The sequence below is a fragment of the Triticum urartu genome, chromosome 2 (assembly GCF_003073215.2).
Source record: "Triticum urartu cultivar G1812 chromosome 2, Tu2.1, whole genome shotgun sequence".
Classification (NCBI taxonomy): Eukaryota; Viridiplantae; Streptophyta; class Magnoliopsida; order Poales; family Poaceae; genus Triticum; species Triticum urartu.
The window spans coordinates 21,696,502-21,768,590 of record NC_053023.1 but is presented as its reverse complement, the minus strand read 5'-3'; positions in this window follow the sequence as shown (position 1 = coordinate 21,768,590).

Below are 72,089 nucleotides of genomic sequence, written 5' to 3'. Positions count from 1 at the left end.
GTAGTGCTTTTTTTATACAATTCTCCCTCATGGACCCTGTAGGCCTTAGATCGCCGCACTATACAGCGTGCCTCATTTTGGTCATCCGGAAGTTCCTGCCTAGTTAGGTAGGCCAGGAATGGTTCTGTCCACGGGGCTATGATGGCCATTATTACATGGGTTGAAGGCGTTGTTTCGATGGCAGAGCCTCCGATTATGTCAGAGTGTTCGGTATCGAGTGTTGTGGCCGGGTCCGGACTAATATTGCCGGTGTCCCCCTCCCATACCACGGATGGCTTAAACAACCTCTCTAAGAAGATATTGAGGGGGACCGCATCGCGTTTTGCACCGATGCGGGCGAGGATATCCGCCGCCTGATTGTTTTCCTGAGCCACATGGTGAAATTCGAGCCCCTCGAACCGAGCTGACATCTTTGGATTCTTGGCATCAAAGTCTCCATTTATTTGGGATATTGCGAGGTTTGAATCCCCAGGCAACTCCAGGCGCTGAATGCCCATGGAAACTGCCATCCGAAGACTATGTAACAGGGCTTCATATTCGGCTGCATTGTTGGAGTCTGTATACAGTATCTGTAGTACGTATTGAACTGTATCTCATGTTGGGGACGTCAGGACGACGCCAGCCTCCAGTCCAGCCAGCATTTTGGATCCGTCGAAGTGCATAACCCAATTGGAGTGTGCGCCGTACTCTTTAGGGAGTTCGGCTTCCGTCCATTCGGCGACAAAGTCGGCCAATACTTGCGATTTAATGGCTCACCGAGGTTTGTATGTTATGTCGAATGGGAGGAGCTCAATGGCCCATTTGGCAATCCGGCCCGTGGCATCGCGGTTGTAATAATATCATTGAGTGGCACCTCCGAGGCTACTGTAATCGAACACTCTTGAAAGTAGTGTCACAGTTTCCGGGATGCCATGAATACTGCATAGGCTATCTTTTGATAATGTGGGTACCGTGATTTGCATGGAGTGAGGACGGTGGATACATAATATACCGGCTTTTGAAGAGGGAATTTATGTCCGTCTGCTTCTCATTCGACGACGAGCACTGTGCTTACAACTTGATGGGTTGCCGCAATGTATAATAGCATTGGTTCGCCGATGTTTGGCGTGGCCAGGATTGGGTTGGTTGCCAGTATGCCTTTTATTTCTTCCAATCCGGCTATGGCAGCTTCCGTCCACTTGAAGTGTTCGGTGCGCCGAAGGAGGCGATAAAGGGGTAATGCCTTTTCTCGTAAGCGGGAGATAAAGCGGCTTAGAGCCACCATGCATCCAGTTAACTTCTGGATTTGTTTGAGGTCTGTTGGGGTAGCCAACTGTGAAAAAGCTCAGATTTTGGCCGGATTAGCTTCAATACCTCTACTGGAGACAATGAAACCCAGGAGCTTTCCGGCGGGTACGCCGAAAACGCATTTTTCCGGGGTGAGCTTGATGTCGTGTGTTCATAGGTTGTCGAATATGAGACTCAAGTCGTCTATCAAAGAGTCGACGTGTTTGGTTTTGACGACCACATCATCTACGTATGCCTCTACTGTTTTGCCGATTTGGTTCTCCAGACATGTCTGAATCATGCGCTGATATGTTGCGCCAGCGTTTTTGAGACCAAAAGGCATTGTGTTGAAACAGAAGGGACCGTATGGTGTGATGAATGCCGTTGCGGCTTGGTTGGACTCCGCCATCTGTATTTGGTGGTAACCGGAGTATGCGTCGAGGAAACACAATGACTCGTGTCCTGCGGTAGCATCAATAATTTGATCGATGCGGGGGAGGGGGAAGGGATCCTTTGGCCAAGCTTTATTGAGGTCCTTGAAATCGACACAAAGGCGATACCATCACCAGGTTTGCTAGCCAGTCCGGGTGTTTAATTTCTCTGATGAATCTGACCTCCAATAACTTGGCTAGTTCCTCTCCCATGGCCTGTCTCTTAGGTTCGGAGAAACACCGAAGAGCTTGCTTGACCGGCCTGAATCCCTTTAGGATATTGAGGCTATGCTCGGCCAGCCTACGTGGGATTCCTGGCATGTCTGAGGGATGCCAGGCGAATATGTCCCAATTCTCACGCAGGAACTCTCGTAGTGCGGCGTCCACGGCGGGGTTTAACTGTGCCCCGATGGAGGCTATTTTTGTAGGGTCCGTTGGGTGGACATGGAATTTGACTATTTCATCCGCTGGTTTAAAAGAGGTGGACTTAGATCTCTTGTTGAGTATCATGTCGTCCCTGTCCACTGTGCAGCGTAGCGTGGTTAATTCCTCGGCTGAGAGGGCTTCGGATAATGCCTCGAGGGCCAGTGCGGCTGTTTTGTTTTTGGCGTGGAGTGCTGTGTCCGGATCACTGGCGAGGGTGATGATTCCGTTGGGCCCGGGAATTTTGAGCTTCATGTACCCATAATGGTGTACGGCTTGGAAGATCTTGAACGCCTCACGTCCTAAAAGGGTGTGGTATCCACTGCTGAATGGGGCAACTTGAAATGTAATTTCTTCGGACCTATAGTTCTCTGGCGTACCGAATACCACATCTAGTGTGATTTTCCCAGTGCATCGTGCCTCCCGACTGGGTATGATTCCCCTGAAGGTTGTGCTACTTTGCTCAATGTGGTTCCAGTCTATTTCCATTTTTTGAAGAGTTTCCTCATAGATGAGGTTTAATCCGCTGCCGCCGTCCATGAGTACTTTGGTGAGTCGAAAGCCGTCCACGATTGGACTGAGGAGCAGTGCGGCTGGTGCTCGGGCTGTTCAGAATTTAGGTTAGTCACTAGCATTGAAGGTAATAGCCGTGTCACTCCATGGATTTATTGCTGCTACGTGGCAGATTTCGGCCATGCTGCGGAGTGTTCGCTTGCGCCTATTATTTGACGCGAAGGTCTCAAAGACTGTTAAGACCATATTGTTATCCACGGGATGGTGCTCTATGGCATTTGGGATAAGAAGATCCTCACCACTTTTGGCCACCTGCTGGAGTATGCAACATGCTCTAAGGCTGTGCGTTGGTATTGTATCCGCTGTGCTATGAATTTTGCAGGGTCCGTTAAGCCATCCCTCCAATACGGTTCCGTGCCCTGTAGAGGGTTTTTGCTTCTTTGTAATGAACTCGGGTGTCTTATGATAGTGCACCCTTTTACTTCGGACTGGGTGCATATATGGAGCCGGATTATCCCAAAATTTCGTTTCGGTTTTCTAGGCACTTTCCATCGCACAGTACTTTCGTACTATGGATGCCAAGTCGGCGAAGTGTGATATGTCACGGTGACTTATGGCGTTAAGGATTCCCTTGTCCGTGCAGTTATTGCAGAAAAGTGAGACTGCGCCTTCCTAGCGGCAGTCCTTAACCTTGTTCATCACAAAGAGGAATCTGGCCCAATAATGATGTACTGTTTCATGGGGCTCTTGCCTGATGTGGGAAAGATCATTTATGTCTAGGTGGGTGGGTGGATTTGAGTCCGCACCCCTACCCGATCTGTGATCCAGGGGCCGAGGGGTTTCCGATCTTGGAAGTTCGGATTCCGGTATGTTGCCCGATGAGTCTGGCCCGCTGCCTGACTCTAGGTTCAGGGATTGAGTGATGTCCTCCCATAAACGGGTATCCGGCTCAGAGAGCTCAGGAATTCGGACATAGTTAGTCTTCAAGATAGAGGGAGGATCGCCACATTGTTCCTCCACCACCGCAACATGATGGGTGACCGGTGGAGAGTTAATCTCCCTTCGATCGGGTTTAAGCCCAATCCGATCATAGTCCGTAGCGACTCCCAAGGCAGCGATGCGATCCAAGAGTTCGTTTAGGGAGGAGAGCTCCATTGGATCCATCTGCTCGGCGAATTCCGAGCCGACGTGGAGGCTGTTTTTGATGACCCGAGAAGTCATCGTCGGTGCAGCGGCCGAACAGGCAGTCATGACGAAACAGCCTAGCCGGAGAGTTTGGCCGACAGCCAGAGCTCCCCCGGCGGTAATGTTGTTTTTAACAACAAGATGAGGCATCCTTCCTTACGGCGACGTCACAGAGGAAATCTCAATGAAAGCACCAATGTCGGTGTCAAAACCGGTGGATCTCGGGTAGGGAGTCCCGAACTATGTGTCTAAGGTGGATGGTAACATGAGGCAGGGGACACGATGTTTTACCCAGGTTCGGGCCCTCTTGATGGAGGTAAAACCCTACGTCCTGCTTGATTTATTCTTGATGATATGAGTATTACAAGAGTTGATCTACCACACGATCGGAGAGGCTAAACACTAGAAGCTAGCCTATGGTATGATTGTATGTTGTCCTACGGACTAAAACCCTCCGGTTTATATAGACACCGGAGGGGGCTAGGGTTACACAAGGTCGGTTACAAAGGAGGAGATATCCATATCCGTACTGCCTAGCTTTCCTTCCACGCGAAGTAGAGTTCCATCCGGACACGAGACGAAGTCTTCAATCTTGTATCTTCATAGTCCAACAGTCCGGCCAAAGGATATAATCCGGCTGTCCGGATACCCCCTAATCCAGGACTTCCTCGGGGGGGGGGGGGCGTTGGCATGATAAAAGAGTGGGTGGCTCTCTTTCGTCAATATTGCATCTGCGTACACCCTCACTAACTTAATAACTTAATACCCTCCACTTTGATGGCACCTTTCAAAATCCTTGTGACATAAGAGGAGTAAAACTACAAACTAAAGCGTCACCATGAATTTCTAATAATGTTCCAAGCACAATTAAAATACCGATGGAACACAACATAATGGAGCCGATGATGGCGTGGTAAAAGGGCGCGATGGGAGGGGTGATCGGCAGCTAAGTGGTGGGATAAAAATGAGAGGATAAATGTGGATAAAAAAGACGAAAAGAAGTGAGGAGACCAACCCTAGCTAGGTGAGCACCAACCTCATGGGGGCCACGGAGCGGCGCAAGCTCCGCCACGACGCCATGCTCCAGGACGGCCGTAGGTGACGAGGAGCTATTGCAAGTCGCTGTTGGTGCGTTGCCTGATGGGGTTGACGAAGGAGGTCTTCAAGGCAATGCGCGGGCGGCTCCACGTCATCGGACACGCTGGTGTGGGAGTCCACAACGTCGACCTCCAGGCCGCCACTAAGGTCGGCTTCCTCATCCTCGCCAGTGACTGTAGGTGCTGGGTTGCCCACAAAGTGTTTTTTATAATGTCATAGCCAAAATGGTCAAACAAGAGGATGGTTGATTCTAATGATGATGAGTGGGTCCCATGGGTCCCATCTTCAACTAAACGGGCAAACACCTCATTATCACCACTAGTAGAAAACAGGGCTATGGTCCAGGCCGGCTCAGCCCATTAGTCCAGGTTCAGTCTAGAACCGGGACTAATGTGAGCATTGGTCTCGGTTCGTGCGGCTAAGGCATTAGTCCCGGTTCATCTAGACCTTTTGGTCCCGGTTGGTGGCACGAACCGGGACCAATGGGCCTCGCTCCTGGCCCACAACCATTGGTCCCGGTTCGTGCCACAAACTGGGACTCAAGATTAGACCTTTAGTCCCGGTTTGAGGCACGAACCAGGACTAATGGGGATGAGACCTTTAGTCCCGGTTCGTGCCACGAACCGGGACTAAAGGTCTCATTTTCAAACTATACCCCCCCCCCCCCGGGGGGATCGCCTTTTCAGTTTTAAAAAAAATAAAAGAAAATGATGGAAATGTCAAAAAAATAAAAGAAAATAAGTTTCACATGTGATATGTGGTCTAGTTGTTGGGAAAATTTACAAATATGAATTTCGACTTTATTTACAAAATCTCTCTGGAATTTGTAAAATGGGCATAACTTTTGCATACGAACTCGGATGAAAAAGTTTTTTATATGAAAAATCATCTACTCAAAAAGTTGCATCCGATGGAGACGGCCTATGGCCGGTTTGCAAATTTCTAGAATCCTCAAATTCCAAAAGGAAAAAAAGTTATGCTCAAATTTCAGTTTTTTTAAATTTTCAGTAAATCTGGTCAAACTATGGTCAAACTACTTATTCAAGAAGTATTAGTGTTACTAAATAATTATTCAAGAATATTAGTGTTATTAAATAATTATTTCACCTTTTTTGAATTTTGGTCAAATCTGATCAAACTATGGTCAAACTGTGGTCAAACAATGGTCAAACTACTTATTCAAAAAAATATTAGTGTTACTAAAAAATTATTGTTTCTTAGAACAATAGTTTTAAACTCAAACAGTGAAATATGTGACTTCATGCTCAAGCTAAATTCCTGAGGGTTAACAGGATTGACATCTTACTATTGTCAGGAAAACAACAAGTGCAGACTTGGAAACGAGGGAGAATAGAACCCGGAAGTTAAGCATGCTCAGGCTAGAGTAGTGAGAGCATGGGTGACCGTTCGGGAAGTGAGATGATTTGAAATGATGAGGGGTGATTAGAGATTAAATTGAGCAGTGATGAGGGGTATTAGAGATTAGAGGTTAAAATAATTCAGAAATTTGAAAATAAAAAAATTTCAAAAAAATCAGGAAATTTCCTTTAGTACCGGTTGGTGTTACCAACCGGGATTAAAGGTGGACCGGCCACGTGGAGGGCCTTTAGTCCCGGTTCTGGATTGAACCGGGACTAAAGGGTCAGGGCATTAGTACCGACACTTTAGTCCCGGTTCCAGAACAGGGACTAAAGCCCCTTACGAACCGGGACTAAAGCCCCTTTTTCTACCAGTGCATGTCAGCGCTTATGATTGGGGCTATCCTAGTTATAATCGGGTTTAATTTCGAGTCAATCGGCCACTAACGCGAAATGGTAGCTATTTGTAAAAAAGCACCCCAAAAGTGGTAGCTTTTTGTTAGGTCTCCAAATTGTGGCAGTTTTTTGCGACATCACCCCAATTTTGATAGTTTTTGGCTATTTCCTCTCTTAGGATGGCAGGACAAAATGCTGGGTGGAAATGAGTGGGAGCTAAGTGGCGGGGAAAAAGTGAGAGAGAAGTGATGAGGCTTAGTCACGTCGAAGATAAATGAATAAAATTGAATTGTCGTTCATAGCGTCAACAATATGCTAGAGTGTTTGGTGGTGGCGATGACTTACTGTGTTCCATGGCGATGTTTAGTGGCTACTTGGATTGAATCCTAAGGACGCCATGCCAAAAAAATTGGCGTTGATCGAACACTTGGCGTCAGTTTGGTTCGGAACAAATATTTTGGCCAGCCGGGGCCGCATGGGCACACGTTATTCATTTTTTCGCCAAATTGTTGGCGAGACACGGGCAGCTGGGTGGTTCGCCAATTTTTTGGCGTGCCCTTGTTTTGGTAGGGCTAGTTGGGATAACATCTAAACATACCCGAAGTATATTGTTGGCAGCAACGACATGGTGCTATCACTAGAAGCAGCAACGATAACCCCTTCATGCCAAGGGCGACAACGACCAACTTCCTGCCGTTGCGGATGCTAATGATAACTAGGTAATTGTTGAAGGTGGATGTCATAAGGTTGTATGTGTGAAATTTTCCAAATTGAGGATCACAATTCTGAAATTTCTTTTAAAGAAGTATTTTTTGAAGAAAAAAAAAACCTCAATTCCTTGTGTGCTGGTGAGTTTGCAAGCGTGTAGGTGCGTGAGTTTTTGCAGTGTGGGGACAGTGGGCGCACACGCTTCAGTGGGCCCACTTGTCAGAGTAGTACTCCGGGCTAGGGTTTTCATCTCCGCTTGGGCCTGCCGGGCGCCGCCGCTGATCCTGTCTCCACTCTCCTCGACTCCACCCAAACCACCTCGCCGATGCTCCTCCGTTCTGGGCGGTGCCTGGCCGCCCAGGAAGAAGCGGGGCGGACGGCCGTGCCGAGGAGGAGAAGCAGGGCAAGGTCGGACCCGCTCGCCGGCTTCCCCGATGAGATCCTGCAGCAGGAGATCTTGCCCCGCCTCCCGGCCAAGTCCGTGATCCGCTGCCGCGCCGTCTGCCGGTCCTGGCGCAGCCTCGCGTCCGACCCGGCCTTCCTCCTCGACCACCACCGCCGCCAGCCGGCACTTCCCCTGATTAGGTCCTGCCGAATCTCTGTTGACGGGTCCGACCGCGGCCTCGAATCCCGCCTCAGCGCAATCCACCTCCGGTCCGCGAAGCTCGGCCCCTCTTTCGAGTTCCCGTTCCGCGGCTCTTTCGGCGTCGTCACCTCCTGCGACGGCCTTTTCGTCGTCGGCAGCTACATCATCTGCAACCCGGCCACGCGCGAGTGGGCTACCCTCCGGCAGGACGTCAAGCCCATAGAAAATCTCTTTGCCCTCTTCCGGCACCAACCTTCAGGCGAGTTCCGTGTGATGTACTGGAAAAACAACTCCATGGAGTTGATCTGTCGGCAGGAGTATTACATCCTCACCGTGGGAACCAACAATTCATGGCAAGTCGATTGTCAGTTAACCGAGGTTTTGGCCGAGGAACCATCCATCTTTGGCGCGCCGGTCCTTCTCAACGGCAGCCTGCACATACACTGGAGGAGACGGTCAGATGTCCGCTACCACAGGATACGGGTGTTTGACACAGTGGCAGAGACGTCGCGGCAGATGAGGCCGCCGCCTGTGAACCCCCTCCATGTTATGCACTTGCTTGACCTGGGTGGCAAGCTTGCTGCGTCCACCAGCAAGGATGGCATGACTGGGAGGTCCATTTTTGTGCTTCAGGATCCTGAGCACGATGTCTGGGCGTTCAAGTACCGGATCAAACTGCCTGTGATGGAAATCAGGTGCTTTCAGGAGCAAGGTGATTGGTGGGCAAAGGTTGTCTCGGAGGAGGGGGACGTGCTTGTCAGCTGCTATGGCATCTCCTGCAATATGACAAGAAGGGTAATTTGGTACGTAAGTTCATGTATGATGATGACATGCCGGTAGTCATTCCTCACAGGTTCAAAGAGAGTCTTATCCAGCATACATTTTTCCAAAAGACAAAGAAGAATTGATTCGTACTCACTCCTGGATATCTGCTTTCGCGCCATGTTAAATCTAAGTAAGTTTTTTATGCTACTTCTAAATTATAACTAGCATGGTGTCCGTGCAATTATGCGGGACACGCCTTTAATCATCTTTAATTTATTATTTATGCATTATCATGTTATTTTTAAGAACACAAGCTCAGAAATGAATATGCATGGCACTCATATTTGCTATTTGATTATTAGATCGGTACGCAGAATTAAAGCTGAGATTAAAAGCTACCTGATGTAGTTGGGAAGAATCTTTTATGTGGTAAAATTAGCAAAATTAGTCTTTGGATCGTTAAGTGGCTGGTCATTTGCTCATGATATTGATATATTAATATGCATAACTAACAGAAGCCCACAATTTTCTGAATGTGTTATATAGCGGGGCTGCATGGTCATCTGTATTGGACCTACATTTTTTGGCGTGTGTATGATATCAGGCCACTACACGGGAATAAAGTTCAGAATAGGAGCCGGCCGATTGTTTATACACCGTATATATATTGGATCAGTATACATAGATAAAGATCGCACTACCGGGTCAATTGTTGGTTTGCGTATTACACGATTCATCATCGTACGTGTGATACTATATATCAATATACGGAGTTAAGGTACATATCACGGGTTGTTGGACTTAAACCACAATTATGTATTGAATGAGTATAAGGTTATAAATATTACTAGTATCTGCCAATAATATTTAATTTAAGGCCCAAAAGATTGATTATCTGATCATGTTAAATACAGTTGGCAATCTACCATTTGGGGTTCATCATAATAAGGACCTGCCAGATCAGATGTCTAATAGTCTTTAGGTGTAGTTATGGAATTTATCGGTCGTGACCTACTTTGGTATAGTTATGAAGATTTATCAGCTATGTTCAACAGCATTCATTGATGATCCATTGGTTATGATATGTGTGATTTTAGGTAATCTTGTAGGTACAATAAGTGGCTGGTCATTTGCACATGATATTGATATATTAATATGCATAACTAATTGAAGCCCACAATTTTCTGAATGTGTTATATAGCGGGGCTGCATGGTGATCTGTATTGAACCTACATTTTTTGGCGTGTGTATGATATCAGGCCACTGCACGGAAATAGAGTTCAGAATAGGAGCCGGCCGATTGTTTATACGTGATATATATATTGGATCAGTACACGTAGTTAAAGATTGCACTACCGGGTCAATTGTTGGTTTGCATATTACGCGATTCATCATCGTACGTGTGATACTATATATATCAATATACGGAGTCAAGGTACATATCATGGGTTGTTGGACTTCGACCTCAATTATGTATTGAATGAGTATGAAGTTACAAATGTTATGAGTATCGGTCAATAATATTAAGGTCTAATAGATTGATTATCTGATCATGTTAATTACAGTTATGGCAATCCACCATTTGGGGTTTATCATAATAAGGACCTACCAGACCAGATGTCTACGGATCTTTAGGTGTAGTTATGGAATTTATCGGTCATGACCTACTTTGGTAGTTATGAAGATTTATCTATGTTCGAGAGCACTTATTGATGATCAATTGGTTATGATATGTGTGGTTACAATTATGAAAATCTATTGCTGTGATTTTAGGTAATCTATTAGGTACTATAATGTTGACTATCGACTAGCCTAACTTTGTCAAAACCCTAAGCACAATATACTTAATAATTAGTTCATCTAATTTTGGAAAAAGTTAATCCATTTGAAAAATAGTTCGCAAATCTTGAGAAAAAAGTTCACAGAATTTAAAAAAGTTCACCAAATTTTGCAAAAAAGGTTCATCGATTTTGGAAAAGTTAATCCACTTTGAAAAGTAGTTCACAAATCTTGAGAAGCAAGTTCATGAATTTCCAAAATAGTTCATCAAATTTTAAAAAAAGGTTCATCTATTTTAAAAAAAGTTCACCGATTTTTTTAAAAAAATCATCAATTTTAAAAATAAGTTTATCGAAATTGAAAATAACTTCATTAAATCTGAAAAAAGTTCATCGAAATTCAAAAAATGTTCATCAATTTTGGAAAAGAGTTCATCGAATTTGAAAAAAATTCACCGATTTTATAAAAAGTTCACCGAATTCGAAAGAAGTGCATCAAATTTTTTAAAAATTTAATCGAATTTGAGAAAAGTTCATCACTTTTTGAACAAAGTTCATCCAATTCAAAAAATGTTCATCAAATTTGTAAACAAAGTTCTTCGATTTTTAAAAAAGTTCATCGATTTTGGAAAAGTTCATCAATTTGTAAAATAGTTCATTGATATGAACAAAAGAAGAAAAAAAACATCAAACAAAACCCTTCTGAATAAAGAAGAAAAACGAAAAAATAGACATGGAAGAAAAGAGTGGAGAATATTTTTTGAACACATGAGCTAGTAGTGGTAGGGTGGTTGGTGTATGGTGCGAACGAAGAGGAGGTCGCGGGTTTGATTTCTGCCCGACGCATTTGTGTTTTTGTGCTTTACAACAGAAAAAGAAGGGACGATGGGCCGGCCCAAAGAAGACGCATGAAGGAGGGAGAGGTGTGCGCCCGTTTGCACGGATGCCTATAGAGGGCGCCGTTTAGGGAATGCCCTGATATAATATAGTACCACCTCGGATGAATAGTACTCACCCTGGGCGTTCGGGTTTACCCGAACTTTCGGGTCGGGTAATTTGGGTTTTCAGAAATAACTCCCAAAATATCTCTATAAAACTAAAACCCGAAATATCGGGTACCCAAATTTTCGGATTCGGGTTCGGGTTCGGGTAATCCCAAATTTTCCAAACTGTGAACAAAGGTACTTACTGATGTGATTATTTTCCATAGTGGCATGTGCATCAGTACGGTTGTTACTAGCCTAAGTTAGATAGAAACAATGGCCTTTGCATCAGTACGACTATTACTTGCCTCAAGTTGCTACAGACCCACACGCTTGCCAAATACAGAGTACATCTAAGTAGTTTTTAGCAGGATACTTCAGCATGGAAAATGTCAATTTTTAGCAGGATAACTCAACATGATAAATGACACTTGTCAAGATCCTTTGTTGCTTGGAGTCATCGCGCTCACGATGCAACACCAGGGACGGGGACATGGGCCAGCGATCGGAAGTCTGGGATGGCGGGAAGGGACTACGGGCGGTGGGACGATGGAATGGGATGGAGGGACGACGGAATGCGATGGTGGGACAGCGGACGACGAGGCAGTGGGATGGCGGACGGTGGGACGGCCGAGCGGTGATTGAGACCGGTGGTGATGGTGGGACTGCGGTGCCGACGGGTAACTTTGACGAGCAGAAGGAGTCAGGCAACCGGCAGGGCCGCAGGGGATTGTGGCGGCCAGGGTAGAAATCGGGGAAGGGTGAGTGGGGAACGCGGGGAGGAGTTGGCGTTGATGTGACGCTGTGTATGGACTATGGAGGAAGGCCGAAACTGGGCCAAGCTAAATGGGCTACTAAGTACATAGGCCAGAACTTTTGTCTTTGCTATTCGGGCTTTGGCCTGTTCGGGTACCGGGACAAAATACCCGAATTTCCCAAAATAATTTTGGGTTTTCGTAATGGCCACCCGAGAAATGTGTTAGGGTTTGGGTTCAGGTTATATTGGTTAGGGCTTCGGGTTTTTTGTGTCTGGGGTTCTGGTTCGGGAAGACGATCCCAGAGTGAAATAGTACCACCTCGTATGTAGAAAATAATATAGGTGGAAAAAAAATTGAAAGCATAAATTCACGTGAAGAAGTGTATTGTCACGGTGAACCCATAGAGTCTATCCGTGCTTTATTATTATTAGGGATAGATAACATCACATATACGTGATGATACTTAACTACTAGGTACAATGCATAAAATTGAAAATGATCAATACTAAAACAAATAATCCCTCCTGGGGCCAGTATTCCGACAGCCCCTCGCCAGCAGCTCCCTGGTGTGCGGCGTCTTCCCAGTGCGGAGGCAGTACTCCGACTCCTCCGCCTCGCGGCGCTTGACGTACCGATCTGCCTCTTGCCGGCAGACGAGCGCGGCCGATCTTGCCATTTCGTTGGGCGCCCACCGGAGCTCCTCGTCGATGGCACGCTGGAGCTTATCGGTCCACCTCCACGTAGCGACGAGGTGCCCAGCGCCTTGCTACCTCTTGAGCACTGCGTTGGTTTTCCCTGAAGAGGAAGGGATGATGCAGCAAAGTAGTGTAAGTATTTCTCTCAGTTTTTGAGAACCAAGGTATCAATCCAGTAGGAGGCTACGCGCGAGTCCCTCGTACCTGCAGAAAACAAATAAAACCTCGCAACCAACACGAATAGGGGTTGTCAATCCCTACATGATAAGATAATATTTTTGGTATTTTTGTGATAAAGATGCAAAGTAAAATAAAGGCTAAGTAAAAAGCAAAGGAAATAAATAAGTAGGAGGAGATTAATATGATAAAAATAGACCCTGGGGCCATAGGTTTCACTAGTGGCTTCTCTCAATCGAGAGCATAAGTATTCTATGGTGGGTGAACAAATTACAGTTGAGCAATTGACAGAATTGAGCATAATTATGAGAATATCTAGGTATGATCATGTATATAGGCATCATGTCCGAGACAAGTAGACCGACTCCTGCCTGCATCTACTACTATTACTCCACTCATCGACCGCTATCCAGCATGCATCTAGAGTATTAAGTTAAAAACAGAGTAACGCCTTAAGCAAGATGACATGATGTAGAGGGATAGACTCATGCAATATGAAGAAAACCCCATCTTGTTATCCTCGATGGCAACAATACAATACGTGCCTTGCGTCCCCTACTGTCACTGGGAAAGAACATCGCAAGATTGAACCCAAAGCTAAGCACTTCTCCCATTGCAAGAAAGATCAATATAGTAGGCCAAACCAAACTGATAATTCGAAGAGACTTGCAAAGATAACCAATCATACATAAAAGAATTCAGAGAAGATTCAAATATTATTCATAGATAGACTTGATCATAAACCCACAATTCATCGGTGTCAACAAACACACCGCAAAAACAAGATTACATCGAATAGTTCTCCACAAGAGAGGGGGAGAACATTGTATTGAGATCCAAAAAGAGAGAATAAGCCATCTAGCTACTAACTATGGACCCGTAGGTCTGAGGTAAACTACTCACACTTCATCGGAGAGGCTATGGTGTTGATGTAGAAGCCCTCTGTGATCGATGCCCCCTCCGGCGGAGCTCCGAAACAGGCCCCAAGATGGGATCTCGTGGATACAGAAAGTTGCGGCGGTGGAATTATGTTTTTGGTTCCGTATCTGATCATTTGGGGGTACGTAGGTATATATTGGAGGAAGGAGTACGTCGGTGGAGCAACAAGAGGCCCATCAGGGTGGAGGGCGCGCCTGGTGGGGTGGGCGCGCCCCCCTACGTCGTGGCCTCCTCTTTTGTGTCTTGATGTAGGGTCCAAGTCTCCCGGGTCTTGTTTGTTGAGAAAATCATGTTCCCGAAGGTTTCATTCCGTTTGGACTCCGTTTGATATTCCTTTTCTTTGAAACCCTAAAACAGGCAAAAAACAGCAATTCTGGGCTGGGCCACAGGTTAATAGGTTAGTCCCAAAAATAATATAAAAGTGGATAATAAAGCCCAATAATGTCCAAAACGGTACATAATATAGCATGGAGCAATCAAAAATTATAGATACGTTGGAGACGTATCACGCCTATGACGACCTTCCTCGCGAAGTACCCGTCTTCGTACACCTCCTTGGCACGACGACCGCCCGCCCCCAAAGCTCCGCCGCCTCCTTCCAGGCGGCATCACGGGCTTCGCAGGCCGCGTGGTACATGGCTTCCTCCCGCCATCTCCTTCTTGAACGCCACTTGCCTAGCTTTCTCAGCCGGCGGCAGCGACTTCCCCCGACAAAGATTGTACTGGCCCCAAAACCAATCCAAAGTTGGGGGGTCTGGCGCAACCTCATCAGGCGGCGCGTAGGGGTCCTCGTCACTGGTAATCGAGTGAGCGCCCTTGGGGGGCGGTGACTCCTCGTCGGGGCGTGGGCAGACCAGCGGCGGCATGGCAGTGATTTGAGAGAGAGGGCGAGCGAGGGGAAGATGTAGATCAGAATGCAGGCGAGACGACGTGAGCAAGGTAGTATTTATTGGCGGCCAGAATCTAGATCGACGGGGACAGTACACACGCCGATCGTCGGAATTTACGAGTACTGTAGTTTGAATTACACACAATTCCTGCAGCAAATCTGTGTGTGAACATAATAGCTGACGGTTTCTAATACAGAACCGTGTCTGATTAATGATCCCCGCCAATCACCTACCAAACCTCGAGCCGCGAGATAGAGTGCCAATTGTGTGGTGCCGGTTGTCTTGTCAGATCTTTACATTTACTTTTTTGAACATTTGAATTATGGTTATTAAATGGTTAGAAAATCACTTAAATGTCTTTAGAAGGTCAAATGAACAATGAAATTTACAAAATTTTCACATGATAGTTGCACGTTAAACGTAGGAAAAAATTTGAAGGGCGTAAGAGGAAGCTATCTCCCGTTCGTCATCAAACATGCATTGTTCCCTCTCAGAACCATGAACCTTCTAGCGAGTTGCTCCGGTTTGTGAGGGGCGTGTGTCCAAACGTTCGTCAAACATGCCAATTTGTTTACCACATCATCTTGGTGGCATGGCATTACATCAACCAAGGTTTCATGTGTTTCTGATCATTTTTCTATTTTTTGAATTAAAATGCCAGGTCACTCCATGCATACGTATGCATGTGTCCATGTCGTCAGACCAATATGTTTGAAAATTACTTCTAATTTACTGCACATGGAATTAACTCACACACAAGTACACAGATATGATTTTTAAAACCATTTTGTTTAGGCGTTCCATGTAAATGTAGTTCAAATTTGAATTACGGTCATGAAATGGTTAGAAAATCATTTAAATGTCTTTAAAAGGTCAAATGACCCCTACAATTTTACAAAATTTCACATTACAGTTGTAGTAGTGCATGTCAGACGTAGAAAAAATTTGAAGGCCGTAAGAGGAAGTTATCTCCCGTTCGTCATCAAACATGCATTGTTCCCACTCGGAATCACGAACCTTATAGCGAGTTGCTCCGGTTTGTGAGTGGTGTGTGTCCAAACTTTCGTCAAACATGCCAATTTTTTACCACATCATCTTGGTGGATGACATTAAATCAAGCAAGGTTTCATGTTTTTCTGATCATATTTTAGTTATTTGGAATTAAAATGCCTTGGCATGCACTCCATGCATGTGCCCATGCCTTGACATTAATAGGTTTGAAAATTCCTTCTAATTTACTGCACCTGGAATTATGTCGCGCACAAGTACACAAAACTATGATTTTTCAAACCGTTATGGTTAGGTGTTGCATGTAGATGTAGTTCAAATTTGAATTACGGTCATTAATTGGTTAGAAAATCACTTAAATGTCTTTAAAATGTCAAATGACCCATGAAATTTATGAATTTTTCACATGACAGTTGTATTAGTGCAAGTTAAACGTAGGAAAAAATTTGAAGGCCGTAAGAGGAAGCTATCTCCCGTTCGTCATCAAACATGCATTGTCCCCTCTCGGAACCATGAACCTTCTAGCGTGTTGCTCCGGTTTGTGAGGGGTGTGTGTCCAACCATTCGTCAAACATGCCAATTTCTTTACCACATCATCTTGGTGGCATGACATTACATCAACCAAGGTTACATGTGTTTCTGATCATTTTTTTATTTTTTTGAATTAAAGTGCCATGTCACTCAATGCATACGTATGCATGTGTCCATGTCGTGAGACCAATATGTTTGAAAATTATTTCTAATTTACTTTACATGGAATTAACTTGCACACAAGTACACATATATGATTTTTCAAACCGTTTTGGTTAGGTGTTGCATGTAGATGTAGTTCAAATTTGAATTACGGTCATTAAATGGTTAGAAAATCACTTAAATGTCTTTAAAAGGTCAAATGACCCCTAGAATTTTCCAAAATTTCACATTACAGTTGTAGTAGTGCACGTTAGACGCAGAAAAAAATTTGAAGGCCGTAAGAGGAAGCTATGTCCCATTCGTCATCAAACATGCATTGTTCCCTCTCAGAACCACGAGCCTTTTAGTGAGTTGCTCCGGTTGTGAGGGGTGCGAGTCCAAACTTTGGTCAAACATGCCAATTTTTTTACCACATCATCTTGGTGGCATGACATTACATCAACCAAGGTTTCATGTGTTTCTGATTTTTTTTATTTTTTGGAATTAAAATGCCATGTCACTCCATGCTTAATTGTGTCATAGCCATTAGACCAATATGTTTGAAAATTCCTTCTAATTTACTACACATGGAAATAAGTCGCACACAAGTACATGAAATATGAGTTTTCAAACCGTTATGGTTAGCTGTTGCATGTACACGTAGTTCAAATTTCAATTACGGTCATTAAATGGCCAGAATATCACTTAAATGTCTTAGAAGGTCAAATGACCCCTGAAATTTTCCAAAATTTGACATGATAGTTGTATTAGAACTACAAAATTTCTCGTTCATTTAAAGCACAATCCGTTGGCACTTTATTACAAATTCGTCTTTCACAGCTAATAAAAAATATCGACAACATCACACACAGTTGTTTTCTAGGAACCGTTTGCGATGAAAATATCTGGGTCTATTTAAGTCTCCCTCCTTAAGTTTTGCCAGCTCGTCTACTCTAGTGCCGGCAACCCCTGAATCCACGAATCCCGATCCCCATTCCCGCACCCCCTTCTTGCAAAGATGACGCCATGGAAACGCTTCGTGAAGGCCCGTACGATGGCCGCGTCCCCCCCGAGCGCCGCCACCTGCGCCGAGAGTACGGCCGCCTACGCCGAGAGTTCCGCCACAACCGCATTGAGCGCGGCCGCTTCCGCCGAGAGGGCGTCTATGGCAGCAGACAGAGCATCTGCAGCAGCCGAGATGGCTGCAGCTGCTGCTGCGACGGCGGCTGCAAACGCCGAGAGCGCTCGAGCTGTCGTCCGTGCCGCTGATGTCGCCCTGGCCCAGGTCGAGGCCATCCACGGCAAGATCGAGGATGCACATGCCAAGATATTCCAAGCCACCTCGGACTCCAGCATGCAACCCACGTCTGAAAAGGCGGCGGCGGCCATGGAGCACCTGCTTCCTCATGAGGTCGCCGAGCGGGAGCTAGAGATGCAGGAGGCGGTGGAGATCGAGGAGCGCCAGGAGGAGGAGTTGCGCGTGGCCGAGGTCGAGGTAGAGAAGAGTCTTTCTGTCGAGGAATCGGCGGTGGAGTACCAACGAGAGCTCTGGAGCAGCCACTACTACGAGTACTACAACCTAGAGGGCGGCGTCAAGGACGAGGTCGACTTCAGCAAGGGGGGCGCGGAGTCCACCAATGGCGGCATGTCGCCAGCACAAGTCATCGACGTCTCATCTCACACCGGTGATGCATAGGCCGGCGCGGCGGCGAATTTTTAATTATGCGTACTTTGGCTTTGTTTTAATGCTGGTCTTTTGTTAGAGCAATGTTTAGGTCAACTGGCTCTATGTAATTACTAAAATTGGTCGATTCAGTAAGTGTGGTCTGTCTGCTGTACGCTCTTTTGTGTTCCCAAATTAGCAAGCGATGTTAAATTATGCAATGACGTACCCGCTGAAATTTCCACAAAAATTTGAATTATCAAACTCATCCCATGCGCGTAAAGTAGAATAATCATTTGCGATGCACACAATCATTCAAAGTGAATGATCCGGCGGCACCGCGTGCGTTCAAAGTGAATGTGCCCATGCATTGAGACCAAAATTTGAATTATCAAACCCATCCCATGAGCGTAAAGCAGAAGAATCATTTGCGATGCATACAATCGTTCAAAGTGAATTGTCCGGCGGCACCGCGTTCAAAGTTTCCCTCCGCATTTCCAAAATTTTGGCCTACCGCCAAAATATCTACCCCCGCCCCCCTTCCCCCTTTCCACACCCCCTTTTCTCCCCGACCACAAGTCACCTTTCCCCTGTTTCCTCCTTCCTTCCTTCCTTGCTATGCTATAGTCGCTTCCTCGCTCTCGCCGTCTCGCATCCTACCGTCGGGGTCGCCATGGTCTTCTTCAAAGACATCTCCAGTGGTTCCTCCTTCGGCGAGTACTCCTTCACCACCCGGGTATGCCTCTCTTCTCTCTCTCGGGTTATGACTTGAAAAGAAGGATTTTTACCCGGAGGTCGATTTGAGTCGTTTCTTCCTCTTGTAGCTCCCTAAGACCATCATTGGCAACGAATGAAGCAGGGTGGCTGAAGATCTATCTGCTCGTTGTCACTATTAATCTCCATGCGTGAAGTTAGTTGCGTTTGATTCTGTGGATAGTGGGAGGAAGTTTTTGGCATGTGTAGAGAAGTTTAGACCCTCTTTCGTTGTTACAAATTATTTGTTGGATGTGATTCAGACACTATCGTGGTCCCAACCCATTCATGCCACACCTTCAACCAAACTCATCCTAAGACAGTGTCACAGTTTGTACCTAGTATCTTAAATTGTTGCCATCTCATCAGCGATGCCATTAGAAAATTATTTGGCACCGCTTCAACAGTTTGTGCAGCCAACTTTGCTCCACACTTTCGAGCAGCCAAGCAGTAAAATACTAAATCTTTATGGCATGAAGGAACTGGGGATCGGAGCAACTTCGTGCTCCGGAATCCGGGTCCTTGATTTTTTTCCGCCGCATCGGCTCGCCAGTACAGAGCACCGGTGCGAGAAGTAGGAACAGTTGTCTTTACACCAGTTTTGGCATACATAGTGGACGGCCTTAGTGCTATTAGTTCTATTTACTAAATTTGTTCATGTACACACATGTTAGTATCAATTTGCTGTCATCCAAACACTGTCGCTATGCCGTTGCAGTTATATTTACCTTCCTCATAAAATGTTTAATTTGTTATTTATTGTGCATGAGTAAGAACTTGTAGCGTCGTTGTAGTTAATTATAGCTTCTGATGTTCCAGAATTTGGTTGTTGTCTCAGTACCAATTATTTCATTTGCACATTGATATTTTTGAGAAGATATGTCATAATTAACATGTTTCTTCAGTTTTTCAAAATAAGCAATTTCGACAGGATGATGGAGATTATGATTGAAGGGCAAAACCTGATGGAGATTCCGTCCAAGGACCCTTATTTCTTATAGAAGCCAATCAAATCCGGGTCAAGCACTCCATCAATTTTTGTTGTAGAAGGACATGGCCGGCCTCCAATTTCCCATTCAAATCACGACACAGGACTAGTAACTCGGAGGTTGAGAAGGATACGACAGAGGACGCCAGAGAGTACTAGCAACGACCGACAGATCACAGCAGCGCAGGACGTGCTGGTGGCCGGCGTACCATCCTCCATGAACGCCCACGAGCGCAGCAAGGGTGGCCTTGTTAGAGTAATATTGATTAGTCATCTAGTTTAGGTAAAGGTTTCGCTCCTCAGTTAGCTAGTGGCATGAGGAGAGCTAATACTAGCTCTGGCTAGTTAGATTAGGTGTCCTTATATGCTAAAGCGCACATAGTAGGAGTCCAGTTTGGATTAGAGTTTAGCTAGCGTGTCAAGTATAGGCAATACTAGTATCAGTCTGATTAGAAAATAGAGTCAGATTAGGACAGAGTTGAGCGTGAGGGCTTGGCCAGATGTGTATATATACATGGGTAGGCTATAGCTTCGTATCAATCATGGAGAAAAAGAGAAAAGAAATAAAGAGAACAAGGGGCACAAAAAGGGCCCTTGGCCAATGTTTTTGTGCGCGTGTGTTCATCGTGTTTTGATGTGATCGATCTGTGGGCGAAATTCCAACAATTGGTATTAGAGCTGGGTCGATTTGAAGCCATGCTTGCCCCGGGGTCGCAACCCGATTAGCGTCTCGGGCGGGCGATATGGTCGCTGGGTGGTGCAGCGATGAGGAGGTGCGGGCCATGAAATCGCTGGGTGAGGCAGAGAAGAGGAGGAACAACCGACCGTCGTTCGGTTGAGCTACAAGGAGAAAGACGGCAGTCTGTCGGTAGCAAGGTGGCGGAAGGAGGTCGTTGATGGGAGAGGTGGTACCGAGGTGCGGAGCTGGAGCTCATCAAGATCATCATCCAGGGGATTTAGATGAGTCAAGGAGTTGTGCGAGTTTGCACGGTCAGTCGTCGTTGCGTCTGTGAGACGTCGTGTCCAAGTGCACGTTTGGTAGTGACTCATTGGAGTGGAAGCATTGTGCACGGTGTTCCGTGAGCCATGTCCATGTCCTCGTGGGCGTCCTGGTTGTGGCCAGTGTGGATTCGGTGTGATGCCGAAGGCGGACGATGGGAGGCGAAGCCGTCGTAAAGCGAGGAGGTGTGCCAACGGTCGAGAGTGGATCTATTGCAAGAAAGTACAAGGAGTGTGGTGCGGACCGACTGCAAGGCAACAGCCAAGCTATGATGGTGGCACAACATTGTAGAGCAAGGAGGTTCTATGTGTTTCCAGACGGGTCTTACGCAGTGTACAGATATGGCGGTTGAGGCGATGAGTTGACAAGATGTGGATATTCAGGGAGTCAGAATCAGAACGAGTACAAGAAGATGACAAGTCAAGATTAGGGAGAGAATGTTAGAGTAATCTTGATTAGTCATCTAGTTTAGGTAAAGGTTTCGGTCCTAAGTGAGCCAGTGGCGTGAGGAGAGCTACAGATACATGGGCAGGCTATAGCTACGTAACAATCGCGGAGAAAAAGAGAAAAGAAATAAAGAGAACAAGGGGTACGAAAAGGGCCCTTGGCCAAAGTTTTTGTGCGCGTGTGTTCATCATGTTTTATGTGATCGATCTGTGGGCGAAATTCCAACAATTGATATCAGAGCTGGGTCAATTTGAAGCAGTGCTTTCCTGGGGTCGCGACCTGATTAGCTCCTCAGGGCGGGCGATATTGTTGCTGGCCGGTGCAGCCATGAGGAGGAGCGGGCCATGAAATCGCTGGGTGAGGCAGAGAAAAGGAGGAACAAGAGACCGCCATTTGGCGGAGCAACAAGGAGAGAGACGGCATGCTGTCGTCATCAAGGTGGCGGAAGGAGGTCTATGATGGGAGAGGTGGTGCCGAGATGTGGCGCTGGAGCTCATCAAGATCATCATCCAGGGGAGTCGGATGAGTCAAGGAGTCATGCGAGTTTGCACGGTTAGTCGTCATTGCGTCTATGAGTCGTCGTCGTGTGCAAGTGCTCGTCTTGGTATTGATTCGTTGGAGTGGAAGCGGTTTGCACGGTGTTCTGTGAGTCATGTCCATATCCTCGTGGAGCGTCCTGTTTGCGGCCAGTGTGGATTCGGCATGATGCCGAAGGCGGACGATGGTTGGCGAAGCCATCGTAAAGCGAGGAGGTGTGCGACCAGTGGAGAGTGGATCTATTGCAAGCAAGTACAAGGAGTATATTGCGGACTGACTTCAGGGCAGCGGCCAAGCGATGACGGTGGCACAACATTGTTCAGCAAGGAGGTTCTGCGTGTTTCCAGACGGGTCATACTCAATGTATAGATATGGCAGTTGAGGCGACGAGTCGACAAGATGTGGATATTCAACGAGTCAAAATTAGAACGAGCGCAAGAAGATGAAAAGTCAAGATTAGGGAGAGAATGTTAGAGTAATCTTGATTAGTCATCTGTTCTAGGTAAAGGTTCCGGTCCTAAGTTTGCTAGTGTTTTGGTGTGGACGTTCAGCGAGTCAAAATCAGAACGAGTACAAGAAGATGACAAGTCAAGATTAGGGAGAGAATGTTAGGGTAATCTTGATTAGTCATCTGGTTTAGGTAAAGATTTTGGTCCTTAGCTAGCTACTGGCGTGAGGAGACCTAGTACTAGTTCCGGCTAGTTAGATTAGGTGTCCTTGTGTGCTAAAGCGCACGTAGTATTGTCCGGTTTGGATTAGAGTTTAAGTGGCGTGTCTAATATAGGCAATACTAGCATGAGTCTGATTAGAAAATAGAGTCACATTAGGAGAGAGTTGAGCGTGAGGGCTTGGCCAGACATGGATATATACATGGGCAGGCTATAGCTTCGTAACAATGACGGAGAAAAAGAGAAAAGAAATAAAGAGAACAAGGGGCACGAAAAGGGCCCTTGGCCAAAGTTTTTGTGCGCGTGTGTTCATCGTGTTTTGATGTGATCGATCTGTGGGCAAAATTCCAACAATTGGTATCAGAGCTGGGTCGATATGAAGCCCTGCTTGCCTGGGGCCACAATCTGATTACCGCCTCGGGGCGGGTGATATGGTCGCTGCGTGGTGCAACGATTTGGAGGTGTGGGCCATGAAATCGCTGGTTTACGTAGAGAAGAGGAGGAAAAAGCGACCGTCGTTCAGTGGAGCGACAAGGAGAGAGACGGCAGGCCGTCGTCAGTAAGGTGGCGGAAGAAGGTCGTTGATGGGAGAGGTGGTGCCGAGGGGCGGCGCTGGAGCTCATCAAGATCATCATCCGAGGGAGTTGGATGAGTCAAGGAGTCATGCGAGTTTGCACGGTCAGTCGTCGTTGTGTCTGTGAGTCGTCGTCGTGTCCAAGTGCTCGTCTTGGTAATGATTCGTTGGAGTGGAAGCGGTGTGCACGGTGTTCCGTGAGTCATGTCCATGTCCTTGTGGAGCATCCTGATTGCGGCCAGTGTGGATTCGGTGTGATGCCTAAGGCGGAAGATGGTAGGCGAAGCCATCGTAAAGCAAGGAGGTGTGCGACCGGTGGAGAGTGGATCTATTGCAAGCAAGTAAAAGGAGTATGGTGCGGACCGACTGCAAGGCAGAGGCCAAGAAATGACGGTGGCACAACATTGTGGAGAAAGGAGGTTATGCATGTTTCCAGACGGGTCATACTCAGTGTACATATATGGCGGTTGAGGCGATGAGTCAACAAGATGTAGATATTCAGTGAGTCAAAATCAGAATGTCTACAAGAAGATGACAAGTCAAGATTAGGGAGAGAATGTTAGAGTAATCTTGATTAGTCATCTGGATTAGGTAAAGGTTTCTGTCCTAAGCTAGCTCGTGGCGTGATGAGAGCTAGTACTAGTTATGGCTAGTTAGATTAGGTGTCCTTGTGTGCTAAAGCGCACGTAGTAGGAGACCGGTTTGGATTAGAGTTTAGTTGGCGTGTCTAGTATAGGCAATACTAGTATGAGTCTAATTAGAAAATATAGTCAGGTTAGGACAGAGTTGTGCGTGAGGGCTTGGCCAGACGTGTATATATACATGGGCATGCCATAGCTTCGTAACAATCATGGATAAAAGAGAAAAGAAATAAAGGGAACAAGGGGCACGAAAAGGGCCCTTGGCCAATGTTTTTGTGCGCATGTGTTCATCGTGTTTTGTTGTGATTGATCTATGGGCGAAATTCCAACAATTGATATCAGAGCTGGGTCGATTTGAAGCCGTGCTTGCCCTAGGTCACGACCCGATTAGCGCCTCGGGGCGGGCGATATTTTCGCTGGGTGGTGCAGCGATGAGGAGGTGCGGGCCATGAAATCGTTGGGTGAGGCAGAGAAGAGGAGGAACAAGCGACCGTCGTTCGGCGGAGCGACAAGGAGAAAGATGGTAGGCTCTCGTCAGTAAGGTGGCGGAAGGAGGCCGTTGATGTGAGAGGTGGTGCCTAGGTGTGGCACTGGAACTTATCAAGATCGTCATCCGGGGGAGTCGGATGAGTCAAGGAGTCGTGCGAGTTTGCATGGTCAGTCATTGTTGCGTCTGTGAGTCGATGTTGTGTCCAAGTGCTCGTCTTGGTAATGATTCGTTGGAGTGGAAGCGGTGTGCATGGTGTTCCATGAGTCATGTCCAAGTCCTCGTGGAGTGTCCTGATTGCGGCCAGAGTGGATTCGGTGTGATGCCGAAGGCGGACGATGGTACGCGAAGCCATCGTAAAACGAGGAGGTGTGCAATCGGTGGAGAGTGGATCTATTGCTAGTAAGTACAAGGAGTATGGTGCGGACCGACTACAAGGCAGCGGTCAAGGAATGACGGTGGCACAACATTGTAGGGCAAGGAGGTTCTGCGTGTTTCCAGATGGGTCATACTCAGTGTATAGATATGGCGGTTGAGGCGATGAGTCGATAAGATGTGGATATTCAGCGACTCAAAATCAGAACGAGTACAAGAAGATGACAAGTAAAGATTAGGGAGAGCTAGTACTTAGTTCTGGCTTGATAGATTAGGTGTCCTTGTGTGCTAAAGCGCATGTAGTAGGAGTCCGGTTTGGATTAGAGTTTAGTTGGCGTGTCTAGTATAGGCAATACTAGTATGAGTCTGATTAGAAAATAGAGTCAGATTAGGACAGATTTGAGCGTGAGGGCTTGGTTAGACGTGTATCTATACATGGGTTGGCTATATCTTCGTAACAATCGTGGAGAAAAAGAGAAAAGAAATAAAGAGAACAAGGGGCATGAAAAGGGCCCTTGGCCAAAGTTTTTGTGCGCGTGTATTAATCGTGTTTTGGTGTGATCGATCTATGGGCGAAATTCCAACAATTGGTATCAGAGCTGGGTCGATTTGAAGTCGTTCTTTCCCGGGGTCGCGACCCGATTAGCACGTCGGGCCGGGCGATATGGCCGCTAGGTGGTGCAACGATAAGGAGGTTCGGGCCATGAAATCGCTTGATGAGGCAGAGAAGAGGAGGAACAAGCGACCGTCGTTCAACGGAGCGACAAGGAGAGAGACAGCAGGCTGTCGACAGCAAGGTGGCGGAAGGGGGTTGTTGATGGGAGAGGTGGTGCCGAGGTGCGGCGATGGAGCTCATCAAGATCATCATCCCGGGGTGTCGGATGAGTCAAGGAGTCGTGCGAGTTTGCACGGTCAGTCGTCGTTGCGTTTGTGAGTCGTCATCGTGTCCAAGTGCTCGTCTTCGTAATGATTCGTTGGAGTGGAAGCGGTGTGCATGGTGTTCCGTGAGTCATGTCCATGTCCTCGTGGAGCGTCCTCATTGCAGCCAGTGTGGATTCGGTGTGATGCCGAAGGCGGACGATGGTAGGCGAAGCCATCGTAAAGCGAGGAGGTGTGCGACCGATGGAGAGTGGATCTATTGCAAGCAAGTACAAGGAGTATGGTGTGGACCGACTACAAGGCAGCGGCCAAGCAATGACGGCGGCATAACATTGTGGAGCAAGGATGTTATGCATTTTTCCAGACGGGTCATACTCAGTGTACAGATATGGCGGTTGAGGCGATGAGTCGACAATATGTGGATATTCAGCGAGTCAAAATCTGAACGAGTACAAGAAGATGACAAGTCATGATTAGGGAGAGAATGTTAGAGTAATCTTGATTACTCATCTGGTTTAGGTAAAGGTTTCGGTCCTAAGCTAGCTATTGGCGTGACGAGAGCTAGTAGTAGTTCTGGCTAGTTAGATTAGGTGTCCTTGTGTGCTAAAGCGCACGTAGTAGGAGACCGGTTTGGATTAGAGTTTAGTTGGCGTGTCTAGTATAGGCAATACTAGTATGAGTCTGATTAGAAAATAGAATCAGATTAGTACAGAGTTGAGCATGAGGGCGTGGCCAGACATGTACAGATACATGGGCAGGCTATAGCTACGTAACAATCATGGAGAAAAAGAGAAAAGAAATAAAGAGAACAAGGGGTACGAAAAGGGCCCTTGGCCAAAGTTTTTGTGCGCATGTGTTCACCATGTTTTGATGTGATCGATCTGTGGGTGAAATTCCAACAATTGGTATCAGAGCTGGGTCAATTTGAAGCAGTGCTTGCCTGGGGTCGCGACCCGATTAGCACCTCGGGACGGGTGATATGGTCGCTGCGTGGTGCAGCGATTTGGAGGTGTGGGCCATGAAATCGCTGGTTTACGCAGAGAAGAGGAGGAAAAAGCGACCGTCGTTCGGTGGAGCGACAAGGAGAGAGACGGCAGGCCGTCGTCAGTAAGGTGGCGGAAGGAGGTCATTGATGGGAGAGGTGGTGCCGAGGGGCGGTGCTGGAGCTCATCAAGATCATCCTCCAAGGGAGTTGGATGAGTCAAGGAGTCATGCGAGTTTGCACGGTCAGTCGTCGTTGCGTCCGTGAGTCGTCGTCGTGTCCAAGTGCTCGTCTTGGTAATGATTCGTTGGAGTGGAAGCGGTGTGCACGGTGTTCCGTGAGCCATGTCCATGTCCTTGTGGAGCGTCCTAATTGCGGCCAGTGTGGATTCGGTGTCATGCCTAAGGCGGACGATGGTAGGCGAAGCCATCATAAAGCAAGGAGGTGTGCGACCGGTGGAGAGTGGATCTATTGCAAGCAAGTACAAGGAGTATGGTGCGGACCGACTGCAAGGCAGAGGCCAAGCAATGACGGTGGCACAACATTGTGGAGAAAGGAGGTTATGCGTGTTTCCAGACGGGTCATACTCAGTGTACATATATGGCGGTTGAGGCGATGAGTCAACAAGATGTAGATATTCAGCGAGTCAAAATCAGAACATCTACAAGAAGATGACAAGTCAAGATTAGAGAGAGAATGTTAGAGTAATCTTGATTAGTCATCTGGTTTAGGTAAAGGTTTCTGTCCTAAGCTAGCTAGTGGCGTGATGAGAGCTAGTACTAGTTATGGATAGTTAGATTAGCACTGGTAGAAAAAGGGCCTATAGCCCCGGTTCGTAAGGGCCTTTAGTCCCGGTTCCTGAACCGGGACTAAAGTGTCGGTACTATTGCCCCGACCCTTTAGTCCCGGTTCAGTCCAGAACCGGGACTGATGGGCCTCCATGTGGCCTGTGCCGGCAGCCCAGGCAGGGGGGCCTTTGGTCCCCGTTGATGACATAAACCGGGACCAATAGGCTTCCACACGTTAGCATCTGGCTGGAGCTGAGGTTTTTCTTTTTTTTTTTTAAAAAAGTGGCTGTTTTAGGGGTTTAGGGGGCTATTTTTAGGTTGTTATTAGCTAGCTAATAGAGAGAAGTGTCCTCTCTTATATCTTCATCCTTGGTTTACCTACGCTACTGCTATGTTCATTTCACCCGTAGATGTATATATATATAATAACTCATGCATGCTCGCATCATACATCATCATATATAATAACAAGTCCTACTAATTAATCAAGCATCATCATACAACTTCTACTCGTTATTAATAATAAGTCATACGATCATCATCCTCATAGTCATCGAACCCAACCCTACATAATTGTTCTTAGCACATGATCATCAGTATCACGTAGGACCTAAACACACTTAAGGTAAAATAGCATAAAACAATATAGACCCTGACTCTCCATTATGAAGAATGGAGATCATCCTGTCTCCAATTCTTGCGCCTCGCTTCCTTTTGCTTCCAAGAAGCTCCTTACGACTGTCCATACATTTTTTCCATCCTTTGATTGTCATGTCTCCACTTCTTTTAGAAATCCGGTATGGACAGTTGAGATTCGTAGGACGACCTGGATATATGTTCAAAACATGAAGGCTGCCGCCATTCTGATACATCAAATGAGGCACACAATCCTCTGGGATAAGCTGTTGAAAAACATAGTAATAACTTCGTAGTTAGAAATGATGTACTAGTTTTAGAAGTATACAAAAAGATGCACGGATATCGTAATAGTAAAAAAACTTACCAGGGTATCTCCATGGTAGTTACCGTAGTTCAACACGTGCACTAGTGGCACGTATTGACCATAATGTTGAGGAGTTCGATTGTAGATATTGTAATTCTCAAGATCGTTACAAAATCCAACCAGATGAGTTTTCTCCTTGTAAGTTAACTCAGAGCCATCGGTGTAGTAAGTTCTATCTACCATCTTCTGCACATTCTTTGATACTTCAAAATAAGCTGTCAATGGAAATAAGCTGTCAACTATTTTGAAATGAACAATATAAATTAGTTAATAATTAACTATGTTTGAGAAACTCACATAGCGGTAGAACTGGAGGAGTATCAACAAGGACCCAAATGTCCATATTGTCTTGCTCTATTTCAGGATCACCAAGATCCATGGTGACAAGCATACCCTCATCAAAACCATACAATTTGCAAAATGCTTCCCAATTTTTGCAACCAAAATGAGTTACGCTCTCAGCATTATACAACTTTACTTCAAAATCCACATCATGATGGGTCCTTAGGTGAATTTTCTTCGTTTCAAAATTTTCATGGTCTTCAAAATCCATCCTCTCCAAGACATAGCGCCTTGCATGGCATGGGATAAACTATACTCGAATTGTAAAAGATGAAAATTACACGTTGAAATAGTTGAAGTCATGCTTAATTATGAAAAAAAACACTTGTCGTCGTTGCGTACCGTTTCAACTTCGAAAGTCTCCTCGAGCTTAATGCTGAAGCGCCGACCATCGTCCAGGTGAGGCCGGTCGCACTCACCTCGATCGTCGTGGCACCTGTCGCACTCCCCCGGGAGACTTTCGTCATCGGATGATGACATTTCCTATACGTTCATAATTCAAAGACTAAATTAGATCATTATTATTCAACTAATCATATGCATATGCCCTGCATAGTGCTCTCCAATTTGAGCATTCAATAAGAAAAATCAAATCACAAAATAAAGTAGTAAAATAAACTACTTCTATAGTAAAATAAACCGCAAAATAAACTAGTTCTATTAATTTTCTTGCTAAAAATAAACTTCTTCTATAGTAAAATAAACCAGTTTTATTAAATCAACTAGTTCAACTACTAAGCACTTACTATAAATAGAATAATGTAGTACTAAAAATAAACAAGTTTACCTAGTTCTAACTAATTCCATTAAACACTTTCTAAGTAGTACTAATTACTAAAAGTTAATTATCGGGGAGGGGGGTATGTCGACAACGACATACCCGATAACAGAAAATAAGAAGAGGAAGAAGAAGAAAAAAAGAGGAGAAGAAGAAAGGAAAAGGAGAAGAAAAAAAGAAAAAAAAAGGAGAAGAAGAAGGAATAATATAGGAGAACAAGAAGAATTCTTCTTCTTCTCCTCTATTCCTTCTTCCTCTCTTCTTTTTTTCTTCTTCTTTTTCATCTTCTTATTTATTTCTCCTGTTATTTCTCTCCTCTTCTTCTTCTCCTTCTTCCTCTTCTTATTTTTCTTTTTTTCTCTCCTTCTTTTTCTTAAAAATATGAACATATACATAAATGACTTTGATCATACATATATATGAACAACAGAAAAAATCATAAAAAATCTATGAACAAAATAAAAATTCTACGAACAAAATTACAACAGAAAAAATTCATAAAAATTCTATGAAAAAATGGACATATTCTTTGCATATATATGAACACACAAACTTTTGCATATGCAACAATAATATGAACAGAAAAAAATGTATGAACAGAAAAAAATTCTAACTTTTGCATCTAAACTATATATACACCTAAATTAACTACAACAACTCAATTAACTATACATCTAAACTACACATCTAAATTAACTACAACAACTCAATTAACTATACATCCTAAATTACGCATCTAAATTAACTACACATCTAAATTAAGAAATTACGCAACGGTGAGGGGCGCGGCGACGGCGACGGGGCGGCGATCGACGAGGAGGCAGGACACGGGGGCGACGGTGAGGGGCGCGGCGACGGCGATGGTGAGAGGCGCGGAGACGGCGACGGTGAGGGGCGCGGCGACGGGGGGATGAGGAGGCAGGGGGCGGCGACGGCGACGGTGAGAGGCACGGCGACGGCACGGTCGGGGGCGAGGAGGCAGGGGGGCACGGGGCGGCGACGGCGATGAGGAGGCAGGGGGCACGGGGCGGCAACGGCGACGGCACGGTCGGGGGCGACGGCAGGGGCGGCGGACGGCGACGGTGAGGGGCACGGCGTCAGCGGCGAGGAGGCAGGGGGGCATGGGGCGGCGACGGCGACGGCGCGGTCGGGGAGATGGCAGGGGCGGCGGACGGCGTTGGGGCAGCCTGGCGGCGTCGATGTGCTCGGCGTCGTCGGGGGCAACTGCGAGGGAAATGTGAAAATTTCCCAAGTCTTTGCTTATATAGCAAAGCCATTGGTCCCGGTTGGTGGCACAAACCGGGACTAATGTCCCCTTTCGTCCCGGTTTGTGCCACGAACCGGGACCAAAGGCCACTTTTCGGCAGCCCAAAGGGCGGGAAGCGGCGTCCTTTAGTCCCGGTTGGTGCCACGAACCGGGACGAAAGGACCCCTTTCATCCCGGTTGGTGCCACCAACCGGGACCAAAGGGCGTGTACTGGAACTGCCGCGGTGCGTTGGGATGTTTAGTCCCACCTCGCTAGCCGAGAGGGGCTCGGAGTGGTTTATAAGCCCTGCGGAGCCGACCACTTCGAGCTCCTCTCTACTGCAGGCTTACGGGCCTAAATCCACTCTCTGTGCCTATGGGCCTACTGGGCCTACTATGGGCCTGCATCCTGGCCCAACTAGCGGGTTTCTAGTCGTATGCAGGCTGTGGTGGCCCAGTAGGCGGCATTTTTTAAAAAAAAAATCCAGTTTTTTGTTTTTTACTAACAGCAAAATACTTACTAGTTTTTTGGTTTTTTACTAACAGCAAAATATTTATGATAATTCTTTTTGCTATTAAAGTTTCTTTTTTCTTATAATGTTCTAAACAGAAAATACTTAGATAATTTATTCTTTGTTGCTTTATTTATTTTATTTTTTTTCTACTTATAACAAAATACTTATTGGTAATATAAGTTTTTTTTCCAGATTTTTTGTTTTGTTTTCTGCATTATTCATTTTCTTTTTTTTTGCTTTATTTTTTATTTTAGGTCACAAAATTTGTTTATGAATAGTTAAAATTTGAATAGTTTAAACTTGAATTTTTTAAGATTTGTGTGAATCACTAGTTTATGAATAACTTTACTATTTGTGTGAAAACACTTTGTGTATTATATTTACTATGTACAAGTTTGTGATTAACTTTACTAGTGCCATTAGTTTTCAAATTAGAATAGTTAAAATTTGAATTCTTTGAAATTTGTGTGAATCTCAAGTTTGTGATTAACTTTGCTAGTGCCACTAGTTTTCAAATTAGAATAGTTAAAATTTGAATTCTTTGAAATTTGTGTGAATCACTAGTTTACTAAATTTGTGTGAAAACACTTTGTAGAATAGTTAAAATTGATTTTTGAGTCAATCTTTTTCCTTGCTATTTATTTTAGGTCACAAAACTTCTCTGTTAGTGAACATAGATGCACTTATAGAGAAAATTAAACATAAATTCATAATTCATTTCTATTTATGAATTTAGGTCCAATTTTCCTCTATAGGTGCATCTATTTTCACTTTGAGAGGAGCTCAACAGCGCAGAGAGGGACGGGCTCATAAGCAGGTGTGGGCGCCCTTCGTTTGGCGAGGTGGGACTAAACTCTAGGTGCAACGAGGGCGAACCCTTTGGTCCCGGTTCGTGGCCCAAACCGGGACTAAAGGGGAGCCTGTGGTCCCGGTTCATTCCATGAACCGGGGCCAATGGTGGTGGGCCAGGAGCCAGGCCCATTGGTCCCGGTTCGTCCCACCAACCGGGACCAAAAGGTCCAGATGAACCGGGACCAATGGCCCACGTGGCCCGGCCGGCCCCCTGGGCTCACAACCCGGGACCAATGCCCACATTGGTCCCGGTTCTACATTGAACCGGGACTAATGGGCTGAGCCGGCCTGGACCATAGCCCTGTTTTCTACTAGTGTAGGTGTCCTTGTGTGCTAAAGCGCGCGTAGTAGGAGACCGGTTTGGAGTAGAGTTTAGTTGGTGTGTCTAGTATAGGCAATACTAGTATGAGTCTGATTAGAAAATATAGTCGGGTTAGGACAGAGTTGTGCGTGAGGGCTTGGCCAGACGTGTATATATACATGGGCATGCTATAGCTTCGTAACAATCATGGAGAAAAAGAGAAAAGAAATAAAGGGAACAAGGGGCACGAAAAGGGCCCTTGGCCAATGTTTTTGTGCGCGTGTGTTCATCGTGTTTTGTTTTGATTGATCTATGGGCGAAATTCCAACAATTGTATCAGAGCTGGGTCGATTTGAAGCCGTGCTTGCCTTGGGTCGCGACCTGATTAGCGCCTCCGGGCGGGAGATATGTTCGCTGGGTGGTGCAGCGATGAGGAGGTGCGGGCCATGAAATCATTGGGGGAGGCAGAGAAGAGGAGGAACAAGCGACCGTCGTTCGGCGGAGCGACAAGGAGAGAGATGGTAGGCTCTCGTCAGTAAGGTGGCGGAAGGAGGCCGTTGATGTGAGAGGTGGTGCCTAGGTGTGGCGCTGGAACTTATCAACATCGTCATCCCGGGGAGTCGGATGAGTCAAGGAGTCGTGCGAGTTTGCATGGTCAGTCATCATTGCGTCTGTGAGTTGATGTTGTGTCCAAGTGCTCATCTTCGTAATGATTCGTTGGAGTGGAAGCGGTGTGCATGGTGTTTCATGAGTCATGTCCAAGTCCTCGTGGAGTGTCCTGATTGAGGCCAGTGTGGATTCGGTGTGATGCCGAAGGTGGACGATGCTACGCGAAGCCATCGTAAAGCGAGGAGGTGTGCAACCGGTGGAGAGTGGATCTATTGCAAGTAAGTACAAGGAGTATGGTGCGGACCGACTACAAGCACTAGTAGAAAAAGGGCCTTTAGTCCCGGTTCATAAGGGGCCTTTAGTCCCGGTTCTGGAACTGGGACTAAAGGGTCGGTACTAAAGCCTCCCCCTTTAGTCCCGGTTCTAACTGGAACCAGGACTAAAGGCCCTCCACGTGGCCGCTGCCTGGAGGTCCACCTTTAGTCCCGGTTGGTAACACCAACCGGTACTAAAGGAAATTTTATGAATCTTTTTTGAATTTCAATTTTCTGAATTATTTTAACCTCTAATCTCTAATCACCCCTCATCACTACTCAATTTAACCTTTAATCTCTAATCACCCCTCATCATTCCAAATCATCTAACTTCCCGTACGGTCACCCATCCTCTCACTACTCCAGTCTGAGCACGCTTAACTTCCGGGTTCTATTCTCCCTTGTTTCCAAGTCTGCGCTTGTTGTTTTCCTAACAATAGTAAGATGTCAATCCTATTAACCCTCAGGAATTTAGCTTGAGAATGAAGTCAAACATTTCACTGTTTGAGTTTGAAACTATTGTTCTAAAAATCAATAATTATTTAGTAACACTAATATTTCTTGAATAAGTAGTTTGACCACAGTTTGACCATAGTTGACCAAAATTCAAAAAACTGAAATAATTATTTTGTAACACTAATATTCTTGAATAATTATTTAGTAACACTAATACTTCTTGAATAAGTAGTTTGACCATAGTTTGACCAGATTTAACAAAAATTCAAAAAAACTGAAATTTGAGCATAACTTTTTTTCCTTTTAGAATTTGAGAATTCTAAAAATTTGCAAACAGGCCATGGGCTGTCAAAATCGGAAGCGGATTTTTGTTCCGAACATTTTGATATATTACAAGTTTTTTCCGACATCGTATGCCAAAGTTATAGCCGTTTTACATTTTCCCTACATTTTTTGCAAAACTTGTCCAAATTTAAGTTTTTAAATTTTCCTAACTAGTAGATGTAGTAATATAACTACCTCTTGAAGGATTTTATTTTTTGAAGTTTTTATCATTTTCTTTTGATTTTTTGAACACAAAAAAGGCGATCCACCAGGGGGGGGTAGAGTTTGAAAATGGGACCTTTAGTCCCAGTTTGCGACACAAACCGGGACTAAAGGGCATCGCACCCTTTAGTCCCGGTTCGTGTCTCAAACCGGGACTAAAGGTCTAATCTTTATTCCCGGTTTCAGACACAAACCGGGACTAAAGGGCATCGCACCCTTTAGTCTTGGTTCGTGTCTCAAACCGGGACTAAAGGGCTCAGGTGAACCGGGACTAAAGCCTTAGCCGCATGAACCGGGACCAATGCTCACATTAGTCCCGGTTCGTGACTGAACCGGGACTAATGTGAATATTGCCCCGTGACCAAAGCCCTGTATTCTACTAATGAAGGCAGCGGTCAAGGAATGATGGCGGCACAACATTGTAGGGCAAGGAGGTTCTGCGTGTTTCAAGATGGGTCATACTCAGTGTATAGATATGGCGGTTGAGGCGATGAGTGGACAAGATGTGGATATTCAGCGACTCAAAATCAGAACGTCTACAAGAAGATGACAAGTAAAGATTAGGGAGAGAATGTTAGAGTAATCTTGATTAGCCATCTGGTTTAGGTAATGGTTTCGTTCCTAAGCTAGCTAGTGGCGTGAGGAGAGCTAGTACTAGTTCTGGCTAGTTACATTAGGTGTCCTTGTGTGCTAAAGCGCACGTAGTAGGAGTCCGGTTTGGATTAGAGTTTAGTTGGCGTGTCTAGTATAGGAAATACTAGTATGAGTTTGATTAGAAAATAGAGTCAGATTAGGACAGAGTTGACCGTGAGGGCTTGGCCAGACGTGTATATATACGTGGGAAAGCTATAGCTTCGTAACAATCGTGGAGAAAAAGAGAAAAGAAATAAAGAAAACAAGGGGCAAAAAAGGGCCCTTGGCCAAAGTTTTTGTGCGCGTGTGTCCATCTTGTTTTGATGTGATCGATTTGTGCGCGGAATTCCAACAATTGGTATTAGAGCTGGGTCGATTTGAAGTCGTGCTTGCCTGGGGTCGTGACCCGATTAGCGCCTCGGGGCGGGCGATATGGTCGTTGGGTGGTGCAACGATGAGGAGGTGCGTTCTATGAAATCGCTGGGTGAGGCTGAGAGGAGGAGGAACAAGCGACCATCGTTCGGTGGAGCGACAAGGAGAGAGACGACAGGTTGTCGTCAGCAAAGTGGCGGAAGGAGGTCGTTGATGGGAGAGGTGGTGCCGAGGTGAGGCGCTGGAGCTCATCAAGATCATCATCCGGGGGAGTTGGATGAGTCAAGGAGTCGTGCGAGTTTTCATGGTCAGTCGTCATTGCGTCTGTGAGTCGTCGTCGTGTGCAAGTGCTCGTCTTGGAAATGATTCGTTGGAGTGGAAGCGGTGTGCACGGTGTCCCGTGAGTCATGTCCATGTCCTCGTGGAACGTCCTGATTGTGGCCATTGTGGATTTGGTGTGATGCCGAAGGCGGATGATGGTAGGCGAAGCCATCATAAAGCAAGGAGGTGTGTGACCGGTGGAGAGTGGATCTATTGCAAGAAAGTACAAGGAGTATGGTGCGGACAGACTTCAAGGCAGCGGCCAAGCAATGACGGTGGCACAACATTGTAGAGCAAGGAGGTTCTGCGTGTTTCCAGACGGGTCATACTCAGTGTACAGATATGGCGGTTGAGGCGATGAGTCGACAAGATGTGGATATTCTGCGAGTCAAAATCAAAACGAGTAAATCAAGATGACAAGTCAAGATTAGGGACAGAATGTTAGAGTAATCTTGATTAGTCATCTGGTTTAGGTAAAGATTTTGGTCCTAAACTAGCTACTGGCATGAGGAGACCTAGTACTAGTTCCGGCTAGTTAGATTAGGTGTCCTTGTGTGCTAAAGCGCACGTAGTAGGTGTCCGGTTTGGATTAGAGTTTAGTTGGCGTGTCTAGTATAGGCAATACTAGTATGAGTCTGATTAGAAAATAGAGTCACATTAGGAGAGAGTTGAGCGTGAGGGCTTGGCCAGACGTGTATATATACATGGGCAGGCTATAGCTTCATAACAATCATGGAGAAAAAGAGAAAACAAATAAAGAGAACAAGGGGCATGAAAAGGGCCTTGGCCAAAGGTTTTGTGCGCGTATGTTCATCATGTTTTGGTGTGATCAACCTATGGGCAAAATTCCAACAATTGGTATCAGAGCTGGGTTGATTTGAAGCCATGCTTGCCCGGGGTCGCGACCTGATTAGTGCCTCGGGGCGGGCGATATGGTCGCTGGGTGGTGCAACGATGAGGAGGTGTGGTCCATGAAATCGCTAGGTGAGGCTAAGAAGAGGAGGAACTAGCGACCGTCATTCGGCGGAGCGACGAGAGAGACAGAAGGCTATAGCTTCATAACAATCATGGAGAAAAAGAGAAAAGAAAACAAGAGAACAAGGGGTACGAAAAGGGCCCTTGGCCAAAGGTTTTGTGCGCGTGTGTTCATCGTGTTTTAGTGTGATCGACCTATGGGCGAAATTCCAACAATTGGTATCAGAGCTGGGTTGATTTGAAGCCATGCTTGCCTGGGGTCACCATCCGATTAGCGCCTCGGGACGGGTGATATGGTCGCTGCATGGTGCAGCGATTTGGAGGTGTGGGCCATGAAATCGCTGGTTTACGCAGAGAAGAGGAGGAAAAAGCGACCGTCGTTCGGTGGAGCGACAAGGAGAGAGACGGCAGGCCATCGTCAGTAAGGTGGCGGAAGGAGGTCGTTGATGGGAGAGGTGGTGCCGAGGGGCGGTGCTGGAGCTCATCAAGATCATCATCCGGGGGAGTTGGATGAGTCAAGGAGTCATGCGAGTTTGCACGGTCAGTCATCGTTGCGTTTGTGAGTCGTCGTCGTGTCCAAGTGCTCGTCTTGGTAATGATTCGTTGGAGTGGAAGCGGTGTGCACGGTGTTCCGTGAGTCATGTCCATGTCCTTGTGGAGCGTCCTAATTGCGGCCAGTGTGGATTCGGTGTCATGCCTAAGGCGGACGATGGTAGGCGAAGCCATCATAAAGCAAGGAGGTGTGCGACCGGTGGAGGGTGGATCTATTGCAAGCAAGTACAAGGAGTATGGTGCGGACCGACTGCAAGGCAGAGGCCATGCAATGACGGTGGCACAACATTGTGGAGAAAGGAGGTTATACATGTTTCCAGACGGGTCATACTCAGTGTACATATATGGCGGTTGAGGCGATGAGTCAACAAGATGTAGATATTCAGCGAGTCAAAATCAGAACGTCTACAAGAAGATGACAAGTCAAGATTAGGGAGAGAACGTTAGAGTAATCTTGATTAGTCATCTGGTTTGGGTAAAGGTTTTTGTCCTAAGCTAGCTAGTGGCGTGATGAGAGCTAGTACTAGTTATGGCTAGTTAGATTAGGTGTCCTTGTGTGCTAAAGCGCGCGTAGTAGGAGACCGGTTTGGATTAGAGTTTAGTTGGTGTGTCTAGTATAGGCAATACTAGTATGAGTCTGATTAGAAAATATAGTCGGGTTAGGACAGAGTTGTGCGTGAGGGCTTGTCCAGACGTGTATATATACATGGGCATGCTATAGCTTCATAACAATCGTGGAGAAAAAGAGAAAAGAAATAAAGGGAACAAGGGGCACGAAAAGGGCCCTTGGCCAATGTTTTTGTGCGCGTGTGTTCATCGTGTTTTGTTGTGATTGATCTATGGGCGAAATTCCAACAATTGGTATCAGAACTGGGTCGAGTTGAAGCCGCGATATGTTCGGTGGGTGGTGCAGCGATGAGGAGGTGCGGGCCATGAAATCGTTGGGGGAGGCAGAGAAGAGGAGGAACAAGCGACCGTCGTTCGGCGGAGCGACAAGGAGAGAGATGGTAGGCTCTCGTCAGTAAGGTGGCGGAAGGAGGCCGTTGATGTGAGAGGTGGTGCCTAGGTGTGGCGCTGGAACTTATCAAGATCGTCATCCGGGGGAGTCGGATGAGTCAAGGAGTCGTGCGAGTATGCATGGTCAGTCATCGTTGCGTCTGTGAGTCGATGTTGTGTCCAAGTGCTCGTCTTCGTAATGATTCGTTGGAGTGGAAGCGGTGTGCATGGTGTTTCGTAAGTCATGTCCAAGTCCTCGTGGAGTGTCCTGATTGCGGCCAGTGTGGATTCGGTGTGATGCCGAAGGCGGACGATGGTATGCGAAGCCATCGTAAAGCGAGGAGGTGTGCAACCGGTGGAGAGTGGATGTATTGCAAGTAAGTACAAGGAGTATGGTGCGGACCGACTACAAGCACTAGTAGAAAAAGGGCCTTTAGTCCCGATTCATAAGGGGCCTTTAGTCTGGAACCGGGAATAAAGGCCGTCCACGTTGCCGCTCCCTGGAGGTCCACCTTTAGTCCCGGTTGGTAACACCAACCGGTACTAAAGGAAATTTTATGATTTTTTTTTTGATTTTCAAATTTCTGAATTATTTTAACCTCTAATCTCTAATGACCCCTCATCACTGCTCGATTTAACCTTTAATCTCTAATCACCCCTCATCATTCCAAATCATCTAACTTCCCGAACGGTCACCCATCCTCTCACTACTCCAGCCTGAGCACGCTTAACTTCCGGGTTCTATTCTCCCTTGTTTCCAAGTCTGCACTTGTTGTTTTCCTAACAATAGTAAGATGTCAATCCTATTAACCCTCAGGAATTTAGCTTGAGCATGAAGTCAAACATTTCACTGTTTGAGTTCGAAACTATTGTTCTAAAAATCAATAATTATTTAGTAACACTAATATTTCTTGAATAAGTAGTTTGACCATAGTTTGACCATAGTTGACCAAAATTCAAAAAAACTGAAATAATTATTTAGTAACACTAATATTCTTGAATAATTATTTAGTAACACTAATACTTCTTGAATAAGTAGTTTGACCATAGTTTGACCAGATTTAACAAAAATTCAAAAAAAAACTAAAATTTGAGCATAACTTTTTTTCCTTTTAGAATTTGAGAATTCTAAAAATTTGCAAACAGGCCATGGGCTGTCAAAATCGGAAGCGGATTTTCATTCCGAACATTTTGATATATTACATGTTTTTTCCGACATTGTATGCAAAAGTTATAGCCGTTTTACATTTTCCCTACATTTTTTGCAAAACATGTCCAAATTTAAGTTTTTAAATTTTCCTAACTAGTAGATGTAGTAATATAACTACCTCTCGAAGGATTTTATTTTTTGAAGTTTTTATCATTTTCATTTGATTTTTTCAAAACAAAAAAGGCGATCCACCAGGGGGGTAGAGTTTGAAAATGGGACCTTTAGTCCCAGTTTGAGACACAAACCGGGACTAAAGGGCATCGCACCCTTTAATCCCGGTTCGTGTCTCAAACCGGGACTAAATGTCTAATCTTTAGTCCCGGCTTCAGACACAAACCGGGACTAAAGGGCATCGCACCCTTTAGTCTTGGTTCGTGTCTCAAACCGGGACTAAAGGGCTCAGGTGAACCGGGACTAAAGCCTTAGCCGCACGAACTGGGACCAATGCTCACATTAGTCCCGGTTTGTGACTGAACCGGGACTAATGTGAATATTGCCCCGTGACCAAAGCCCTGTTTTCTACTAGTGAAGGCAGCGGTCAAGGAATGACAGTGGCACAACATTGTAGGGCAAGGAGGTTCTGCGTGTTTCCAGATGGGTCATACTCAGTGTATAGATATGGCGGTTGAGGCGATGAGTCGACAAGATGTGGATATTCAGCGACTCAAAATCAGAACAAGTACAAGAAGATGACAAGTAAAGATTAGAGAGAGAATGTTAGAGTAATATTGATTAGTTATCTGGTTTAGGTAATGGTTTCGGTCCTAAGCTAGCTAGTGGCGTGAGGAGAGCTAGTACTTGTTCTGGCTAGTTACATTAGGTGTCCTTGTGTGCTAAAGAGCACATAGTAGGAGTCCCGTTTGGATTAGAGTTTAGTTGGCGTGTCTAGTATAGGCAATACTAGTATGAGTTTGATTAGAAAATAGAGTCAGATTAGGACAGAGTTGACCGTGAGGGCTTGGCCAGACGTGTATATATATGTGGGCAAGCTATAGCTTCATAACAATCGTGGAGAAAAAGAGAAAAGAAATAAAGAAAACAAGGGGCAAAAAAGGGCCCTTGGCCAAAGTTTTTGTGCACGTGTGTTCATCTTGTTTTGATGTGATCGATCTGTGGGCGAAATTCTAACAATTGGTATTAGAGCTGGGTCGATTTGAAGCCGTGCTTGCCTGGGGTCGTGACCCGATTAGCGCCTCGGGGCGGGCGATATGGTCGCTGGGTGGTGCAACGATGAGGAGGTGCATTCTATGAAATCGCTGGGTGAGGCTGAGAGGAGGAGGAACAAGCGACCATCGTTCGGTGGAGCGACAAGGAGAGAGACGACAGGTTGTCGTCAGCAAGGTGGCAGAAGGAGGTCATTGATGGGAGAGGTGGTGCCGAGGTGCGGCGCTGGAGCTCATCAAGATCATCATCCGGGGGAGTCGGATGAGTCAAGGAGTCGTGCGAGTTTTCATGGTCAGTCGTCATTGCGTCTGTGAGTCGTCGTAGTGTGCAAGTGCTCGTCTTGGAAATGATTCGTTGGAGTGGAAGCGGTGTGCACGGTGTTCCGTGAGTCATGTCCATGTCCTCGTGGAGCATCCTGATTGCGGCCAGTGTGGATTTGGTGTGATGCCGAAGGCGGATGATGGTAGGCGAAGCCATCGTAAAGCAAGGAGGTGTGCGACCGGTGGAGAGTGGATCTATTGCAAGCAAGTACAAGGAGTATGGTGCAGACCGACTGCAAGGCAGCGGCCAAGCAATGACGGTGGCACAACATTGTAGAACAAGGAGGTTCTGCGTGTTTCCAGACGGGTCATACTCAGTGTACAGATATGGCGGTTGAGGCGATGAGTCGACGAGATGTGGATATTCAGCGAGTCAAAATCAAAACGAGTAAAGGAAGATGACAAGTCAAGATTAGGGAGAGAATGTTTGAGTAATCTTGATTCGTCATCTGGTTTAGGTAAAGATTTCGGTCCTAAGCTAGCTACTGGCATGAGGAGACCTAGTACTAGTTCCGGCTAGTTAGATTAGGTGTCCTTGTGTGGTAAAGCGCACGTAGTAGGAGTCCGATTTGGATTAGAGTTTAGTTGGCGTGTCTAGTATTGGCATACTAGTATGAGTTTGATTAGAAAATAGAGTCAAATTAGCAGAGAGTTGAGCATGAGGGCTTGGCCAGACGTGTATATATACGTGGGCAGGCTATTGCTTCGTAACAATCATGGAGAAAAAGAGAAAAGAAATAAAGAGAACAAGGGGCACGAAAAGGGCCCTTGGCCAAAGTTTTTGTGCGCGTGTGTTCATCGTGTTTTGATGTGATCGATCTGTGGGAGAAATTCCAACAATTGGTATCAGAGCTGGGTCGATAGGAAGCCCTGCTTGCCTGGGGTCACAATCCGATTAGTGCCTCGGGGCGGGTGATATGGTCGCTGCATGGTGCAGCGATGAGGAGGTGTGGGCCATGAAATCGCTGGTTGACGCAGAGAAGAGGAGGAAAAAGCGACCGTCGTTCGGTGGAGCGACAAGGAGAGAGACGGCAGGCCGTTGTCAGTAAGGTGGCGGAAGGAGGTCGTTGATGGGAGAGGTGGTGCCAAGGTGCGGCGCTGGAGCTCATCGAGATCATCATCCGGGGCAATCGAATGAGTCAAGGAGTCATGCGAATTTGCACGGTCAGTCGTCGTTGCGTTTGTGAGTCGTCGTCGTGTCCAAGTGCTCGTCTTGGCAATGATTCGTTTGTGTGGAAGCGGTGTGCACGGTGTTCCGTGAGTCATATCCATGTCCTTGTGGAGCATCCTGATTGCGGCCAGTGTGGATCCGGTGTGATGCCTAAGGAGGGCGATGGAGGCGAAGCCTTTGTAAAGCAAGGAGGTGTGCGACCGGTGGAGAGTGCACGACAAAAAAAATACACTTCCATGATGATACGTGTTTGTCACAGTACGTCACTTTTTTTGTCATGCATGTACATCCATGACAAATTTATGACAGAATCAAGATAGTCATACCTGTGCTGTCGTAGAAGTGTTCCATGACATTACCAAAATTATCATCACGGGATTGTCCACTTCCATGATGATAAATTACGCGTCACAGAAGTGCTTTCGTCAAGGGTGACCGACACATGGCATCCACCGTAACGGAACGCCGTTAAGCTATCGGGTCGGGTTTTAGATCCGATAACCCGTTAACAGCCCCGACCAATGGGGATTTTCCACGTGTAAAATCATCATTGGCTAGAGGAAACACGTGTTGGCTCATCGTTCGGACAGATGTCATCCACTCATTGGACAGGAGGCGCCTATGATAGATCGACACGTGCCACGGCCCAACAGTGGCCCATTCCGGTGAAAAAGGCCGGCCCAGTAAAAATTAGCAGGCCGACCCATATAAGGCCTATTTGTGTCATGTCCATTTAGGCCCACGACCCATACAAGATGTGCCAATTCGGCCTGTTAAAGATTTGACACCATTGCAGCCCATCGTCAGTTTGAGCCCGTTAACAGCCCGCTATATATTTGGGCTCAATATCGGCCCGATGAGATTTCGGCCTATTAACGGTCCATTTAATGGATGGGCCAATTTTCAGGATGTACATCTTTCGGCCTTTTAGCGACCCATTTAAATGTTGGGCTAATTTCCAGCCCGGTGTGTCTTTCAGCCTGTTGACGGCCCATAAATCTGATGGGCCATTTGTAGTCGGACCTGAGTTTCGGCCTTTTAGCGGCCCATTTAAGTGTTGGGCCAATTTCTGGCCCGTTGTCACTTTCAGCCTATTGACGGCCCATAAATCAGTTGGGCCAATTGTAGTCGGACCTGAGTTTTGTCCTTTTAGCGACCCATTTAAGTGTTGGGCCAATTCCCGGCCCTGTGTGCCTTTCGGCCTGTTAACGGACCATAAATGAGTTGGGCCATTTGTAGTCGGACCTTAGTTTTGGCCTCTTAACGGCCCATGCCCTTCATGGTCCAATACCAGCCCGGTTTCTCTTTCGGCATGCTAAAGGCCTACAACACAGTTGGGCCGTTTACAATACGACCTGACTTTCGGCCTCTTAGCGGCCCATGCTCTTCATGGTCCAATACAAGCCCGCTGTCTCTTTCGGCCTGCTAAAGGCCTACAGTATAGTTGAGTCATATGTAGCCCAAACTTAGTAATGGCCTGTTAACGGCCCATGAAATAAATTGGGGCCACATGTTGCCCGCTTCGATGTCGGCCTGTTAACGACCCGGGAGGTAAGAGGGCCGACCATTAACTTTCAGCCTATTAACGGCCCATCTATCTATCTATCTATCTATACCTATACTAATTACAGACTCCCAAGAAATTACCACATTAATCAGTAATTAGGAGCCGTTAATCTGGTGGGGCCGAGTTATAATGGTTCAGATCTAATCTGTTTTTTTTGCAGGGAAGATCTAATTACCTATGTTAATTAGAGAAATTTATAAAACAGAGACCATTGATTTGGTGGGTCAGAATCATAATTGTTCAGATCCAATTTGTTTTTTTTCTTGCAGGTAAGATCTAATTCCGTACAAATAATCATCAATGGAAGCCTGCAAGAAAAAAATCTCCAATCCCACCCCACGTTGCCTAGGCCCTGACTCCTCACGTAAAACTTCTTCTGAGACCCGATCCCCCTTACCTCGCCTTCCTCCTCCCTTCGCAACCAAGGAAACAAAAAATTGAAATCGCAGGCAGAAATCACATGTGCCTCATGAATCCTCCTCCGATTGATCCAGCAGCAAGGCATAGAAGCCTCCTCTTCGTGTGGCGATGAGTTCAATCGGGCAGCAAACCACACGTGGCTCACGAATCCTCCTCCGATTGATCCAGCCGCAAGGCATAAAAGCCTCCTCTTCGTGTTGTTGTTCTCTCCCGTATGTGTTGAAATAATCTTCGAAAAAAGCGTGGCTGGGATGCACATGACGAGCTTCATCCTCCATTGACGCTGCAGTGCTTTGAGAAAATCAAGGACTCTCTCTCTCTCTCTCTCTCAAAATAAGCCATGGTAGATCCACCATCTCCAAGATCATTCCCACTGTATCCTTTGAATCTACAAAGCTTCAAGTTCGATTAGGCTGGATGCCCACCATGCATGTTTCATCCAATTAGCAGGAGCTTGAGTTCACGGTCCATGACTTCCACGAGGACAATATCAACCTCCAGGTATGTTAGTCCTACCATTGCAACAAGTGTTCGCATTATGCCGATGTCCTCTAGCCAGATCGTCCAAGTATCCCTCCCCCATCTGCGTGCTCACCATGTGTTTGAAATATTGCCTAGGAAAACAATGATGTCAGCTAATTAATTTCTTTTGGCTAGACAGTGAAGATTTACAGTTCAATGTTGACAAAGTTAGGATATTATGTGTGTAAGATATACTCACTAAGTAACAGTAACATCTTGCTGTTTCTGTTTCTCCTGCACAACCTGTAGGCCACCTAGGTATATATGCCTCACATATATATGTACAATTCCATTAGTAACATGAAGATAATCAGCCAGAGCTTCAATCGCCCAACCCTACGTCCGCCCAGTCTCTCACGTAACCACTGCTGTGTTTTGAGAAATAGATGTAAGATATTGCTAACATCTCCTTCCAGGAAAGAGGAAAAGTCGACGGCAAATCAAAGCCACTGGATGATGCTGATCTCCTCTCTTTCCAAGGTTTGTAGATTTCTAAAACTTGGTTAGTGCTTGAGTATATACTAATACTCTTTTTAAACAATTGGTAACTTGCATGTAATCTAACAAATGAAAGCAGAATTGGTTTTTCTTAACTTTATTCAGACTAACTTTCTACAAGGATAATTGAGAGGTGCAGGGCTGCAGGATACAGCTTTGGTAGCATTTTAAGTGTAATTTTAACATTGTAAGATGTAAGAAATATGGTGCATGTGAAATGGGTATCAAGGGTTTATTCATTGGCTCATAGTTTGGATGTAGATGTGTCGGCGACGTGTCCGCAGCTGCCATATAAGATCAAAACGTGGGATTAGTTGACGTCCGTGTATGTGCTTTTATTTGCCCACATTCCTCCGCAGGCTAAGCAGACATATGCCGCCTAAGCATGCTCGACATGATATGCAAACATCCTGCCAGCTGAGCTTGTGTTGTAGGCCAAGACGTGCAAGGCACATGTGGCCTGGCATAGTCGAGCAGAGGAGCGCCATAGTTGGCAAAGAACCATGGTGATGTCACCTATTGTTGCTGGTGCAATAGAGCTTTCAAGCTAAAGCAGTTTACACGGAATGGCGCGGCCGAAGCGAGTTTGACGTCCGTGTCTGCCAGTATTCAGTACTCACTACTTTAGGGAATATATTTTGTTATGATTACTTATTTCTAATCATACCTCAAATGGCCTATAGATGCACACTTTGATTGATCTGTTCTGCAGCCGTGATTCTTTATTTAGTTAATTGTCATGCATTGTACATTACATTGCCTTCTGTTTTTCATTTCATGTGTTTAAGATCTGCAATTCGGATGTCGATTTATTCTTTAATAGTAGTGTGAGCTTCACAAATAAGAGGCCTCTGCATGTCCATTATCTTCAGGTTATAGCAATACATAATTTTAGCCAGCAAATATACTGATATACTACTGGAAAAAAAATTGTATGCTAAGTGCTTTGGTCTGAGACATTATCCATTTTTCCTTTGTTATTGTATTGCATTTGTGAGATTCTAATTGTAAGCTTGAATAACTTCTCGTCCATTGGTATCAATCACCAAATTTTATAGTGTCAACTTCGTATGGATGATCAAAGAAATTATGTTTCTTTACCATGTTTCCTTGCATTTAATTTAAGAATCTGTGTGCTTACCTTCAATGTTGTGCGTGTTACAATGGTTTGCGAGGTTGAGACAAATTTAGTGCCCTTTTTGTGAATCATTAGTTTTCCAACATGTTTTTTCTATAACAACTGAAGTTCAATTTGGAGGTGAGCTATAAGTTTTCCTGGTTGTTGTTATTTATCTGATTTCATCTTTTTCAGCTAAAATAGTAGACCATTATACTTGACCAAACTTCAAAACGACTAGGTTATGAGAAAGGGGGTATAGCTACTTTGACATTTCTCAAATTAGTTACTTCGGATGTAAGGCTGTAAGCATCATGATACATATGTTGCTATGTTGTAATGTATTCATTCTCCTCCTTTATCATTCATCGGATTTACCTTGCACGTTTAAGTTGTATTAAGCTATCTGATATTATCTCTCCGTCCCTTGACCAATAAGACCATTATATTAAGGTAAGATGTTTTATGTCAATATGTTTTGCTGTCTATGACCGATATGTGATGTATTTGATCGCTAGAAATAATTGTACTAGAAGATCATTATTAGAAGTTAGTATCATTCTGCTAATGAGTAGCTGCCATTTATGATGATTGAAACGTAAAGACTGGATTTTTGTATTCGCCATAATTGTCCAAGGTACGAAAATGTATCAGTATATTTCTGGAATTATTGTCTTTTATAGGTGATCAAAGTGCACTGTGCTTAAATGATTTTCCTATGGTTGTGCTTACGTGGGATATTTGCTCCTCTAAAATAGTTCTCTATGATAGAGCTAAAATTTATGAAATTTTATGTTGTCCAAAGTCTTTGCAGTTCGCATTGTTATTGTCATAATATCTTTCATTTGAAATTTTAATGTAGAACTAAAAACAGATCCCTCCTATAAATCTAGAATATGAAATATAGGATTGTGGTTTATGCTTTTTACTCATGTTTGAAATACTAGCCTACTGCATAATGTCCTACAGACCTAACATGGCCACCCCAAGCTGCGTCATATGGGTGCCCGAGAAAATATGCATGTTCCTCTCCTTCCATATATTCCATATGGCATAGACCGCCCTCCCACTCCTCCACTTATGGACATCCTTTGATGATGAAGCAGTGATGTCATCCCACCAGTTCGAATATTGGTCACAGGCATGTTCTTACCCATCTAGGCTCACATCCATGAATATCCATGTTCACAAAACACATGTCTGATGAGAAATGCTTTTACGCTTTATAATAACATTAATGTGTATTAGTTTTAGACCGTGCATGAGTTGTTCACTAGCTACTAATTGTTTTGTGCAGTTTTCCAGATGTGAAATAAATTATGACACAAATGTTCTAAACTCGATGACGTACTCTAAGATTAGCTCTAAATCCATTGGTTCGTGTACTAATATAAATGGGTACACAAAAACCATGTAGCGCCTTACATGAAAGTTTATGTTTGCGCCGCAATAAAATGATTAAGTAATTTCATAGAATAATAACAACTTAATTGTGTTTTTACAAAAGTTGTATGCTAACATTCTAAGTAGGCTAGCCCGTGCGAATGCACGGGTCGACGACTAGTTAACTTAATTGGCCCACTACAGTTCGTTCATGTCTTTAGGCCAAATTAGATAATTTGAGCCCATTACGACGAGCAAAGGTACGACATACAGGGAATAACATTGCACATCCAGAATATATTACAGGAAATTACATCCACTGGGCAATCAAAGATTGATGCCAGTGTAAATAAATGAGCGGAACCTAACCATCTACAACGTTACAATCTGCAACCTCAGCACAGATGACGCCCATAAGCATGTGGGCAAGTTCTTGCTGCTTTGCCACACTGTTTCTGAAAACATTGATCAGTTGTTGTGTCGCACGACTCTGCACCTCTGATTCATCCACCATTTCCATCATTGCTTCAGCCATTAATTGGTTCACAAACATACATTTATTCCGTCGCATTCGAGACAGAGGATACTGAACAGATTCAGATGACGATTTTGGCAGGCTTGTATTATTGATAGTGAAGAGTGTCTTGACCACTGCATCATAACATAAATTAGGATGGGAACCAAACAGATTAATCATGAGTTATTGCCATATTACCTGGCCTACATTTACTGGAAAGAAACAATGGGGTTGCTTTGCTGTTTTCAGAGTTTGTCTTCTTATCTTCAGCAGCCTGCACAAAATTAACACACTAGCATTTCTATCATTGGCCAAGTCAGACAATAGGAAAGCAACATTGACACAACGAACGTTTGGGCAACTAGACTACACCAAATTAACACAATATGGCACAGCTATCATGAGCCAGGTAAGGTAATACGAAAGCAACATTGACACAATGAATGAATGAGCAACCAGAGAAGCACTACAATTCAGTAATGTGCGTGATATGAGATAGCACATTCATGAAGCTCAGTACGCAAAACTACCAGGCAGTTTTCCTTACAAAAATCAACACTGGCGCCTTTAACATTTTGCTACAACTAATTTTAGATCAGATAAAGGTTAGATTCAGGCCGATTAACAAAATATATGTTGATGTAAAAATATAGTGATATACAACACGTACTTACATCAGCACCGGAGCACAGAGAATTCCCGCAAGATATTTTCCTCGAATACGATCCCAATGGAGGAAGTCTTGTATCGTTTAACCTTATTTTCTAAAAGAGAGACAGGTAAGAAACATGCGAGGATACGAGGAGGATACGCACACGCTTCTTAGAATGGAGTTGACATTCTTTGGCCACTGGAATCTGCTTATTATCAGTAGGAGTTGGGTTTCTCTGTGCTGGAGCATTATCTTTAAAAACTGGAGTTGGTTTATTATCTCCTCGCGTTTGGATCTTTTCCAAAGGCCTTGTTTGTAACCCTTCAGATTCTAACATAGTCGTCTTCCCCTTGCATGCCTTGTATAGAAGAATGGTGCTTTAATTATAAAACATGCGGCAACAGAGAGATGGAATAGGTACTGAAGAATAGAAAGGCATGACACATTGACATATATTCCCTCCATCCGGAAAAAACGGATGGGTCTAGGCGTATTTCAGTTCTAGATACATCCTTTTTTATCCATTTCGGCAACATGTAATCCGGACGGAGGAAGTATGGTGTAAGAGCTAGGGATACGACAGGACAACACAGCAAAAAAACACTAGTTGAATGTAAAATTGTATGCTAGCGGAATACATACAGAAATAACTAAGGCAACCTACACATGTATGATTGGGAAAATAAGATGGCATTGCAAGAGAGCACAAGAACAACACTTCAATGTAAAAAAAACATGGTATGGTAGACAGATGAAGTACATACTGATGAATAACAATGCATAAGATATTCAGAAGCATGATGTCTAAATTAAGCAAATGGCATTGCGATAGAGTAGAATGACAGTACTTAAATTTGAAAACATGTTATCATGAATGGAATAGGTACTGAAAAACAAGAAGGCATGACATATTTACATGCACGATCAGCATGCTAAGCACATGGCATTGTAACAGAGTAGATACACTCCAGGACATTATATGCATGTTGTACCCATATCACAGGCCAAGTTAGAGCAAGGACCTTGTGGGGTGAAGAGGATTCATCATCTTTCTGCAAGTCTTCTGAAGAACTGCCTTTACATGTTCCATCATATTAGGTATCATTGACATCAAGTTTATTGGCCTTTACATTGCTCCATGAGGTTCTTGTGGATATATCAGTGTGTGCAATTATATCTGACATGCATGAAAGACAACTAGTAGTTAGATTTATGTAATGAGTGCCTGTAGGATACGACATAAATAGTAGGACTGGGGTTAACTAGCAGCAACAGGTATCATAAACTAAAGGGAGAACACAGATGAAAGCTACAAAATATGTATCGTTTGTACTCGAGATTAACTAGATGGCACACAAAAGTATTAAAGAACAACATAGGAAATACTAGAAGTGGTATAATACTATAATCACCAGCCTGTGGGATAGCATTGGCTGATGGATGATAACTATGGAACAGTGTTACCTAAAGAACAAGTATCTTAGCTGAACTATGGAACAGCGTTAACTCCTGAACAAGACCCGTAAGAGATCAGCATGAATATACAGTGAAATGTGATGATCTATTTTCCATGCTTAGATGAATAACAAAGCCATAAATGTTGCACACAAGTAAGATGAGGGTACAACCTATCTGGCTGCCATCCATAGGAGTGAGCATCATGTGCTGACTTGTGGATGGCCCTGAAGTTGTTGTGGCTGTGCATGTCAGGCACGCGCATTTGATGCAGGGAACTGTTGAGTGGGGACTATAGCTCCCTTCTGGTGTATGCCTCCCTTGTTGGTGCAGCTGCAGTGAGTCGGAAGACGGTGTGTCTGAAGATGCAGATAACGCATAATGTTAAGAACGACATATCTCTTTGATCTGAGGAAATATACTAAGAGATCAACGGCAAGGTACGTGAGTGGTCACACGTCTATTGACTGAATACTAAATTGGGGTCACACGATTTTATTTTATTTTGGTACTGTCTGATCTACGCCGGATGGCTTGCCGTCTTGTGCCTCCCGGCTGACACTGTTCGGAATCTTCCCCGCAGAGCCAGCGACCAATGGCAGAGCAGCCTGCCTCCGCCGTCTGTGGCCCCGGCCAAAACCCCGCTCCCCGCCCCACCGCACTGTCGTGGTTGTGCCGCCCCCGGGCCAATCCACAAAGTCTTCCCGTCATCCAGATCCGGCGGTGGCAGTACCTTCAACCCACACAACTCTAAAAGATAGCCATCTAAGCGTTGCTTCCACGGCGAACTTTGTCGCCCCGCGCCCTTAGGTTAGACACTAGCCAACCGACAGCCTAGGAGCTCCGCCGCCTCGAGGGGTGCTGCTTCCCGTTGCAAATCGATTGGCCCAGAATAAAAATTCGGACAACTGACGCCTAAATAAAGTGATTTGAGATGAGGGTGTGACCTATCTCGCGGCATGGTGAAGTAGGCAGGTCCAGCTGCCGAGTCGGTGAGGCCGGCGCGGCTGCGGTGGCGACCGATGGCAGGGAAAGAGCGATGTCGCGACGGTCGACGGCTACGCAGAAGCAGTGCCAGGACTCTAGACGGATCCAAAGTTGGAGCCGCTCCGGCGCCGTGAACAATTGTAGGGGTGAATCGGCTCCGGTACGGTTCGCGCGGCCGTCGTCGAGGCAGCACCAGCAGCACGGAGTAAGAGGCGCACGACCTAGTGCACGACGACAAATGGACAGCGTCTCCGGCATTATGGAGGAGGGCGGCTATGAAATTGGTGCGGTGGGGGCGCCATGGAGGTGGGGCTGAGGTTTCGCGGCTCGGGAGAAGGGAGCTTCCCGGGGAGAAGGTGATTTGGCGCCCACGAGGTATGAATGGGGGCGGGCGGGGGAAATTGGGAGGGGAGTGGAACCATGTCTTACGGACGCATTTGTCTGAAATGTGAGGGGGAGTTACATTTCTACCCTTTCCTATAGGCTTCTTGGCTTGGGTCTGTGTACACTGGTAGAAAAAGGGCCTGTTGTCCCGGTTCGTAAGGGCCTTTTGTCCCGGTTCTGGAACCGGGACTAAAGGGTCGGTACTAATGCCCTGTCCCTTTAGTCCCGGTTCAATCCAGAACCGGGACAGATGGGCCTCCACGTGGCCTGTGCGCGGAGCCCAGGCAGGAGACCCTTTGGTCCCGGTTGGTGGCACCAACCAGGACCAATAGGCATCCACACGTCAGCATTTCTGTGGCTGGGGTTTTTGTTTTTTTTGAAAGGGGGGGGGGGGGGGGGGGTTTTGGGGGGTTAATTTAGGTGTTTCATATATTGTGTTAGCTAGCTATACTTAACAGAGAGAAGTGTCCTCTCTTATGTCCGTGCTTGGTCGACGCTACGTACTATACATACGTATAGAGAGGACTAGACACACTAGCTACCTATTAAGCAAACGAAGGAAACAGAAGATCGTCATGAACATATATGCATACAGAGAGAAGTGATATCGACCACCTCTCCTTCTCCGAGAGATTGGTCGAACAACAAGTTCTCGTATATCTATCCGACACTACCGGCTACATATATACAATAATTATCTCTTACAAATATAATCATACGGACTCAGGGTCCACATAGAATTCTCTGTCTTTAGGGATCGCGTGGTCAAGAAAGAATGCCGCCAATTCCTCTTGAATTGCTCGCATGCGAGCTAGTGCTAGGAGTTCATCCCGCTTTCGAAACATCTAATTTAAAGAAGGGGGTCAATACATATATATATATATATGAATGAATGAAACTCAACACAAATGATGGTAATAAAATAAAATTGTGAATGTTGTTATTTACGTACTTCATATTGTTTGTCAGTGTAGCCACGCTCACAGGTCATGTGGCGGATGGACTCGCAAATGTAGTATCCACAGAAATCATTCCCTTGTTCCTGCCACAACCACTTTAAAAGAAATAGAGGTCAATCAAACTGATAAGCAAGAATGCCAAATGGTATTGATGAAACTAGCGCTTGAATGACTAGTAGATGCGCGGAACATGCTAATGTAGTACTTACTTTCGGGTGTCTAAATTGCAGCTCCTTCGGCAGTCCTGGAGCTTTTCTGGTGAATTTTCTCCAAACCCTGCCGGACGAAGAAAACAATTACTTGATATATCAGGAAATGAACAAAGTTAGTGATATGGTGGATAATGATCGATTTAACTTACTTCTCGAGTATTTGAGTCATGTCTGCATAGTCCTGGGGATCTTTTCGTCTTGAGTCTAAGACGGTTACTAGTCCCTGCTCAAGCTTAATCTCTAGGAGAATATTGTGGAAACTGCACACGCATGCACAACTCATCAATTGCATTACTATAACCTTGACTAATATATAAGGGAAACCGGATACGCACAAGACAGTAACACTCACTTGAAGATGTAAGGAAAGAGTATTATATCTTTGTTTTCATTTATTACCAACGATCGTAGCAAGTTGGCGTCGGTAGCTGCGGCATGAAATTTAACCTGAGTTGCATCTATGAGATATGTGTTAATGAACCCAATATCACCGACTTGTCTTTTCTTCAATTCGGCGATCTTCAATCTGCATAATATAGTGAGGATGATTATAAATACATGCAATGAAAGAGCTGAGCTATATAGAGAGACTTAATGACAGAAGTAGTACTACTTACAGACAGTAGCAAGCGACCGTTGTTTTATCGAGGGCCAATTGATTGAAAAACTGATAGAACTCCTCAAATGGAACAGGCAACAGTTCAATTCCAATGAGGTCATGCTCCTTTTTAACTTTCACATACAAAGTACTCCTCCCCCCAGAGTCTCTGCAGATTTTCAAGTACCAATCATGCAATCTTCGCATCATCGTTGATAGAGATCTTTCATCTTTGACGAGAGGCTTCCCGTACTCGTATCTTTGTATCTGCACCTCCATGGGTTCATAATGTACATCGCCGGGCAGGTAATCTGCAAGATTGCTATAACCGGGCACCATCCTCGGAATATTAGCGACATTGTGGCTAGGCACCTTGAGCGGGGGGCACGATTGCTTCGCTTGTTCGCCGAGCTGGGCAATTTGTTTCCCAGCTCGTCGTTCGTTCAGCCTTTGATCACTGACAGTACTTCTCGACCGCTCTCCTTCGGCAAATTCCTTTCCAATAATGCGCTCATAGTTTCCTTTCGGCGGAGACTTGGGTGGTTTTGTCAGGGCAGCCAGAGTGCGCTTCGCTTTCACCGGATCTACCTTCTCCTCCGGAAGTGGATGTCTCTTTGCTTTCAACCCTTGAAACCAGTCATCCACTTCGGTTCGTGCGATCTCGGTCTTGTCCTCCGGGGTCCTCTCGTATGGTAACTTCTCTGGAGTCTTCAGAGAAGGACCGAATCTGTATGTCCTCCCGCCTCTGGCTGTACTGCTAGACGCCGGCCGAGCAGACGGAGCGGTTGTCTTCTTTACTTGCTTACGAGGCGGAGGAGAAGGACTACGACGCGCCGGAGTAGCCGGAGCGGCGGCAGGTCTCTTCTGCCCTTGCTGACGAGGCGGAGAAGGAGGAGGCTGGCTGCTCGGGCGCGTCGGCGCAGGCGGAGAAGGAGCCGGAGTTCCGCCACACGCTGGAGAAGGAGCCGGTCGAGTGCCCTGATCATCACTCGCCGGAGGAGGAGGCGGTGGAGGAGGCGGAGTGCCCTGACTCGCCGGAGGAGGAGGCGGTGGAGGAGGCGGAGTGCCCTGACTTGCCGGAGGAGGCGGAGGCGTCCAGTTCGGAAGGTTGATGAGCTCCTTCCGCCATAGGCATGGAGTCTTCAGAGCAGACCCCAGCCTAGTCTCCCCTTCACCGGTAGGGTGGTCAAGCTGGAGGTCCTCAAATCCCTTCGTTATTTCATCCACCATCACCCTAGCATATCCTTCTGGAATCGGCCGGCAGTGAAAAGTTGCGCTCGGGTTCAGTAGGATAAACAGAGCCAACAGTCGCCTTGACCTTCAAATTCATCCATTGCGTCATAAGGTGGCAATTTTGAGACTCCGTGATAGCATCCACGGGATAGCTGGCAGGAGCCGTCAAGGCATGCTCCAGCTGAAGCAGCTCGGTGGAAGCCACGCTGCTTCTCCGCTGAGATGGCGGGGTAGCTTCGGGGGAAGCTTCGGCAGTACGTTTGCTGCGATTTGCTTCTCGTTCCTCTATCGCTTGTACCCTTGCTTGCAGCGCCTGCATTTGGGTCTGCTACACTTTTTTCCTCCTCTCATGGGATTTGTATCCGCCAGCGTCCGGAAACCCAAGCTTCCACGGAATGGAGCCTGGCGTGCCTCGTGTCCGTCCAGGGTGCTCAGGATTCCCGAGGGCCATTGTGAGCTCGTCGTTCTCTCTGTCTGGAAAGAACGTCCCTTGCTGCGCTGCTTCGATATACTGCTAAAGCTTCCTGACTGGTATGTCCAGTTGATCGTTCGTCCAAATGCACTTCCCTGTTACAGGGTCCAAGGTTCCGCCAGCCCCGAAGAACCAAGTCCGGCAATGGTCTGGCCAGTTAATTGTCTCTGGTTCGATCCCTTTATCAATCAGATCATTCTCAGTCTTAGCCCACTTAGGCCGGGCTACGAGGTAGCCACCTGACCCCGTGCGATGGTGATGCTTCTTCTTCGCAGCATTTTGCTTGTTTATCGCCGACATCTTCTTACTCTTTTCCGATGTCTTGTGGGCCACAAATGCGGGCCACTGATCTCTGATCTTCTCATATCTGCCCTTGAATTCTGGTGTCTCATTATTTTCGACAAACTTATTCAGCTCTTTCTTCCACCTCCTGAATAGTTCTGCCATCCTCTTAAGAGCAAAAGACTTGATTAATTGCTCTTTAACTGGGTTCTCTGGATTATCCTCTGGCGGTAGGGTGAAATTTGACTTCAGCTCAGTCCAAAGATCATTTTTCTGCATATCATTGACATAAGACACCTCAGGGTCTTCTGTAGCCGGCTTAAACCATTGCTGCATGCTCATCGGGATCTTATCCCTAACCAGAACCCCGCACTGAACAAAAAATGCGTTCTTTGTTGGGATGGGTTCAATCGGTTGGCCGTCGGGCGCGATTGCTATGATCTCAAACCTTTCATCCGAGCTCAACTTTTTCTTCGGGCCTCATCTCTTTACCGAAGTTGTGCTCGATCCAGAGGGCTAGAAAAAAGAACAAAGACTTAATTAATATGTGTACATACCAAAACAATGAATGCATCAATTAGCTAGTCAGCACAGGATTAACTAATATGTATACCTGGCCGGACTCGGTTCGGTCACCGGAGCCATCATCACAGTCTCCTTCTTGCACAGGCATTGGGTCACTGGAGCCGTCCTCATGTTCTTCTTCTTGCACCGGCATTTGGTCACCGTAGCCAGCTTCTTCACCCTCTCCTTCCAGACCATCGGTGTCGTTGAGAACCAATGAGACGGCATCACTTCCTTCTGCGATTATGTCCCTCAACAATGCTTCTTTTGCTTCATCTCGGGCGGTGTCCATAGTTTCTACAAATATTTACAACATGGCAATTATTATTCAAAAATGACAGATGGATATATTAGTGGCAAACGTAGAACTAGCTACCTAATCATAGTAAGGAATCATATATATTAATTAGTGGCCTCGACGCTGCTTCTCTAGGGTTTGGGGTGGCCTCGATAATGCTTCAAGGGTTTGGGGTGGCCTCGAGAACGCTTCAAGGAGGGGGTAATATCGACCCCCCCCCACGTGTTGAAGCTATCGGGAGGGGGTATATCGACAACGACGACACTACATCTATGTCCCTCGACGACCCTCGTTCCCGATAAAAAAAGAGGAAGAAGAAGAAAAAAAGAGGAGAAGAAAGAATAGAGGAGAAGAACTCCTCTATTCTTTCTTCTCCTCTTTCTTTTTCTTCTTCCTCTTCTTTTTTTATCCTCTTCTTCCTCTCATGTTCGAGAGGATCGCCGAGGGGTCGGGAGGTTGCCTAGTGTCAAAGGATTCAACAAAACCATGTCTTCATCATTAGGCGAAAGTAACAGGTGCATGATGGTACGAAGCTCTCCAAAGTTATTTTGGAACGGAGTCCTAGATAGGATAATTCGCTTTTTGGTACAAAGTTCAGCAAGAACCTTCCAAATATCGTTATTTGGAAGGCCTTTGCTGAAATTCATACAAAAAGGCAAATTATCCTATCCGGGACACCATTCCGAAATAACTTTGGAGGACTTCGTCATGCCCTAGTTACTTCTGGCTAATGATGAAGCCATGGATTTCTTCAATACTTTGACACTAGGAAACCTCTCTCGACCCCTCGGCGATCCTTGAACCCTCGACGACCCTGGTTATGGGTTTCGTAGTAATTTCAAAAAAATTGCTACGCTCGCAAGATCATGATGATGCATAGCAATGAGAGGGGGGAGTATGATCTACATACCTTGTCGATCAACAACTGAAGCGTTTGGTTGATGTAGTCGTACGTCTTCACGGCCCGACCGATCAAGCACCGAAACTACGGCACCTCCGAGTTCTAGCACACGTTCAGCTCAATGACGATCCCCGGACTCCGATCCAGCAAAGTGTCGGGGAAGAGTTCCGTCAGCACGACGGCGTGGTGACGATCTTGATGTACTGCTGCAGCAGGGCTTCGCCTAAACACCGCTACAATATTATCGAGGACTATGGTGGAAGGGGGCACCGCACACGGCTAAGAATATGATCACGTGGATCAACTTGTGTCTCTCTGGGGTGCCCCTGCCTCCGTATATAAAGGCTCAAGAGGGGGATGCCGGCCGGCCATCATAGGGCGCGCCAGGAGGAGTCCTACTCCCTCCGGGAGTAGGACTTCTCCCCCAAACCTAGTTGGAATAGGATTCGCGAGGTGGGAAAAGAGAGAAAGAGAAGGAGGAGGGCGCCGGCCCCCTGTCTCCTTGTCCTATTCGGACTAGGGGAGGGGCGCGCGGCCCAGCCCTGGCTGCTTCTCCTCTTCTTCCACTAAGGCCCATTAAGGCCCATATAGCTCCCGGGGGGTTCCAGTAACCTCCCGGTACTCCGGTAAAATCCCGATTTCACCCGGAACACTTCCGATATCCAAACATAGGCTTCCAATATATCAATCTTTATGTCTCGACCATTTCGAGACTCCTCGTCTTGTCCGTGATCACATCCGGGACTCCAAACAACCTTCGGTACATCAAAATGTATAAACTCATAATATAACTGTCATCGTAACCTTAAGCGTGCGGACCCTACGGGTTCAAGAACAATGTAGACATAACCGAGACACGTCTCCGGTCAATAACCAATAGCGGAACCTGGATGCACATATTGGCTCCTACATATTCTACGAAGATCTTTTATCGGTCAGACCGCATAACAACATACATTGTTCCCTTTGTCATCGGTATGTTACTTGCCCGAGATTCAATCGTCGGTATCCCATACCTCGTTCAATCTCGTTACCGGCAAGTCTCTTTACTCCTTCTGTAATACATCATCCCGCAACTAACTCATTAGTTGCAATGCTTGCCAGGCTTAAGTGATGTGTATTACCGAGAGGGCCAGAGATACCTCTCCGACAATCGGAGTGACAAATCCTAATCTCGAAATACGCCAACCCAACATGTACCTTTGGAGACACCTGTAGAGCTCCTTTATAATCACCCAGTTACGTTGTGACGTTTGGTAGCACACAAAGTGTTCCTCTGGCAAACGGGAGTTGCATAATCTCATAGTCATAGGAACATGTATAAGTCATGAAGGAAGCAATAGCAACATACTAAACGATCGGGTGCTAAGCTAATGGAATGGGTCATGTCAATCAGATCATTCAACTAATGATGTGATCCTGTTAATCAAATGACAACTCTTTGTCCATGGTTAGGAAACATAACCATCTTTGATTAACAAGCTAGTCTAGTAGAGGCATACTAGTGACACTTTGTTTGTCTATGTATTCACACATGTATTATGTTTCCGGTTAATACAATTCTAGCATTAATAATGAAATTTTATCATGATATAAGGAAATAAATAATAACTTTATTATTGCCTCTAGGGCATATTTCCTTCAGTCTCCCACTTGCACTAGAGTCAATAATCTAGATTACACAGTAATGATTCTAACACCCATGGAGCCTTGGTGCTGATCATGTTTTGCTCGTGGAAGAGGCTTAGTCAACGGGTCTGCAATATTCATATCCGTATGTATCTTGCAAATCTCTATGTCTCCCACCTGGACTACATCCCGGATGGAATTGAAGCGTCTCTTGATGTGCTTGGTTCTTTTGTGAAATCTGGATTCCTTCGCCAAGGCAATTGCACCAGTATTGTCACAAAAGATTTTCATTGGTCCCGATGCACTAGGTACGACACCTAGATCGGATATGAACTCCTTCATCCAGACTCCTTCATTTGCTGCTTCCGAAGCATCTATGTATTCCGCTTCACACGTAGATCCCGCCACGACGCTTTGTTTAGAACTGCACCAACTGACAGCTCCACCGTTTAATGTAAACACGTATCCGGTTTGCGATTTAGAATCGTCCGGATCAGTGTCAAAGCTTGCATCAACGTAACCGTTTACGATGAGCTCTTTGTCACCTCCATATACGAGAAACATATCCTTGGTCCTTTTCAGGTACTTCAGGATGTTCTTGACCGCTGTCCAGTGATCCACTCCTGGATTACTTTGGTACCTCCCTGCTAGACTTATAGCAAGGCACACATCAGGTCTGGTACACAGCATTGCATACATGATAGAGCCTATGGCTGAAGCATAGGGAACATCTTTCATCTTCTCTCTATCTTCTGCAGTGGTCGGGCATTGAGTCTGACTCAACTTCACACCTTGTAACACAGGCAAGAACCCTTTCTTTGCTTGATCCATTTTGAACTTCTTCAAAATCTTGTCAAGGTATGTGCTTTGTGAAAGTCCAATTAAGCGTCTTGATCTATCTCTATAAATCTTTATGCCTAATATGTAAGCAGCTTCACCGAGGTCTTTCATTGAAAAACTCTTATTCAAGTATCCCTTTATGCTATCCAGAAATTCTATATCATTTCCAATTAGTAATATGTCATCCACATATAATATCAGAAATTCTACAGAGCTCCCACTCACTTTCTTGTAAATACAGGCTTCTCCAAAAGTCTGTATAAAACCAAATGCTTTGATCACACTATCAAAGCGTTTATTCCAACTCCGAGAGGCTTGCACCAGTCCATAAATGGATCGCTGGAGCTTGCACACATTGTTAGCTCCCTTTGGATCGACAAAACCCTCCGGTTGCATCATATACAACTCTTCTTCTAGAAATCCATTCAGGAATGCAGTTTTGACATCCATCTGCCAGATTTCATAATCATAAAATGCGGCAATTGCTAACATGATTCGAACATACTTAAGCATCGCTACGGGTGAGAAGGTCTCATCGTAGTCAATCCCTTGAACTTGCCGAAACCCTTTTGCGACACGTCGAGCTTTGTAGACAGTAATATTACCATCGGTGTCAGTCTTCTTCTTGAAGATCCATTTATTCTCAATTGCTTGCCGATCATTGGGCAAGTCAACCAAAGTCCACACTTTGTTCTCATACATGGATCCCATCTCAAATTTCATGGCTTCAAGCCATTTCGCAGAATCTGGGCTCACCATCGCTTCTTCATAGTTCGTAGGTTCATCATGATCTAGTAGCATGACTTCCAGAACAGGATTACCGTACCACTCTGGTGTGGATCTTACTCTGGTTGATCTACGAGGTTCAGTAGTATCTTGTTCTGAAGTTTCATGATCATTATCATTAGCTTCCTCACTAATTGGTGTAGGTGTCACAGAAACAGTTTTCTGTGATGCACTACTTTCCAATAAGGGAGCAGGTACAGTTACCTCGTCAAGTTCTACTTTCCTCCCACTCACTTCTTTCGAGAGAAACTCCTTCTCTAGAAAGTTTCCGAACTTAGCAACAAAAGTCTTGCCTTCGGATCTGTGATAGAAGGTGTATCCAGTAGTCTCCTTTGGATATCCTATGAAGACACATTTCTCCGATTTGGGTTCGAGCTTATCAGGTTGAAGCTTTTTCACATAAGCATCGCAGCCCCAAACTTTCAGAAATGACAACTTTGGTTTCTTGCCAAACCATAGTTCATAAGGCGTCGTCTCAAACGGATTTTGATGGTGCCCTATTTAACGTGAATGCGGCCGTCTCCAAAGCATAACCCCAAAACGATAGCGGTAAATCAGCAAGAGACATCATAGATCGCACCATATCTAGTAAAGTACGATTACGATGTTCGGACACACCATTACGCTGTGGTGTTCCGGGTGGCGTGAGTTGCGAAACTATTCCGCATTGTTTCAAATGTACACCAAACTCGTAACTCAAATATTCTCCTCCACGATCAGATCGTAGAAACTCTATTTTCTTGTTATGATGATTTTCAACTACACTCTGAAATTCTTTGACCTTTTCAAATGTCTCAGACTTATGTTTCATTAAGTAGATATACCCATATCTGCTTAAGTCATCTGTGAAGGTGAGAAAATAACGATATCCGCCACGAGCCTCAATATTCATCGGACCACATACATCTGTATGTATGATTTCCAACAAATCTGTTGCTCTCTCCATAGTACCGGAGAACGGTGTTTTAGTCATCTTGCCCATAAGGCACGGTTCGCAAGTACCAAGTGATTCATAATCAAGTGGTTCCCAAACCCCATCAGTATGGAGTTTCTTCATGCGCTTTACACCGATATGACCCAAACGGCAGTGCCACAAATAAGTTGCACTATCATTATCAACTCTGCATCTTTTGGCTTCAACACTATGAATATGTGTGTCTTTACTATCGAGATTTAATAAGAATAGACCACTCTTTAAGGGTGCATGACCATAAAAGATATTACTCATATAAATAGAACAACCATTATTCTCAGATTTAAATGAATAACCGTCTCGCATCAAACAAGATCCAGATATAATGTTCATGCTTAACGCTGGCACCAAATAACAATTATTTAGGTCTAATACTAATCCCGAAGGTAGATGTAGAGGTAGCGTGCCGACTGCGATCACATCGACTTTGGAACCATTTCCCACGCGCATCGTCACCTCGTCCTTAGCCAATCTTCGCTTAGTCCGTAGTCCCTGTTTCGAGTTGCAAATATTAGCAACAGAACCAGTATCAAATACCCAGGTGCTACTGCGAGCATTAGTAAGGTACACATCAATAACACGTATATCACATATACCTTTGTTCACCTTGCCATCCTTCTTATCCGCCAAATACTTGGGGCAGTTCCGCTTCCAGTGACCAGTCTGCTTGCAGTAGAAGCACTCTGTTTCAGGCTTAGGTCCAGGTTTGGGTTTCTTCTCTTGAGTAGTAACTTGTTTGCTGTTCTTTTTGAAGTTCCCCTTCTTCTTCCCTTTGCCCTTTTTCTTGAAACTAGTGGTCTTGTTGACCATCAACACTTGATGCTCCTTCTTGATTTCTACCTCCGCAGCTTTCAGCATTGCGAAGAGCTCGGGAATAGTCTTATTCATCCCTTGCATGTTATAGTTCATCACGAAGCTCTTGTAGCTTGGTGGTAGTGATTGGAGAATTCTGTCAATGACGCAATCATCTGGAAGATTAACTCCCAATTGAATCAAGTGATTATTATACCCAAACATTTTGAGTATATTCTCACTGACAGAACTGTTCTCCTCCATCTTGCAGCTATAGAACTTATTGGAGACTTCATATCTCTCAATCCAGGCATTTCCTTGAAATATTAACTTCAACTCCTGGAACATCTCATATGCTCCATGACGTTCAAAACGTCGTTGAAGTCCCGGTTCTAAGTCGTAAAGCATGGCACACTGAACTATCGAGTAGTCATCAGCTTTGCTCTGCTAGACGTTCACAACATCTGGTGTTGCTCCAGCAGTAGGCCTGGCACCCAGCGGTGCTTCCAGGACGTAATTCTTCTGTGCAGCAATGAGGATAATCCTCAAGTTACGGACCCAGTCCGTGTAATTGCTACCATCATCTTTCAACTTTGCTTTCTCAAGGAATGCATTAAAATTCAACGGAACAACAGCACGGGCCATTTATCTACAATCATACATAGACAAGAAAGATACTATCAGGTACTAAGTTCATGATAAATTTAGGTTCAATTAATCATATTACTTAAAGAACTCCCACTTAGATAGATATCCCTCTAATCCTCTAAGTGATTACGTGATCCAAATCAACTAAACCATGTCCGATCATCACGTGAGATGGAGTAGTTTCATTGGTGAACATCACTATGTTGATCATATCTACTATATGATTCACACTCGACCTTTCGGTCTCCGTGTTACGAGGCCATATCTGTATATGCTTGGCTCGTCAAGTATAACCTCAGTATTCCGTGTGTGCAACTGTTTTGCACCCGTTGTATTTGAACGTAGAGCCTATCACACCCGATCATCACGTGGTGTCTCAGCACGAAGAACTTTCGCAACGGTGCATACTCAGGGAGCACACTTCTTGATAATTTAGTGAGAGATCATCTTATAATGCTACCGTCAATCAAAGCAAGATAAGATGCATAAAAGATAAACATCACATGCAATCATATCATAACATGCCCTTGCAAAAACAAGTTAGACGTCCTCTACTTTTGTTGTTGCATGTTTTATGTGGCTACTACGGTCTTAAGCAAGAACCAATCTTACCTACGCATCAAAACCACAACGATAGTTTGTCAAGTTGGTGTTGTTTTAACCTTCGCAAGGACCGGGCGTAGCCATACTCAGTTCAACTAAAGTTGGAGAAACTGTCACCCGCAAGCCACCTATGTGCAAAGCACGTCGGGAGAACCGGTCCCGCGTAAGCGTACGCGTAATGTCGGTCCGGGCCGCTTCATCCAACAATACCGCCGAACCAAAGTATGGCATGCTGGTAAGCAGTATGACTTATATCGCCCACAACTCACTTGTGTTCTACTCGTGCATATAACATCAACATATAAAACCTAGGCTCGGATGCCACTGATGGGTTTCGTAGTAATTTCAAAAAAATTCCTACGCTCGCAAGATCATGAAGATGCATAGCAACGAGAGGGGGGAGTATGATCTACATACCTTGTAGATCAACAACGGAAGCGTTTGGTTGATGTAGTCGTATGTCTTCACGGCCCGACCGATCAAGCACCGAAACTACGGCACCTCCGAGTTCTAGCACACGTTCAGCTCGATGACGATCCCCGGACTCCGATCCAGCAAAGTGTCGGGGAAGAGTTCCGTCAGCATGACGGCGTGGTGACGATCTTGATGTACTGCTACAGCAGGGCTTCGCCTAAACACCGCTACAATATTATATAGGACTATGGTGGAAGGGGGCACCGCACACGGCTAAGAATATGATCACGTGGATCAACTTGTGTCTCTCTGGGGTGCCCCTGCCTCCGTATATAAAGGCTCAAGAGGGGAGGCTGGCCGGCCATCATAGGGCGCGCGAGGAGGAGTCCTACTCCCTCCGGGAGTAGGACTTCTCCCCCAAACCTAGTTGGAATAGGATTTGTGAGGTGGGAAAAGAGAGAAAGAGAAGGAGGAGGGCGCCGGCCCCCTCTCTCCTTGTCCTATTCGGACTAGGGGAGGGGCGCACGGCCCAGCCCTGGCTGCTTCTCCTCTTCTTCCACTAAAGCCCATTAAGGCCCATATAGCTCCTGGGGGGTTCCAGTAACCTCCCGGTACTCCGGTAAAATCCCGATTTCACCCGGAACACTTCCGATATCTAAACATAGGCTTCCAATATATCAATCTTTATGTCTCGACCATTTCGAGACTCCTCGTCATGTCCGTGATCACATCCGGGACTCCGAACAACCTTCGGTACATCAAAATGTATAAACTCATAATATAACTGTCATCGTAACCTTAAGCGTGCAGACCCTACGGGTTCAAGAACAATGTAGACATGACCGAGACACGTCTCCGGTCAATAACCAATAGCGGAACCTGGATGCTCATATTGGCTCCTACATATTCTACGAAGATCTTTTATCGGTCAGACCGCATAACAACATACGTTGTTCCCTTTGTCATCGGTATGTTACTTGCCCGAGATTCGATCGTCGGTATCCCATACCTAGTTCAATCTCGTTACCGGCAAGTCTCTTTACTCATTCTGTAATACATCATCCCGCAACTAACTCATTAGTTGCAATGCTTGCAAGGCTTAAGTGATGTGTATTACCGAGAGGGCCCAGAGATACCTCTCCGATAATCGGAGTGACAAATCCTAATCTCGAAATACGCCAACCCAACATGTACCTTTGGAGACACCTGTAGAGCTCATTTATAATCACCCAGTTACGTTGTGATGTTTGGTAGCACACAAAGTGTTCCTCTGGCAAACGGGAGTTGCATAATCTCATAGTCATAGGAACATGTATAAGTCATGAAGAAAGCAATAGCAACATACTAAACGATCGGGTGCTAAGCTAATGGAATGGGTCATGTCAATCAGATCATTGAACTAATGATGTGATCCTGTTAATCAAATGACAACTCTTTGTCCATGGTTAGGAAACATAACCATCTTTGATTAACAAGCTAGTCTAGTAGAGGCATACTAGTGACACTTTGTTTGTCTATGTATTCACAGATGTATTATGTTTCCGGTTAATACAATTCTAGCATGAATAATAAACTTTTATCATGATATAAGGAAATAAATAATAACTTTATTATTGCCTCTAGGGCATATTTCCTTCACCTGGAACCCTCGACCCCTCGGCGATCCTCTTCTTCCTGTCATGTTCGAGAGGATTGCCGAGGGGTCGGGAGATTGCCTAGTGTCAAAGGATTCAACAAAACCATGTCTTCATCATTAGGCGAAAGTAACAGGTGCATGATGGTACGAAGCTCTCCAAAGTTATTTTGGAATGGAGTCCTAGATAGGATAATTCGCTTTTTGGTACAAAGTTCAGCAAGAACCTTCCAAATATCGTTATTTGGAAGGCCTTTGCTGAAATTCATACAAAAAGGCAAATTATCTTATCCGGGACACCATTCCAAAATAACTTTGGAGGACTTTGTCATGCCCTGGTTACTTCCGGCTAATGATGAAGCCATGGATTTCTTCAATACTTTGACACTAGGAAACCTCTAATATATATCCATCTATAGCCACATACATATATAAATGGAAAAAATGCTATGAACAAAAATACATATATACTTGGTAAATATTTTATGAAAACTCGTTTCTCATATATATCAATGCATACATCCATGGATCATCATTGCTCATATATCCATAGTCATATATAAAAACTTTCTGCCTATGAACAAAAAACTTTGTATGAACAAAAAAACATTTTTGACATATTTAGCACATTCTAAATTTTCCTAACACTTTTACAACCACAAAAATTACTCCAACTTCATGACAGTACCCACACTCCATTTCACCAAAAACCTTCTGATCCATAGTTTAAATTTTTTAAATTTCATTCAAATGAAATTTGAACCAGATTCAAATTCATTGCTGAAAACCTATTCTAAACCAATCAAAAAATTCTGAAATTTTGCCATCACCTTTGTCTTGCATCAGTACCTCACCACAAAAAATATCATAAATCCTAAAAATGCCGAAAGCCATCTAGCATTTGATCAAACACCCTCTATATGCACTGTTCATATCTGTAAAAAAAATTCAGAAATTTCAGAAAAGTTTGCTGCTGCTCCACTCCTTCTCCTCTCCTCTCCTTCTCCTCTCCTTCTGCTCTTCAATGCGTCGAGGCCGGCGGCGACCATGGAGCAGGGGCAGAGAGCAAGGGCCGCACTCGATCGGGACCATGGGAAAGGGGGGGCTCACTTCGAGGGGGGCGGCGATGGAAGGAGTCCGGCGATGAGGACGGTGGGCTCGGGGCGGCACGCGGTGACGGGGATGGCGCGCGGACGACGACAGGGACAAGGAGGGGTGGGCTCGGGGAGGCACGTAGCGACGGGGACGACGAGGACGGCGGGCTTGGGGATGCCGGCGATGAGGACGGTGCGGGCTCGTGGAGGCGACGATGTTGGCGGCGGCGGCATAGACGGCGAGGTGGAGCAGCCTGACGGCGTCGTCGGCGGGGGAGGGGGGAACTGGCGATGCAAACTGAAAATTTTCACAAGTGTTTGTTATATAGTCCAAGCTTTAGTTCCGCTTGGTGGCGTAAACCGCGACTAATTCCCCCTTTAGTCCCGGTTGGTTCCAGCAACCGGGACCAAAGGCCTCTTTTCAGCAGCCCAAAGGGCGGGAAGCGGCGGCCTTTGGTCCCGGTTGGTGCCACCAACCGGGACCAAAGGCCTTGTGCTGCCCCGCGCCCAAATGTTTAGTCCCACCTCGCTAGTTGAGAGGGAGCCGCACCTGTTTATAAGGTGCGGTGCGCCTTCCCTCTCGAGCTCCTCTCTAAAGCAGGCTTTCGAGCCTAACCGTGCAATGTGTGCCTGTGGGCCTACTGGGCCACCCGCGGGCCTGAATCCTGGCCCATGGTAGGGTTTCTAGTCGTATTCAGGCCATGGGTGCCCAGTAGGTGGCACTTTTTTTGTTTTCTTTGTTGCTTTATTTATTTTATTTTGTTTCTACTTACAACAAAATACTTATTGTTGCTATTTTTATTTTTTTTTCCAGTTTTTTTGTTTTGTTTTCTGTATTATTTATTTTCTTTTGTTTTTTGCTTTATTTTTTAATTCTTTTTGCTTTTAGGTCAGCAAAATTATAAACTTTCTGTTGCTTTATTTATTTTATTTTGTTTCTATTTACAACAAAATATTTATTGTTGCTATTTTTTCCAGTTTTTTTGTTTTCTTTTCTGCATTATTTATTTTCATCTGTTTTTTGCTTTATTTTTTTATTCTTTTTGCTTTTAGTTTTAGAAAAATTATAAACTTTCTGTTAGTGCCATTAGTTTTCAAATTTGAAAACAATTTTTAGTTTTTTTGTTTTCTTTGTTGCTTTATTTATTTTATTTTGTGATTAACTTTACTATAAAAATAGTTTTTTTCCTATTTTTTGATTTGTTTTTTGCATTATTTATTTTCTTTTGTTTTTTGTTTTAATTTTTAATTCTGTTTGCTTTTAGGTTAGCAAAATTATAAACTTTCTGTTAGTGCCATTAGTTTTAGAAAAATTATAAACTTTCTGTTAGTGCCATTAGTTTTCAAATTTGAATAGTTAAAATTTGAATTATTTTAAAATTGTTTGAATCACAAGTTTGTGATTAACTTACTAAAAAAATGAGAATAGATGCGCTTATAGAGAAAATTCAACCTAAATTCCTAGTAAATTTCTATGAATTTCAGAGAAATTCACTATGAATTTAGGTTAAACTTTTCTCTATTAGGCATCTATTTTCACTTCGGGAGGAGCTCAACAAGGCAGAGAGGGAAGGGCTTATAAACCGGTGTGAGCCCCCTTCGGTTGGCGAGGTGGGACTAAACTCTGCCCGCAACGAGGACCAACCCTTTAGTCCCGGTTTGTGGCACAAACCGGGACTAATGGTCATGGGCCAGGGGCGAGGAGCAAAATTATAAACTTTTTGTTAGTGCCATTAGTTTTAGAAAGTTGAAAGTTGAAAGTTGTCATGGGCCAGGGACTAATGGTCATGGTATTACGAGGGCCAAACCATAAGACATGAAAGCATTTCAAATGAACTCTGAAAAAGTTGAAAGTTGGATGGTATCATAATTTCACCCACATAGCATGTGCATGTACAAAACGGACAATGGTAGCATGTTCGTGTGTTACAAAGTTGGCATGGTATCATCATAATAGTTGCGGGAGAAAGTCTTCACTTTTTCTTCGCTTGTGTCATTTGCTTATTGCGACGTAACCATGGATAATCTTCATTGTTTATCAGGATGCTCGGGTCAGCCTTGACATTGAAGGGAGGAATTTCATGAAACTTTTCATAATCTTCAGACATGTCTGTCTTGCCGTCCACTCCCAGGATGTCCCTTTTTCCTGAAAGAACTATGTGGCGCTTTGGCTCATCGTATGATGTATTCGCTTCCTTATCTTTTCTTTTTCTCGGTTTGGTAGACATGTCCTTCACATAGATAACCTGTGCCACATCATTGGCTAGGACGAACGGTTCGTCAGTGTACCCAAGATTTTTTAGATCCACTGTTGTCATTCTGTACTGTGGGTCTACCTGTACCCCGCCGCCTAACAGATTGACCCATTTGCACTTAAACAAAGGGACCTTAAAATCAGTTCCGTAGTCAAGTTCCCATATGTCCACTATGTAACCATAATATGTGTCCTTTCCGCTCTCAGTTGGTGCATCAAAGCGGACACCGCTGTTTTGGTCAGTGCTCTTTTGATCTTGGGCGATCGTGTAAAATGTATTCCCATTTATCTTGTATCCTTTGTAAGTCAATACAGTCAAAGATGGTCCCCTGGACAACAAGTACAACTCATCACAAACAGTGTTGTCACCTCTGAGACGTGTTTCCAACCAACTGCTGAAAGTCCTGATCTGTTCACATGTAATCCAGTCGTCGCACTGCTCCGGGTGTTTGGAGCGCAGACTGTTCTTGTGTTCATCGACATACGGGGTCACCAAGGTAGAGTTCTGTAGAACTGTGTAGTTTTCTTGAGAACAAGAATATCCATCCCTGCATATTATTGAGTCTCTTCCAAGAGTGCCTTTTCCAGTCAGTCTCCCCTCATACCGCGATTTAGGGAGACCTATCTTCTTAAGGCCAGGAATGAAGTCAACACAAAACCCGATAACATCCTCTGTTTGATGGCCCATGGAGATGCTTCCTTCTGGCCTAGCGCGGTTACGGACATACTTCATTAGGACTCCCATGAACCTCTCAAAGGGGAACATATTGTGTAGAAATACGGGCCCTAGGATGACAATCTCATCGACTAGATGAACTAGGACGTGCGTCATGATATTGAAGAAGGATGGTGGGAACACCAGCTCGAAACTGACAAGACATTGCGCCACATCACTCCTTAGCCTTGGTACGATTTCTGGATCGATCACCTTCTGAGAGAATGCATTGAGGAATGCACATAGCTTCACAATGGCTAATCGGACGTTTTCCGATAGAAGCCCCCTCAATGCAACCGGAAGCAGTTGCGTCATAATCACGTGGCAGTCATGAGACTTTAGGTTCTGAAACTTTTTCTTTGGCATATTTATTATTCCCTTTATATTCCAAGAAGCCAGTCGTGACCTTCATACTGAGCAGGCATTCAAAGAAGATTTCTTTCTCTTCTTTCGTAAGAGCGTAGCTGGCAGGACCTTTATACTGCTTCGGAGGCATGCCGTCTTTTTCGTGCAAACGTTGCAGGTCCTCCCATGCCTCAGGTGTATCTTTTGTCTTCCCATACACGCCCAAGAAGCCTAGCAGGTTCACGCAAAGGTTCTTCGTCATGTGCATCACGTCGATTGAGGAGCGGACCTTTAGGTCTTTCCAGTAGGGTAGGTCCCAAAATATAGATTTCTTCTTCCACATGGGTGCGTGTCCCTCAGCGTCATTCGGAACAGCTAGTCCACCGGGACCCTTTCCAAAGATTACGTAGTGTAAATCATTGACCATAGCAAGCACGTGATCACCGGTGCGCATGGCGGGCTTCTTCCGGTGATCTGCGTCGCCTTTGAAATGCTTGCCTTTCTTTCGACATTGATGGTTGGTCGGAAGAAATCGACGATGGCCCAGGTACACATTATTCCTGCATTTGTCCAGGTATATACTTTCAGTGTCATCTAAACAGTGCGTGCATGCGTGGTATCCTTTGTTTGTCTATCCTGAAAGGTTACTGAGAGCGGGCCAATCGTTGATGGTCACGAACAGCAATGCTTTAAGGTTAAATTCCTCCTGTCTGTGCTCATCCCACGTACGTACACCATTTCCATTCCACAGCTGTAAAAGTTCTTCAACTAATGGGCTTAGGTACACATCAATTTTGTTGCCGGGTTGCTTAGGGCCTTGGATGAGAACTGGCATCATAATGAACTTCCGTTTCATGCACATCCAAGGAGGAAGGTTATACATACATAGAGTCACGGGCCAGGTGCTGTGTTTGCTGCTCTGCTCCTCGAAAGGATTAATGCCATCCGCGCTTAAAGCAAACCATACGTTCCTTGGGTCCTTTGCAAACTCATCCCAGTACTTTCTCTCGATTTTTCTCCACTGCGACCCGTCAGCGGGTGCTCTCAACTTCCCATCTTTCTTTCGGTTCTCACTGTGCCATCGCATCAACTTGGCATGCTCTTCGTTTCTGAACAGACGTTTCAACCGTGGTATTATAGGAGCATACCACATCACCTTCGCAGGAACCCTGTTCCTGAGGGGCTCGCCGTCAACATCACCAGGGTCATCTCGTCTGATCTTATACCGCAATGCACTGCATACCGAGCATGCGTTCAGATCCTTGTATGCACCACAGTAGAGGATGTAGTCATTAGGGCATGCATGTATCTTCTCCACCTCTAATCCTAGAGGGCATACGACCTTCTTTTTTCCGTATGTACTATCGGGCAATTCGTTATCCTTTGGAAGCTTTTTCTTCAATATTTTCAGTAGCTTCTCAAATCCTTTGTCAGCCACAGCATTCTCTTCCTTCCACTGTAGCAATTCTAGTACGGTACCGAGATTTGTGTTGCCATCTTCACAATTGGGGTATAACCCTTTTTTGTGATCCTCTAACATGCGATCGAACTTCAGCTTCTCCTTTTGACTTTCGCATTGCGTCCTTGCATCGACAATGACCCGGCGGAGATCATCATCATCGGGCACATCGTCTGGTTCCTCTTGATCTTCAGCGGCTTCACCCATTGCAGCATCATTGGGCACATCGTCTGGTTCCTCTTGATCTTCACCAGCTCCCCCCGTTGCAGCATCACCGTACTCTTCTTCTTCGCCGTCTTCCATCATAACCCCTATTTCTCCGTGCCTCGTCCAAACATTATACTGTGGCATCAAACCCTTGTAAAGCAGGTGGGAGGGAAGGATTTTCCGGTTAGAGTAAGACCTCGTATTCCCACATTTAGTGCATGGACAACACATAAAACCATTCTGCTTGTTTGCCTCAGCCGCATCGAGAAACTCATGCACGCCCTTAATCTACTCGCGGGTGTGTCTGTCACCGTACATCCATTGCCGGTTCATCTGCGTGCATTATATATAATTAAGTGTCCAAATTAAAAGAAGTTCATCATCACATTAAAACCAAAGTGCATACATAGTTCTCATCTAACAACATATAGCTCTCCAGAGCATCTAATTAATTAAACCATACATTGAAACTATGTAAAACATTTCAATGCAAAAACAAATGGGATCATAATCGCAACCAAGGTAGCAATTGATCCAACAGCATAATGATACCAAGCCTCGGTATGAATGGCATATTTTCTAATCTTTC